This window comes from Carassius auratus, chromosome 4 (assembly GCF_003368295.1).
Source record: "Carassius auratus strain Wakin chromosome 4, ASM336829v1, whole genome shotgun sequence".
In the NCBI taxonomy this organism is placed as follows: Eukaryota; Metazoa; Chordata; class Actinopteri; order Cypriniformes; family Cyprinidae; genus Carassius; species Carassius auratus.
In genome coordinates, this window is record NC_039246.1 from 4,252,494 (window position 1) to 4,324,582 (window position 72,089).

Consider the following 72,089-nt stretch of genomic DNA (forward strand, 5'->3'; position numbering starts at 1 on the left):
TACAGATGGTTCTAAGGATCCAAAGACAGGACATGCTGGGTCAGCAGTATATAAACCAAAGAATGGGGCAATATGTCAGGAAAGAATAACAGATAATTTATCAGTATACACAACAGATCTGGTTGCAATTTTGTTGGCCTTGGAATGGGTAGAGGGAAATGAGTTAAATAACTCAGTGATTATATCTGACAGTTATTCAGCTTTAGAAAGCATAAAAACTGGGAAATCTATAAGAAATTATATAATTCATAAAATTTGAATAGTTTTTCCATAAGTTAAATGCAAAGGATTTAAAAATCAGGTTTCTCTGGGTACCTGCACATGTTGGAGTGAAAGGGAATGAGGAGGTTGATAAACTTGCAAAACAAACACTGAAACACAATAAAATATTACAAGTTCCATATAGTAAATCTGAAGCTAAAACATTCATTAAAGCATATGCAAGATCAAAATGGCAGGAGTATTGGGTGGATCAAGATAAAGGGAGGCATTTATATAATATACAACCAGAACTGGATATAGGAAGGACAGAGTGTATGAGTAGAAGAGAAGAAAGTATAATTAGACGGTTAAGAATAGGACACACTGGGCTCAATTCTTCATTGAAGATAATAGGGAAACATCCAACAGGGAACTGCCAATATTGTAGTCATTGAGAAACTGTAGAGCATATTTTATTTCAGTGCACAAAGTACAGCCAAGAAAGAAACCAGCTTTTTCAGTCTCTCAGAAGTGTCAATCAGAATAATTTCACAATGCAAGGTTTATTAGGGAAAGCATCCAGTAATATTCATCAATTTGTTATTAAGTTTCTTAGAGACACAGACAGTAGCCAGTAGGTAAAATTTTTTTTTAAGATCTAATATCTCCTGATTCACACTACAGTCCAGTCGGTGGCGGTAATGCACCGTTAAGTTGGTTTGCCAACCGCCATAAAAAACAAAGGAAGAAGAAGTTCCGATCACTTGTTGTAGGTGAGGCCTTAATTAGTGGGACACGCAAGAGACGTGACGCTTCTCCTTAAGCTTCGCGCTCAGATGCACGGTGTATGTGAATGGAGAAGCAGTGGTAGTTTTTCTCTCGTATTTAGCTTGCATTAACGGTCTCTTTGTAACGTAATCACTACGTTTATGATGTTAAAACACTGTTAAGAGTATCTGTCTTAAATTGTATCCCTGTTATAAGCATATTTTCCTTGAAAGTGGTAAGTTACTTTTAACCGTGTTTCGTTTGCACGTGTATCTTTCCATGCAGGAATGAGAGAGTAGGCCTTCTGATGTCTGCATTTACTAATATTGCCTCCAGCTACTCTGTTTAAGGTATGTTGTTTTAAACTGTGATCATTAATTTTAAATGTTTGTGTAATTTGTGAATTGATTCAGAATACATATGTATACTAGTCAATCTATACTAATTGCCTTGTGTTATATTTTCATGCAATGAAAGTTTTTCGTGCAAAAAAACCTTTGTTAACCCACTGTGTACAATAAAGTTATAATCGAATTTTAATTAAATTTATAGTGTATGTTACATATGCATTCCAATGAGTTTACAGTACATTTGCATTTAACTTTTTGTGTTTACCATTACATTTCTTTTATTTGTCCTGTTATGTGAAATAATGGAGTACTGCATTTGTTCATGTTGAATATTGTATATCACTTATAATTCTATCGCTTGTCCTTTTAAGCGGTTGCACTCAGATGCATGGTGTATGTGAATGAGAAGCAGAGGAATGAGAGAGTAAGTCTTCTAATGTCTGTACTAATATTGCCTCATGTTACTCTGTTTAAGGAATACATTCTTCATCCCAATCGTGGTGTCGATGTGTTTATGTGGTGTCCGGAGATTACCACTTGAAGTCTGCTACACTGGTGTTGATTAAGTCCCTGCCATCACTACTACTGATTAGATAGTAGGTCATATTGTAGCCCTAAATTCCCCCTTTCCATTAAACCCAAACACATTAATTTAGCCAAAAGGGAAAGCTAATAATAATCATTACAATAAACCCAATTCAGCCAGTAGATTCAGAGTTTAGCTTAGAATGACCTCGACAAGGCCTAGTTGACCCCTGATCTCTCGGACTGCAAACAACGCACAACACAGAGGTTGGACTCATTTGAAACTGCACAACACAAGCTTTCCAGTGTTATGAGACACATTCTGGTTGGATTTTGTTTTAATGAACCGTAAGTAAATCCGTACAGGCATCTGAATCAAACAGCTGCTGCTGTGCAAAGGCCCTGATACAGGCTTAACTGTAAATCTCGTCTTTCACTTTCTGAACATTTTCTTTATTTATATATATATATATATATATATATATATATATATATATATATATATATATATATATATATATATATATATATATATATATATGGAGATAAAAAATCGAACAAATTAACACCATCGTATGAAAAAAAAAATACACACACAGGCAATTCAGTTATTTGAGGAAACAAAGTCGTCGTGAGCATTTCTTAAAGTAAAATCTTTATAAATAAATTGATTAAATGTAGTACTTTATTTTGCGCATTCATGCGACATTTGTATTTAATTATAGCTTAAGATTTGGCTCATTTACTTAACATTTGTAGTTTAAAAATGTGTGTGTGTGTGTGCGCATCACAGTGTATCAGTTTGGCCTGTGTGCTGGGGTCAGAGGTCAGACCTCTTAAGGGTCTCCGTATGTATTTCTGCCCAGCATTTTCAAATATAGGCATATGGTTAATGGTACACACATTTAAAGGGGGGGTGAAATGCTCGTTTTCACTGAGTACCTATAGAGTAGTACTGCATCTTTCATAACTCCAAAAAGTATTTAGTTTTATTATATTCATAAGAGAAAGATGGTCTGTACCGATTTTTCCCGGAAAAACACGAGCAACTGGAGGCATGACGTGGGGGCGGAGCTAAAGAATCGCGAGCGCGAGTAAGCTTTTGCGTTGAGAGCGTTTGGAAGCTGTGAAAGCTGTGAAGGCTGAAACTGAACGAGAGCAGCAGCAGCAACGACTCGCTCCGAGCGGGGCTCGAACCCGGGTCTCCGATGGGAGGCGGACGCACTAACAAGGAGGCAGAGATATTTGAAGCAGTTTTACTCCCCGCCTGTGGTTCCAACACACGATCGTGACCCTTTTTCGTTGGGATTGCATCATCCTTAAGAAATAAACGATACGCAAATCCGTCGTCAAACTGGGCCTTGTTTGTAAAACTAGCATTTTAGAAATGCAGGGAACAAACACAAACACTTGCACAACTCCGTTGATGCTCTGTAAAAATAAACTCCATCCACTGGTCCCTTAATGCTGGTTTTTCTTTGGTAATCTGTGCAGGGTTGTCTTGCCCTGGCAAACAAAAACACACTCCTTTTGTGACTTTTTGCGACGCTCTGATCAGTGAATGTCTCTCCTCTGCTATACGGGAGAGCGCGCTCTTCCGGGAGAAGTGCCCTCAGGACTAGGGGTGTGACGGTTAGTATATAACCGTGAGACCGGCGGTTATAGTTGAACACCGTCATTAGAACTCTATAACCGCCAAAACCGTGTCATTAAAATATTTTTTACAAACATTTTTTAGATAGGATCATAAGATGCGCAATATATCGGGAGACATGGTTTTTACCACTTAATGAAGTTTTGTAAATCGTCAGACATATTAACCACTTCATTAAATTTTGCTTTGTAGAAAACCTTTCTTAAAAACGAATTTCGTTTTGAACAAATTTTGTCTTAATTTTAATAAATGTTTCATCAACCAATTGCGTGTATTTTAATAAATAAAAAGCAAATATAGCAGACAATGATAACCGACACGGAAGCACCAGCGCGCCGCGTTCACTTGCATTGCACTGTGAACTAGAGCGCATCTCATCGCAAATGAAACTCAGCCTAGGCCTATGCCTCATACAATAGCATTAAATATCTTTGCTGCATCCTTTCTAGAACAGACAATGGCATTTTTTTTGCGACTCGCATCAGCAAAGCATTGCATGGCCATAGACCGCAAAACAATCAGCGGATGGCGGGCAGATGCGGCTTTGAAATTTGCTCCAAAAACTTTGGCGCGGATGATGAGTTTTGTGACCGATCTCCTTAATAAATGGAGGTCTGAAATCTCTGCCCCTTTACCGATCAGAGTGCGCGCTGACACGGAGTTAACCCGCTATCTCCAAGATCAACCAATTGACTCTACGGTAGATCCACTAACCCCCACCCCCACCACCCCGACGGTTATGTTATGAACCGTCACATTTGACTCACGTCATAACCGTCATCACCAATTCTGAAACCGGCACACCCCTACTCAGGACCCATATAAGGAAATTCCGCTCCATCTAACGTCACACAGAGCCATACTCGAAAAAAAACTTTCCGAAACTTGTGACAAACCGGAAGGAGTATTTTTGGAACAGACGTACAACTTAATTTTTGAAACTTTGTCCATGTTTAGCATGGGAATCCAACTCTTTAACAGTGTAAAAAACTCAGTATGCATGAAATAGCATTTCACCCCCCCTTTAAAGTTTAGCTCTTAATAAACAATTAAATAAACAAGATTACAGTCTTACAGAAATTCATTTTTATTGCTGCAGGCATACGTCCCCCACCATACACCCCTCTCTCTCTCTCTCTCTCAAACACACGCACAGAGAGAGAGAGTCCATTGAAATGCTAATGAGATGGTCCCTGTTAAAGCTGCTGTTAGTTTAAAATTCATTAGAGTGGACAACATATATACAAAGCTTGTTGTAATAATTCACATTTCATTTATTTTTTCCATGTTTTTTTTTTTTCTTTCCCAAGCCATCCACTGTGCTTATAAGCCGGACTGTGGGTATACTTCTCATGAAAACAGTGCATCTGTATTAGACAGAGATTATCGTATGATGTGCAGTTGGACAGATTGGTGCAGCAGGACAGCGATAATGCATCGTCATCTGAGGAAATCATAAGAGGAGGTAATATTCTTCCTCCTCTTCATCCACCACCTCAACCCAATATCCCTCACCAAGAGTCAAATGATGACGCTATTGAGGTAATGTGTATATTCAGTGTAGGCAGTCAAACTCTCTAGTTGCAATTCTGGTGTTAATTATTTGATTATTATTATTTTTTTTATCTCCAGTACTTTGCAGATGACGAAGGGGAGGATGACTGATTTTTTATTTTTATTTTTATTTTTTTATATGAAAATATTTCCTACATACTCACCTTTTATATGATTTTTTACCTTATTGCGATACAAAACACCATTGAAAGGCCTGAATCTGGGCTATATGTTACCCATTTCCTCTGCCCCACAAGTCCAGGCTCAACAATTCAGGCCAACCCTTTCAGCTACTGATCAGCATCACAGTGTATCAGTTTGGCCGGCCTGTGTTCTGGGGTCAGAGGTCAGACCTCTTAAAGGTCTCCGTATGTATTTCTGTCCTGCATTTTCAAATATAGGCATATGTTTAATGGTACACACATTTAAAGTTTAGCTCTTAATAAACAATAAAAATTAAATAAACAAGCTTGCAGTCTTAAAGAAATTAATTTTTATTGCTGCAGGCATACACACTGATGTACATACCATTAAGTATGCAAAGCTCTATAATTTGTGAGCATATTTTTATTTAAAATTTATTCTATTTCAACCATATGTAAATTCTTTAAAAAAAAAAACTAAAGCGATAATAGCTTTGGAATCGTCTCCAAAATGCGGGGCGTGAACTCCAAAATTATGCAGAACCTCTAAAATGGGGCGGGCTCTCCTTTCGCAAAGACTTTCACCATTGGCTGTGGCTTCAGCCAATTGTTACTGACAGTTTAAAATAAAACTTTATAAATTAAACATTTGTTTCTAATTCATCTAAAATAAATTATGCTATATAAATATTCTCCACGAGAGCAGAGCCCAAAGCTTGTGTTTGGACCCAAGTCTGAACCTCTGCTTCATGATGTAAACGGGAATAATTCAGGAGCCGTCCCATCGGAGGGGAAAGATTTTACTCTATCGTTTTATTCCAAGCAACGGGGCCGTCTGGGGACACGAAATTCGCAGGGTAGGAGGGGGTAGTGATGCTGGGTGTAACTAAAAAGGTGCCATTGGGCGGTGAGTCTCATATCGCATAATCTTATTAACGGTTTATTTCCTGAACTGCAACTTTCTTTACCAAGCTGTTCAGCGCCAATCCCGCCATTCAGTCAATTTCACTGGTTAAGATATTTTTTTGTTGCATAGTTTAGGAAACAATTTAACTGACACAACCAATAAAAACCTCAGAATCAGCTGTGGGGCGGAGTTTGCACTGAAGTGGATTGGGGGGAAAATTGTGCATGTGTGTCATGCACCTGTCTAAAATAGGGGTGGCTTCCTCCCATTGACAGAGTTCCTGCCCCTATTTGGAGATCTCCAGGCTGCAGTTATACCTTTCTCAATCATGCTGGGAATCTCGAGTTCAGGCGTGCGGCGTTCTATGTACTATTTCTGTTGAATTAGAAATATAACACCGAGAGTAATTCGAATGCGTAATGCAAATTCGCAGGTCAAAGTTCACCAAACTTGAACTTTGGAACGCAGCGAAATGTGAAACTTTTCGCATGAGGTTGCGTTTCCGGTCTGACACATTCGCATGCATATGAATGGAAGTCAATGGAGAGAAAAGTGCAGTGTGACCACACCATTACACACGGGATTGTTTGTTTAGGGAGAAGATGGGTGCCTTTTGTTTTAATTTAATTTTTTGTTTTGAACATTAATAACTGAAAACATCTAGGAGATACAGATGATGATGATGATAACAGTAAAGATGACACATGATGGCAGGTAGCCAAAGAGAACAGGCCTGATGAGATATGACATATATAGACATGCAATATGTATTATTTGTGCTAACATCATTGTCATTTAGCTCAAAATAAGCTCTTTAATCTAATAGTTCTAGTTAGTGTGTTTGTGTGTGTGTGTGTGTATCCATCCTGTCTTCACCATTTAGTAAAGTTTCATTTCGGAGCTAATAGTTTGTAAAACATTTTTGTGGTTGTTGTTTTTTTTATGTACATTTAACCATATTTTTTTTTTATTTTTTTATTTATAATCTTTAAAAGCAGGAATTGCACCCTCTGGCCTCACTGCAGGAAGGCACCGAGCTCTTTCTGGGCATCTGAGAACGTGTGTGCATGTGTGGAAGAAGATTCAGGACCTGTTTGGAGATGGTGATCCAATTGTCAGGTGTGTCCCTCACTGCTTTGTCATTTCCTGTTGCAGTACAATACTCAAAGTTCCATCAAATGTGTTTGTATTCACGGTTTGTTTTCTTATGTTAGTGGAAATGATTAGGATGGGCTTGGTGGTGAGGAACATATCTCCACTCCTTCCTGCAGCATCTTCTGTTCCTCAGAGCTCCTCGAGATGCTGACAGCAAGCCACATTTTGAGCCAGAAACGTAGCCAGCATCTGGAAAGTGGTCTGGTGAGTCCAATTAGAGATAAAGTGTCACATCTTTCTTCACAGAAAGCATATGCAGAGATTGGACATGATTTTGAGACCAGAAAAAAAAAGACACCTTAAATGTCTCTCACACACGAACACACTCAACCAGAGAAACAAATCAGTAAATTTTAAAGAAAAAAAAAATAGGTTACAAGGGTAGGATTTGGTAGAGGTTTATTTGCATTTCATATTGCTTTATTTACTGTCATTACTAGGTTCTAAGTACATGTAACATATTACAAAAACCATGTTAAAGTGTTTCCAAAATGTATTTAGGTTTGACGGTACGTTCCTCTATTTTAACGAGTTTACACTTGTGATATGCTTTAATATTTGCACACGTATGCATTAGTTAACAACACCTTTTCTATATTTTCCAGGATGCAGAGTGGCTGAGCTGGGTGACAGGGCAGTGGTCTGCATACAAAGGGATACAACCTCGAGTATGCAGATCACTCTTAACATCATGGGTTAACAACACTATGTTAACCCACCGCCCACCTGCCCCTCCTATCCACAAGCTTAGTTGGCAGTTAGGAAAGTGGTGGAATGGCTTGAAATCTAGAAGGTTTTAGACAGGCCAGGTGCTGATTAACGTAAGATAAAGGTAACCGTTAGGCTATGTTTAGCCTAATTGAATGTATGGACATTAAAAATGACCTTGACATGACATCATAACAAGCAGTCCAGCTGGGACGAGCTCAGTTTATGTAGGCTAACATGTAAGGGTGGCCATGCTAATAACGCACCTAAAAGCTGTCACAAAGAACCGGCAAAAGTAATGATAATGAATATTTTATATTTTATGAATAGAATTATTAATAAACAAGTGTTTTCTGTATCAATGTCGTGTCGACTGCAAAGATAAAGTTGACGATGCTGTCTTGCGATCTTCGCAGTAGTGAACGCGCCAGAGAAATGCACATTTCATACGGATTAACGTTACATAAGCAGAGAGCCGTCTGTTTTCTTTCGTTTTGAAGTGTTCTTGAAGAGTTCTCTTGAGTCGGTTAACGCGTATACGTGTTATGAGTCATTTTCTCCTGATAACCCTGAAAATAACTTAAATTACGCTTTCAGTTTTGATCGTACAAATAAGAGCAAAATCGAATATGTAAAGGGTCTACTTTTATTTGTATACAGATATAATAACAACAAAACTTTGTGCACTCATAAAATAAAGATAACTAACAAAGTGTGCTGTCTGCAGCCTTTGTCTGCTGTGATATTCATTTACAAACACGTCATTAAAATGAACTGTAACTCAGTGAAAACTCAATGAAGAGACATGATAGATATATCTATAGAAATATTGACATGTCTACTTTTAAACTAAACAAGTGTAGTACTTTGTAGAAATTTCCTCAAGGTTGGCAGGTATGCATGAGGATCAAGCTGTAAGCTTTACCATTATACAAACTAGGGATGCACCGAATCCAGGATTCGGATTCGGCCGAATACTGGGCTTTTTGACGGGGTTCGGTTTCGGCCGAACCCTAGTTTTTTGTTTTTTAGGCTTGCGCTATGCTGGTCGACATCACACGCCCGTTGATTGCGTGAAGGTGTTTATATGAGGAGGACAAGGCCCGACAGTTCGCTCTAAACTAAACTGTTCCGGAATCTTGAACGTCTGGGAAGATTTATACCGTAGCAATACAGAGCCAGCCAGTCACATCGGGTGCTGACGTGGAGATAAGCGTTTTTTTCGGTGAGCCTTTGATTCCTCTTAGAGAGGATCCTCTTCAGTGGTGGAAGACAAACCAGCAATCTGGATTCAGTTCATCCCTAATACAAATTGATGATTTCATACCAACATTGATTTACATTTAATAACTCTTTGGTCTTTTTTCATAGTGCTTGGAGCTGTAATTCTCAACAATCAAACCTGAGATCATTCAGGTAGGAAAAACTGCAAGAATTGTCTCGTCGTCAAGCGTGGATGTTCAGAATGTCTCACCTGACGTGAATCGGCCTATACAGATCCATGTGCATGTGTACCACGTATTTGTTGAATAAAGAAATAAAAAAACCTTTAGGACATCGTTCTCATTTTGTATATTGACACGTGTCATAACTTTGCTCCTTGTTTGTTATATGAGATCAGTGTCAATGTTTTCTAACTGTTCAAAGACACACTAACTTTATTAAACTGAATGTATATTTAACATATTTATACTGGTATTCGTTTTTCAACCGCCTTTGTTCGCTTTGAGAAACAAGTTTAATGAATGTTTGAACTCTAAAAGAATCCTTTAAGCATGTATTTTCTATTTGTGCTTTAGTTTTGTATTTCTCCATGTTTTGTAACATAACCTTTGATTAATCTTGATCTTCAATTTCTGCAGTTATCCTCTGCTTTATCATTTCACAGATGAATTGATTTATATGTAAAAATCATTAGTACTTGGTCTATTATACAACTGTAAAGTTAAATAGATGTATTTTTAGCCTTGACCTTTAAAAAAACTTTTTCACACACACACACACACACACAGAGACAATGAAGATGCTAATTACAAACATGCTCCCACTCATTGCATGGTCTTTTGCATGGTTGTTTATACACACACAAATACTAACCTGAACACATTATAAACCTACAAAACAACTTAAAAATAAAAGCAATGTAATATATTTATACTCATTTTCTTGATTTTTCACCACAATGGTCATATCTAAAGTCTAAAATCATATTGTAATGAGAGGTGTTGTACACAGTTTATTTTAAAGTTAATTTAAAGACCTATCTGAAGACTAAGGGAAAATGTGCATTGACAAAAATTAAAAAATGGCAAAAATCAATAAAAGTGCATCAAATGAGAGACTGAGCAGGTGACAGACGTGGGCCAATGAGAGATCATAAAGTTTTATGAGCTGGTCAGGAGTAGGGTTACAGAATCATGACACATTAAACTAGGAGAAGCATTTCCAATTTGCAAGTCAGCAATTTATAAAAAATACATATTATTATGGACTTACATAAAGAGCGTAAAGAAAAGTTTGTGCGTGTGTTTAGGATTGTGGGAGTGTTTCGTTTCTCCTTTGAGGCTGCTCATGTGACTGAGGAATTTATCATTCCAGAGTGTCGTAAATAATTTAAATCCAGCCAGGCTGGCGCCAGGTATTTAGTTTAGAGAGAGTTAGGTTTATATGCCTGAATTAAAAATCTACAAGCTTTGGGTTTGCATTGTTTTAGTTTCAACGAACCGTGATTCATTAGTCAAGAACCCATGAATCGGTGAACTGCATATACGTTACACCTGCGTTGACGCAATTTCCGATTTTGGTGAAAAAGGCTAATCAGTACTCACTCCCTGCTCATCCCTATACCCTAATCCCTTCAAAGGGTTTACCCTCTGAAGTGAGAGCTTCGAAGGGATGAAGGAGACTAAACTGTTTCTTGAAAAGCCCTTCTGCATCATTATTACGTCCCCACATGGAGGCGCTGTCATCATGCAAAGAATCAGTGCTCTCCCTGCTTTCCCTGCTTGGCTAACAGTAGTCTAATGTGAGTTGGTACAGCGTGGAGGATGGAACAAAAACCTTGTCTGAGCCGTAAGGGAAGAACGGTAAAATAATATGCTGATCATGGGCTGCTTATAATTGAACATTTACTTATAAAACAAAACATCTTCTTTGGCCATATTAGCCTACTCAATAGCATTAACACAGGTTTTACTCCTTTCAAACTTGATCTGAAATGTCACTGTGTCTGTCACTTCCCAACAGAGTGAACGAGCTAACATACACAATGAAAAAAGAAAATGTAGTTAATATTTTAATCATTTATGATTTATTTTATCCATCCGTGACCCACCTGCAAACAATCGGAATGCTTTTTATTACCCGACCTGCATTTTATCTGCAGCGCTTGGGGATATAGGAAAAGCTAAATATGTTTGCTGCGTGAATCAGAAGGACTTACTGAAAATGCTAATTCATACTCTGCCAGCAGGAGATGCTTTAAAATGGGAGGAACAGATGTTTCTACAGTAACAGCTGTCCACAGTGCAGCGCTAAGCTCACAAACGTTGCTTTATGACAATGACAATTTAATGACAATTTTCTAAAGACAGTCTTCCTTCAGAAATACAGTGATATAAAAACACTCGTGCCTCGTTTTGATTTTTAAATGTGCAGTAGATGCTCATGTTTATTCAATGTAGCCTCATAGAAAATCTGTCAGTTTTGATATTGTGCCACAAATAAATAAATGTATGGGAAACACATTCTACACCACATCCACTTGAGCCCAGCTTCAGTCTACTCATCACCTTAACTTTCCCTGTGTTTGTAGACGGTGCTTATAGCCAGACTGATAAACAAACACAGACCTTAGTAGTTAACTTCGGGCCAGGCGTGTGCGTCTATATAAAGCTTGAAACATCAGAAAAAGCATTGATATCGGCCGATCACCATGACAAGAAATCTGTACTCAGTATCAGCTGCAAAATCCTGAATGGAGCATATTTACTTGATGTTGATTTGCATGTGATTGGAGCTCTCATTTTTTTAAGACCATATGAACATAACATTCAGTCACTGCATGGATTGTGAGCCACACTGCTACTCAATGAAGAGCTGTTTGGGACCTGAAAGAGCTGGCATTTTTTACAGAGCTGATCTATATATATATATATATATATATATATATATATATATATATATATATATATATATATAAAAAAAACTACTGTTCTTCCTCTTCATGGTCTATACCCGTTTTTGCTAATTACAATGTTACTCTTTAGATCACTACACCAGAATCATTTGGTCTGACCATGCCTTAATATTTGCAAAACCCTCACATTTCTCAATGAATTCTCAACATTTTTCAGCATTATGTGTGCAGTAATGTTAAACACAGAACAAATTACTGCTATTAAGTACGATTTGCTTCCATTACACTTAACACCTTGTCCTTATTTTGCCATTTAATTTGCTTTTCCGCATCTAAACTTATGACCAAAGACTAAGTCTTTCTGCTTTTGAATTTGTACTCGAGTGCTATATCATCAAAGTTTTGTTAGAAAGCGCAGCCAAGGCCCTGCTTTGATTTAAAAACAAATGTTTAATAAATTCAATAAATACTGCAACCAATTTTGCTTTCCATTTAACACAATATTTGCCCTTTAACAGAACAAAGCCACATAATGCTGTCATCAATGATGTGCAGCTTCTGCAGTTCTTCACAAGGGGACAAAAACACTTTCACATTAAATAAACAGTTCTCTTGAAACTTCTTGCCTCTTTTCTCCTAATAACCATGCGTTTTATATATACATAGTTCAACAGGACCCTTCCAGTGCTGCAGAATGTGCTTCTTCACTCTCCTTCATCAAACAGGGCTTCAACCTCTTCACCCCTTTAGATCAAACAAAGAAGCTTCTGTTCTTCTGACTGCTGTGTGTGCCACTTTTGTCAACAAACAAGACTTTTGTCACAAACTCTCTCCAAGTCTGGAATCTGGATACACATCTTGTCATGCACAAGAATGTCAGCAACCAGACTGTGAGAGTCCACCGATTCTCCATCCTTTATTGACAACAACTCCCCAATTAGCATATTGTCCAAGCTGATTTTCTGTTGTGCAGACTTTACACTGACAATGGCCCAAAACTCCACTGTTGTTTTTGATGTCTTGCTAAAGGCTTGGCATTGGTTTCACTGTGTCATCAAAGTACTTGCGTTGACCGCCTGCAGCAAGTGGTGTTAAGGGACAGAAGTGCTCCATCTTCAACTCTTCGTCAAGCATTTCTCCTAAAACAGTCTGCAGTTCAGGATCTTTGAAGCTTTTTGCTATATCACAGTCTTCTATTTGTCTCACAGTTTGTCTGCACAATGGTACTCTGTGTGGCAATGCCTTTAAATTGTCTCACAGACACATTTTCTAGTTTGTACCAGGAGCCTTGCACCAGGTCATTCGTCCCCCAATTCATCTGCATCAACGACGATGACGCTCTTCCTGCATACTCTCTGCCCCCAAACCATCGTCTCCTTTTCTTCCAAGGCCTGCACCATTTTGATGTTAACAGTGAACAAAAAAACGAATGCATAATTAGACTCCAAGCAAACACAATACGTGTTAAGCTTGCACATTCCCCTTCCATTCCTTTGTAAATATTCCTATATATTGCCCCCCGATCTTCATAAATGTGTTTGTTCACGCTTGTCATCCATTTTACAAACACAACACAGAAAAAGCTGATTTTTTACCCGTTCTTGACCTCCTTTCATTTGTATTTCTAGAGCACCTTTCTAGAGCACCTAACAAACATGCACACATTGTTTCTTGTTGAATAATATGCAGAATACAAAATCACACCCGTTCATTTTCAACTATTCGTTGTTTTCCAAAAATCCGAGATAGGTATAAACGGAGGTCGGAGCCACCTCCAAATGGGCGGGTCAGCTCCAAATGGGTTGGACTTCAGCTCCAAGTGGGCTGTACAAACCCTCAGAGGCTTTTGATTGGTTTATTGAATGTCACAGCGGTAATGCACGCTGCGAACCGCCAAAACAAAGAAGAACCAGACAGATTTTCAGCTCCATGTAGGCTACGATGAGTTGAAGGGGTAAGTTTGTTAAATAGTCTTAAGACTTGTACAACGTATTACAAGTTGCAAAAAGTACATCATCTTGGCGGTTGATGTTTTAGTTTTTACGTAGTTTGAAAGGATTGAGACAAGTGTGTTCGTATGCTGCCTTCTTGTGCTGTCGGAAATTTGATGATTTCCACGTCTGAAGTCGTGATTACGAGCTCATTGGAAGGGCGTTCATTTGCCATTTTTTTAAACTAGGAAAGTCATATTTACGATTACTCGGACAGCACGTGACTGCAACATTGGCAATACAGACAAATTACAGCATTACAGTGTCTTACAATACCCTTTTTTTTTTTTTTTTTTTTTTTGCAAAATATTTCTGCAATCCATTCCTACGCTGCAGATAATGGACACCGGAGGAGACCATAAGCAGGTAAGTTAACGTTATTGTTATAAGAAAAAAAGTACGTTATGTGTTATGACTGCACTGAGATAAATTAAAACTTTGTTAATAGATTTGGTACAGTTTTTGCAGTAAAGCAAAAACTGAGAGGTACAAATGAATGTGAGGTGGATGATTGCTCGTTGTTTTATGACATAGCAGGTAGGAGTGGGCATCAAGCATTTAGATGTTCTCACCTAAGGTCGCTTGACTATTGTTCAACACCCTCAAACACCTGTCATCTTGAGGAAGACACATTGACTGAGCTTGTAAAGCAGAGATGGTTTACAGAAAACAAGAAAGAAATGTGTCTTGCCCGACTAAAGGAGGCAGCAGACCAAAGTGCCCCCCTTGCTGTGGGTGTTGATATTGGACCACCCAAAAAGCATTATGTGTCTGTCTTGGAGAACAAATCTTCATACTAAAGTCGGTTGGGAAGGGTGATGGTTATGTATGATGCCCAGAGAAACAGCTGGCATTGTCCCTGTGTTAATGCACGGATGTCATGTCCACTTAAGTGTGTCGCGAAGTGGTTTCTCTTTCAAACGAATAGACTGCTTTTTAAATCTGTTAAATCAACTGGACCAGATGAAGACAACTTGGATGAACATCAATTAGACAGCAAGGAAAAGCCATTTGGACTTGGAAAAGAACTTTTGCAAAGAATTTTAAAGTATGTCTTGGATAAGAAGCAGTATCCATCAAACCTTCCTGAAAATCTTTGCAAACCAGTGTTTGATCCTCCCCCACCAAAACACATTATGCCATCAGAGAAGTTTTGCACTGAATGCTGTCATAATTTGCCTCTAAGTGACCCCATCCTGATCACAGCAAAAGCTAAAATTGTGACACTGACATGTGTCTATGAAGGTAAGTATTGTAAAATATATCTTTCTAACTAAATATTACAGCATGTTGATATATTCCCATCTATGTATCTAATTATTTTATTTTATTCAGGAATAAGCACATACTTCAAGAAATGTCTAAGATGTGGAATGGAGTACCGTTACCAAGACTGGGAGGATGGAATCCACAACTTTGACAATCACATTCTCATGGGTTTCCACTTATGTTTGTATTTAAGGGCATCACTCCAGGTAGGATCCTTGAACATTTTAAATGAGCCTTTATTCCACAAAATGCTGAATTAGTGACAAGCATTTCAACACAAATATTTTTGGGTCTTAAACTAATTAAATATCTCTTTAGACACAGAACTTTACAGCATATTGAATTATTATTATTATTATTACTGATATATAATTCTGCTTCATGTTGTGGACTGATACATCAGTGAAAATGAATTATTTTCATGCAAGTTAATTGTTCAGTGTTTGATGTTAATACCTGTAACAAATTATAACACTTATTTATATTTGCCAATAGACTCATAATGCAGCAGGCAGAGTTTTCAAAGCAATGGAACTTGCATCTGGTTTGAAGCTACCTCCACACAGCCGTCTGTTTCATGGCTACCTACATTTTGAAGCATTGGTGCAACATGACTACAAATATTCATGCATCAATTGTGGCTCTCATCCTCCTGTGGTTATTATGGATCTTCATAAAAAGGGAGTGTTTTGCATGCCAGGTAAGACAACATATAAAAGCTATTCTGAAAAATTGATTTTTATGGTGTCGGAAAAAAAAGGTTTGTTACCTTTTACTTTTACAGTGAGTGAGATACCAGATCCAGCTGAGTATAATGGGAAAGTTAATGTGAAAGACTTCTGGGAGTCCGTGTCCTTAAATATAATTTCCCTCGGGTTTGTAAATGGTAAGACATGGATTTCCTTTACCATTGAACTAAGAATCAGAACATTTTCCATCAATATCTAGGGTATGTTGTAGTCCAGTTAAAAATAAAAAAATGATTAAAGTGTTAGCTCACCCAAAAATTTAGTTTCTGTCATTAAGTACTCACCCTCGTGTCACTGAGGCTTTGTTGTCATTACTTTATTGTTTTCTCATGTAGTTGGAGAAGAGAATCCATTTGTTGTTAAGCCAACATTCGGTTTTTGGGCACCATGGATTGGACCAGAAACTCGAAAATCTGATTTGGTTCTAAACACAGAGTGGGAAAAGGTACATCGCCCAGCAAAACCAAAAGAGCAGGCAGATGTGGATATAACTGAAGATAGACTTCTTGAGGAAGTCATGAAAATGAAGGTTAGGATTACTTATTTAATTTTGTCTATGTGGCTTTATGTATCCTTATTTTACAGTATGGAAAATTGTTTGAATGGTATAGGTTGATGACGTCAAGAACCTGTTCAAAGCTTGTGGGGTTAATCCATGTGGTTCAAAAACAGACCTTATTCTCAGGCTTCATAATGAAATTAGGAGCAGGAGCACCTATGATAAAATTTTTCAAAAAGTCTGGGGTGCATCAGGTATGGAACCATACTCCAATTATGTCAATCAATTGAAGCTTCAAATAATTTACTGATTATTATTATTATTATTATTATTGTTGTTGTTGTTTTTAGGAGGCTGGTCTACAGTTATGTGTCCATGTGGAGTGGTATACACCCTGGAATTTAACATGAGAGCGGAAAGTCCAAGGGACTACATTGATATTTTACAGTCATGGCAACATTTACCAAATGTTACCATTTATGATTTTGCAAGAGGTCTAGCAACACATGGAAATCTGAGGGACCCATTAAAGTTGACATTTTCTCCAAACGAGGGAAGACTTCTTAGCCCTACTGTTGAAAACATTTCTTTAGCCAAAGAAGGCAAGGTCAAGGTTAATCTTCCCTGGTTAACAGAGCCACAAAATCTTCCAGATATCAATGGACATCCTATAACAGGGAGTTCAGAGCATTATGTGCTCTATGACAAACTGCACGAAACAAATGCCAAAGATCCCAAAGACTTTTTAAGAAGAACTGCTTTGGTGCCAGAACTGGCTGGAAAGGTTAATACACAAGTGGCAGAACAATTTTTTGCCCAAATGGAGAACAATTACTTTCTAAACATGATGTCTCCCAGCTCTCAGATCTTTCTTATTCGAAATATAGTTCACCATCACAACATTCTGCTTAACAAATCAAGGCTAGAGAAAATACAGAAGTCAATGGGGGCCAGACAATTCTCCATGAACAAGAACGGACAGCTTGTCATTGGTAACACACATTGGTTTAAAACCTTAAAAAATGTTTGTGCTAGAGCAAGTGTACTATTTTCTTTTTCTTTTTTCTTTCAGGTCATTCTCAAGATAGAACCTTAACATTGTCACAGTTTGAACTTGCAGATAATCTGCACAAAGATGAGGCTGTTACTAAACTACAGAATGTGAGTGCTACCTGTAGGTGCTGGCAGTATCCATTAAGAGCTGAACTACAGGAAAAGGTATTAAATCAAGTCAGCTTTATTTGTATAGTAGTATTCACAATATTGTACACAGTTTCAAATACGATTTTCAGTCAATTATTCTGTCTGTAATGTCTTAAAGTTTACTCTGAGCGTTTTTAGGGCTGAGCGATATGCTATAGACTATTAAATAATTGTGCTTAAAGGGCTCATATGATGTTGCTAAAAAGAAAATTATTTGGTTAAATGCTATTTTTATGTGGTAAAAAACTTAATTATTTTCCACAATGTACATTAAGGAAAAAAGGAAAAATTTTAATTGATCATATGACCCCTTTAATAAAATGCATGTTGTAGTCATGTTTTTCTTTTTCTTTTTTTAGGTTTCACATGTGCTGGATGCAGCCAAGGATCATAAAGAGCACATTGTACGTGTTTATGGTGAAACACTAACCCGTGAAGACTTTTTGACATTAGGACTACAGAACGACACTGAGGCCATGGTAAGACAATGGAGTAATATGCATTCTCATATCAGTTGTGTAATTTGCTTGGTCATGGATTTTATGTTTGTGTGTCCTGCAGATTCTGAATTCCTGTCTTAGGGTTATTGCACAAATTGGATCTATGAGGGTAACTGCAGTGTCAACTACCATGCCCTACATATTAACAGTATGAGGTGCAGAATTTAATTTGTTAAACAAAAACATTCTGTGTAAACTTTGTGTCACAGAACGTTCAAGTCTGGGTGGCCAGAAGTTACGTTTCAGTGACCTGGTTACCACCTCTTTCTACAAACCCAATGGATCACTTTCCTGTAAGCTTTTTCTATGCATTAAGATGTATACTTTGTTTCTGACGATTTTTACTGAAGTGTGTTGGTGGATGTGTGGAGAAATTGTTCATACTTTAAAGGTGGACATTTCCAACTTTGATGTTAACTTACTTCCATCTTGGAAAGAAGGCCATTGGATGATTGCTGTAAGTTTATTAAAGTTAAAATTTAAAGCCATGTTTTTGTCACCAGTTTTTTTTTTTCACCGTTTCAATCATATTATTTTGCTTTATTTTAAAGTTAACGCTTAAGCAATAATTTGTATGGTAAAAGTATTTTGGAACATTTTTCAGATTATGAAGCCAAAGCAAAGACAGCTGTTCTTTCTTGACTCTATCTGCGGTTCTGGTTTAAGTGATGCCAGATACATGCATTTGTACAGGTCTTTCAACAGTTAACAGGTTCAACAGCAGTGTTGCCAGTTCTGTTTAAAACCCTACTGCTGTTTTGTTGTCTTACTCCTTAAGGAGTAGACCAATGATACTATGTTACTTTACTTTTTTGAAGGTGAACATGAAACGGAATTTAAACTCAATTTACTTTTGGGATGCGAGTTAAAAACTAAAAATTATTTTTTAATGCACTGATCAATTGCTCACAACAAGAAAAGTTAAATTGGGGCAATTCGATTTCATGTTGACATCAAAATGTATGGTAGTTCTGTTCTATGCCATACATTTTTTTTTCTTTGTTCTGTTTATTCATGTTTAAACCAAAATGTTTAATTCATTAGCGTGCTTGCAAGCCAGCACTGTTGTGAAATTGCCATTAATTCATTAACACTGCCTTGCAAGCACTGCTATTATTACCTTAAAGAAAGATATTTCTTGCTCGTCTTTGTTCTGTGTTCATATACACTTTTTCCCCCTGTAATTGATAGAGCGCTTGCCCCAAAAATTGCACCAGGAATATTTTCAGAGATTGTCCTAGATGACATTACGGTGAGATTTTTCTGTAGACATCCCACATAGACCATGAGCACAGCTGCTTTTAAAATGTTAAAAGTTAATAATTGCTGTGGAAAAACACAACTAATAACTGCATGCAAATTATATGTGGTGTATTTGATGTCATCCCTAGGACAATGCAAGACAAAAGATGTCAAACAACTGTGGCATATTTGTCTTAATGGCAAGTATATTTAAATAACTAACAGGGAAGTGTGATCAATTGCAATTTAGTACCTATTTTACTTTTGTTTCTTTGAATATTTTAGTATGCACTGTATGTTGTTCTGGGAGAAAAGTTTGACTTCACTGAAGTAAGTTTTTTTTTATAGATGTTTGTAGCTGTATACATTTTCAATTAAATATTACACTAATTTATGCATTTTTATTTACACAGCTGAACATGAGGAACATAAGAAAATGGTGGTGTGCCATACTGCTTGACATTTTCTCTTTAGAGTAAGTGATTTGACAAACGCCATAAGTATGAAAGTGCAGCTTTAAAAAAAAAATCTGTAAAGTGAAGACTGTTAACTCGTCAACAGTGAATTGTTTTAGGATGTCATTGTACTGAATGTTTAGTGACTAATGACACTTCATTACAGTAAAAATTGGGTTGGGTTGAAAAGCAGCAGCAAAGTGTTCCAATGCTGATAAAAATCAGCAAGATAAAACACTTGTATTGTCAACCTCGGGTTCCTTACATATCTTTTCTACAGTACATTTTGGGCTGGTTTTGAAGTCTGATGCTCACCAAGGCTTCATTTATTTGTTCAGTATTTAATATTGTTAATTCTAAATACATTTCATTTAGTTTTCTGCTTGTGTTTTAGTGTAATTTATTTCTGTAATGGCAAAGATGAATTTTTTACTCAGTCTTCAGTGTCACATGATCCTACAGAAATCATTCTAATATTTTGATTCGATGCTCTAGAAACATTTATCAAAGCAGTGACTGCTTCATACTTACACCCCTGCCCCCAACCCATTTTTCAATTTGTCACTAATATTTATTTATTTTTACTGTATTTGGTTTTGTTGCATGACAATCAAATTCTGGAAGACATGGAAGGAAGAGAAAAAGAGCGGATGTAGCTGGTATCATATTTTTCTGGTTTGCAGATATATTTTGTCAAACCCTACAATTAAACATTGACAGATGTTTCATCTATCCTTTTCTAGAAGAAGAAAACTCTGTACTACCTGAAACTTCTGTCAAGAGGAAAGCAGAACATGGATATGAACGTATGTTGTCTACTATGAACTTTGTGTTTTGAATTTTAATTTGTAAATAATATTGTTCAGCTAATTTTCAGTGCCAAATTACTTCAATTCAGCAGCCCAATCACCAATTGTACCTTCTGTTTTTAGCACGGTAAGCATAATCCATTTTTAATACCTATGATGATTTCAAATGTGTTCCATTGGTTTGAATCCACTTTTTTTCCCATAAGTATGACCTGTTAAAAGAAGATGACCCTCCAACATGCTTCATCTTCAAGGTACTGCAGTAATGTAGTTTACACTTTTTTTTTTTTGGTCTAATGCCTGTGCTAAGTGTTGTTATCAGTTATCAGGAGCATTGTTAAGGAACATATTGCTTGAAGTTATTCTTGAAGAAGGAGATGCTGCCTACATGAAATTGGCATTGGTTTGCACCAGATTCAGAAACCTAGTTGGGGAAAAAAGCTTCAAACAGCAGGCACACTTTTTGTGGCTACAAAGTAAGTATTGACATTAAAATTTTCATTTGTTTTGTCTTGGGTTTCTCCATGAACAAGGTTTTTACCTCCCCCCAATCAGGTGTTGCTTGTTGGAAAGATAAAACTGCAGAGTACAAACAAGACTTCTGGAGAATGTTCTCCATCTCCACTTGTTTGGAGTGCTATGATGATTACAAAAGCTGCACACCTGGTACGTTTTGTGTAAATTGGTGGTAAATAAACTCTAGCTTTTGGTCTACTTGTGGAATTTAAAATATATCATTCCAATATAAAATTTAATTTACTTGGCATCATGCCATCTCTTGGGGCTTAAACTTTCTGGTCACAATTCACTTGCTTTGCATTAACCTACAGAGCTGAGAAATCGTTCTTGAATAAATATATATATATATATATATATATATATATATATATATATATATATATATATATATATATATATGTATGTATGTATGTATGTATGTATGTATATATATATATGTATGTATATGTCTGTTTGTAATATGTTTAACATGAGAAATAAAGTCATATACATCTAGGATGGCATGTGGGAAGTAAATGAAGAGACCGTTTAAATTTTTGGGGTCAGGTATTACTTTAACGGCAGAAGTAAACATATACTTAATGTGCTTGTGTATCTACCAGGTTATGCTGGGAAGGGCAGACGAGGTGAGTTACGTGGGATCTACTCAGAAGCCTTCCATCCAGGATTTTGCAGTCTCTCGTGTATGCAAGCCAAATGTGCTAATGAGTAGTTTAAATATACATAGAGAATGCATTGCACCATCCATCAGAATTGAGAAAGGAGTTGGACCATGGTACCATCAATCTTTTCCTCTTCAGTCTTGGAATTATTTTTTTGTGTTTTGTTTTAAGTTGGCTTGTATTTCCAATTTGATTTAGTTCAGATTAAATGTTTATTTGTTAAAGTTACTTCCATGTGTGGCCTCCCCTTTATAATGTTGTTTCACCTAGAGCAAGGTGGTTGTAACAATCTTAAACAAAAAATAATTAACTCTCAGATTTCAAACTTGTGTACCATGTAAGGAAGAATGTTTATTCTGCCATTCACTTTCATTAAAAGACAATTGATAGAGGAAAAAAACATACATTATGGTGTTGGTGGTGACAACATTTTTACATTAAAGCAAACATTTTATTGCTCTATGTAATTATCATTTTCTTAATACTTAATACTTATACTTATTTGATTATAAAATAAATATCCAGCAATATACTTGAGTTTTTACAGTTGTCAAAAAAATATATATTACAACCTCTTGGTAATAAATACAATTTAAACTACGATGAAAAACATTTCATGTGGTTTTCATTAGTATCGCTACTTCCTGTCATCCTCATTAGCTGCGCACCCCGGCAATGACGTGGTGTTAGATTTCCGTGTAAACCCCGCCCATTTCTGAAATCCAGCCCACTAGCGGCAAAAGTTCCTCCCACTTGGAGGTCTTCGGGCTGCAGCGATACCTACTTGAAAAATCCCCTCACCCCTCAATTTACCATCACCTACAAATACCTCCACTTTTAACCTACTAACATGCCACACATAGCCACACTCTGCCATTCCTGCACTCTTGTATTTAATGCGACAACAAACGTACATACCTCAAACTGAAATCGCGTAAGCAGTGGTTAAACTGTAGTGGGCATCGAGTCTGTGGAGGTGCCCTTGCATCCCAAAGAAGACTAGTTTAAAAATAAAATGCACATCACGTGACATGAACTCCACATACTTTCTCTATTGCCTTTAATTACTGCTTTCAGTCTGTTTGACATCAGCTTCTGCTGGATTTAACTGCTCACAACATTAGCTGTAAAATTAAAATTCTTTAAAATTAAACATAAGCATTTATTATTAAATACCAATGTAGTGGGGTCTATGTATTTTTTAAACAGTATTATTTTGATAAACATGACACAATGCAACATCGTGCCTACATCAAAAGAGCTTTAACTGTTATATCGCGTCTTTTGCGCATGCAAGTTCGTTATTTCCAATGTAGGCGTGCGGTATGAGCGCTCATAATGGAAGCGACGCGGTCACGAAGCGCACGCGTTGCGACGCGCATGTTTTTTCCAGGCGCGTCCGCACCGCATCGAGTTAAAAACATCTCAACTTTTCAGAGAGCCCCAAGCGCACCGCGGGTCATGTGATAGGAAACCAACCAATTGGCTTCCTCAACTTTTAGTTACATTAGGGGCCGTTCACATATCGCACCTATAAATGCATGGAAAACGCTAGGCGCCACACTTTCCCTTTCTTTCCAAAGCACTCGGGCAGTTGCGCCCCTGAGGCGTCTGTCTGTTGCTATGCAACCATTACCCGCTCTCTCCGCGAAGACGTGGAAATTTCAGCAAAGGAAAAATGGATTTGCAGCACTACCCAACAAACATGAGATGTCTATACGACGTGCAGATCAAGTCTAAGGGCCGTTTCATAGTCAACGCATCTGTACGCATACGCGTCCCCGAGGCTACGCATCGTTACGCTTCGGCCGCCATTATGCGTTGGTGCGTAGCCAAATGTGTCGTCTGAGTTTTTGATATGCGACGCGCCGATGCACGCAATACTATGCGTTGTTGGTGCGGGCGACAATGCAAGTATTTTACATTAATTCAAGTATATTGTGTTTACAGAAGAAGAAGGTTTGAATACAATGGCGGTCGAAGACGAAAAATTATGCGAACTTATACGTATTCATCCACATTTATACGATAGTTCATCAGCAACAGAATACACTCCTCTTCAGTTGCCATTGTAATCTGAATATCACGCGACCCAACTGTACTAATATCACCCGACTCTACTACCCCCTAGTGCGTGAGAGGTGTATTGCATACACGCATCGCCCGTGATGCTTGCGTCCACTGTTTAGACTATGAAAGGGAGCGCGTAGCTCGCGTTGCTTGCTCGCGTTGACACTGTAACGGCCCTAAATTGCGTCGGTCGGTCTGGACCATATCTGGACGTCTCCTTGACGTGCAAATCCGGTTCATATCTGGACGTCGATATGAGGTTCAAAATTTGAACGTCGGGCTAAGGATTTTCTTGGACATCTGTAGGATGTGCAGAACAGGTTTTTTTTTTTTTTTTTAAACATACGTTTTTTTTTATATAAACACAAAGCAATCCTTTGATTTCTGATTTAAATATCACATGTAGCCTATACTCTTCTGAAACATTTAGGTGTTAAATTAATGTAATATATAAATGTTTAAAAACAAAGGCCTAATTAAAGTACCATAATGTGACTATATACAATCTTACATGTATGTATGTATTTATTTATTTATTTGAGTGGTATTTTTCACTGGAGCATTGACAGAAAAGCAGTTTTCTAACTATAGTTAACTAAAGTTAAATAGATTAAAAATATTAACGTGTAATGTATTTTTATAGATAATTAGATCGTCTGGCATAATTTTCTGATCATATCTTCACCACAGAGGTAAAAATGAGCATTGTGAAGCTATATTTATATTTATGATAATCATTTATATTTAATTTGTGTTTCGGGGCAGTTGGTGAAGACAGAAAGCTGTTGTGACGACAGGACAGTTCCTCCTCAGCAGTCTCTGCTGTATATGGATGCCTGTCCACTAGCACTGGACATTTACAACATTTTGGAGCCAGGGACCCCTTGCAGATAAGATTTTTCTAGGACACCCTCAGAATTACAAGATTTGAAGGTTTAAAATTATTGTGGGTTTGAGTATAATAAACATAATATGATTGTTTTATTTATTCATTTAGTTTTTTTAAATGATCCTCAATTTTTAAATAATACATTTGTTTAATACAGCACAATATAGGGCTAAGTTGCACCAGGTCAGGAAAAAACACAAAAGTTGTTGGTGTATAAGAAAAATTTTACTATTAATTTCAGAAATAATTTAAATACTGATAAATAAACAAATGTAAAGAAACTTAAAAACTGTAAATATTTTCTTTTCCCTCACTTTCAAATCATCTATTCAAAACAGAACAAAAATAAAAATATTTAGGCCTATCTATAAAATAAACCAATTCTAGTGCCATTAGTTACAAGCAGTATATATTTTGTTAAATAAAGAAACCAAAAAAAAAAAAAACACTTGCCATCTCAGTTTCTGTGAACCTCATCTTGAAATGTAGAAAACACAGAGGTACAGACAATTTTACTGTGTGCAGACAGACTCGAGAGAGTGAGAACTATATTTATAGAAACATTTAAGTGCCCACTTTTATGTTTACATTGTGCTTCGCCTTTTTGACATTACATGCATTATATAAGTTACTTTGGAATAATTCAGCACATCTCAGAAGATTCAAAAATGTGAACCCCAGATCGAAAACCCTTGCAATGTAGTATATTGTGTTTTTATTATTATTATTAGAGGTTCAAGCACGCAGTGCTGAAACCCTATTGTATCTCTTAGGTTTTTTTTTTTTTTTTTTTTTTTTCTTCGCTAAAACTGATAGTGCAGACCAAAGCGTAAGGCCTAGAAAGCTGAAACTTGGCCAAATGGGGGCGCTACAGCGCAAAAAACAAAATTTTCAGACATTTTTGACCATAGATTGTAAACCGCTTGACGTAGACTCAAAACTATGCATCATTGTTATCCTTGGGTTAGCCCGAACAAAAGTGCACGGCGCCTTTTTGAGGTCTACGACGCACCGTTTTCTCGCAAAATCGAGCTATATCCGAAACCTACTTTTGCGAACTAGTCCTAGGATTTTCAACCAATCAGAACCAAACCACTTCAGAAATATTCCCTGGACACTCAATATCAATAATTATCAAAAAAAAGTTGAAATTTCAATTCTTACGTGAAACAGTACGCCAAAAAGCATCTATGCTAACGTTAGCTAAATGTTATTTTAACTATAACTCTTGAACAGAATGAGATATCTTAGCCAAACTTGGTACACATATGTATGAGCTCAATCTTTGGTCAAATAAAAAAATGCGCATCTTTGCCACTTGGGGGCGCTATAAGATAGAAAAAACACATAAATAGCTATAACTAGGCAACCGTTGGCTCGATCAACTTGAAAATTGGTATGCAGTGTCTTTGTCTGAAGGGGCACAAGTACCTATGAGGACATTTGCATATCTAAAAAAACATGGCCGCCATTGGCCAAACAACTTTAAGCACCTATTTGAAAGGGTTAACGGAAGTTGATCAGAACGAAACTTGCTGGGTACGTTTGACTCATGAACCTTAAGGTCTGTAAGAATTTTGAAAGAAATCGGCCACTAGTTGGCGCTAACGAGTTTTATGGCTCTGTAATCACGTGGTGTTTCACATATCAACACAATATGCATATCATTTGATAGATCTCCTCATAATGCACAACTTTGCCTCAAGAACCATTGCTGTCAGTCAAATCGTGCAATTGTTATTCACAAATATGTTAAAAAGCTACTTTTGCGAACTAGTCCTAGGTTTTTTGCCTGATCGGAACCAAACCACTGCAGTAATGTTCTGTGCGCTCTCTAGATCAATAATTATCAAAAAAAAATTTGAATTTTGTACTTTGGCTAGCTTTAAAGGGGTAATTTAGAAAAGGGGTGTGGCCAAACATACCCCAAAGCCTATAAAAACTTTATAAAACTTGGTGAAAACATGTAAAAGGTTACTCTTAACAAGCATGCAAAGTTTCATGGAGATCGGACGATAGGTGGCGCTGTAACAGTTGAAAAAGCCTCAAAAAAACACAAATTCTCAATAGAAAATTATCACAATCTGTAGAACATGTTCATACATTCACACAAACACTAGATCTTAATATCATATGATAGATCTCCTCTTTGTGAACAACTTTGCCTCAGGGAGTGAAAATGTCAATCAAATCATTCAATTGTTATTCACAAATATGTTAAAAACCTACTTTTGCGAACTTGTCCAAGGTTTTTTACCCAATCGAAAGCAAACCACTGCAGTAAGTTTCTCTGGACTCTCTAGATCAATAATTATCAAAAAAAAAATTGAATTTTGTCCTTTGGTTAGCTATAACAGGCTAATATAGAGAAGGCGTGACCAAAATACCCAAAAGCATATAAAACCTAGATGAAAACACAAAACGTTATGAAACTTTGTGAAAACATGTGACAGGTGACTCTTAACAAGCATGCAAAGTTTCATGGAGATCAGACCATAGGTGGCGCTATAACAGTAGAAAAGGTCTCAAAACACAAGATTTATATGGTAAATGGCCTCAAATTGTTTGAAAATGCTCATATATTCACACAAACACTAGATCTTCATATCATATGATAGATCTCCTCATTCTGAACAACTTTGCCTCTGGGACCAATGTTGTTAATAAAGTTGTTAATTAAATATTAACAACTTTATTAACAACATTGGTCCCAGAGGCAAAGTTGTTAATGAAATATTCAAGATAATTGTAAAACGTTACTTTTGCTAACTATTACAAGGGTTTTAGCTGAAAATCAAAACAACTGAAGTACAGTTCTCTAGACTCTGAAGGTCAATAATTATCAAAAATTTTTTGAAAAATTGCATTTGTACAACTATAAACCAGTCATTTTATTATATTTTATTTACATAGTGTACACAAAGGCCTATTGATACAAACAGAAAGCCCACAAATTATCAAAACTGTGTAAAATAATGCATAATTTCATTCTAAACAACCATGCAAAATTTAAGAGAGATTGGGCGAAAAAAAACACTAAGAGTTATAAAGGATTATTAACACATTGATGTATGAGAAATTGCCATTTATAACCACTAGATGGCAGCGGAAACCACTAATGGGCTCATTCAGCTAACTTAAACAGTACTGTTGAAAGGATTTATGAATTCATGCCTAAACAATAAAAAAACACTGTTACAACATTTTATATCTCATTGAGTTAAAGTTTTTCCATTTTGTTCTTACAGTTATATCAGTTTTTACAATTTGGCACATTATGATTACAGTTTAACCTGAAAATGACATCTAAACTCTTAAAAAGAGAAGACTTGCAATAAGTTTATTGTCACCTATCACTTATTTTAAATACCGATATCTGCAAAACAAAATGTGTGTGCATGTATATGTGTGTGTGTGTGTGTGTGTGTGTGTGTGTGCATATGCTTATAGAGTATTACTTTATTAGTAAAATCATTTAATTTCAGTGTGTGTGTCTGTCTGTTAGCTTATTCTCCATTTTGGATGTGTTTAATTGTCATCCATACATCCAGGTTGGCCGAGACCACCTCAGAGGCCTAAGAGGAGCATCCCATTCAGCTTGCTTGGCAGACCCCCCCTGACTAAGACCTTTCCTTTGATTGTGACAGGTGCTACAAACCCCAGGGAGTCATTTGGTCCATTGGCTGTAGACAGGTTTTCCCTTGTAGTAAATGACTTCTTTTCTCTAGATACACGAAACGTGAACATGTCTGACTGCAAGTTCCAGGTGAGTTCCAAACTCCGCTGTAGAGGCAAGGGGTCAACAGTTAGCTCTATATCCACCAAGTCTTTGTCCTGCCCCTCAGGGGGAAAGGCATCCATCACAGTACAACTGTTAGAGGCTATTTTGTGTAGCATGATGATTGACTCTGCTAACATCTCTTTTGTGTTTTTCAGTACCTTTTTCATCGGTGGGGAATGAGGAGAGCCCATCATCAACATAGAAATTTTTCATGACGAACTGTGTAGCTTCACTGTCCCGTTCCTGCTTTTCTCAGACCATAGATGGCTAATGCAGGGGAAGGAGAGTTGCCAAAAACGTGCACTTTCATGCGACACTCAGTGATGTGTTTGTTTGGGTTGTTGTCTTTGAACCACAAAAATCTTAGAAAATCACGATGATCTTCATTGACAATGAAGCAGTAGAACATCTGTTGGACATCTGCAGTTACCGCTACAGGCTCTCTGCGGAAACGCATGTGGACCCCCAGTAGGGTGGTGTTCATGTCAGGCCCACTGAGAAGAACGTCATTAAGGGAGGTGCCTTCGTGTTTCGCACTGGAATCAAACAACACATGTATGTGGTCTTTTTTCTGTGAGTGGTAAACACTGAATATTGGATCAGCATCAAACATTGCTTGCATGAAGTTGAAGAAGTGTTCTTTCATGCCATGTTTCTTCTCCAGCATGCGACGAAGGGAGGTGAGGTGATTGACAGCATGTTGTCTGTTGTTGGGCAGACGCAGCCTGTTTGGCTTAAATGGCAGCGGTGCTACCCAGCAGTTTGCTTTGCCTATGTAGACTTCTTTATCCTTTGGCTACCTCTGGTGATGGTATTTCGAACCTGTCGTCTAGCAGCATGTCACACTCAATCAGACTAGGCAAGGAAATGTGTATGCTACCATCTACCGATTCCAGTATGAAGTTGTTGGGGTGTCGCACTGCTGTATCCACCACTCCTGAGCATGTCTTCAGAGTGTACCTCGACCCTGTGCCTTGAATTTCCAAATGTTCAAAGAATTCTGTTCTTCCAAGGGACTTATTGCAATGCTCGTCAAGAACAATGTAGGTCTTCTTCTCTTTGGGCAGCAGGATACACTAAAGTGAGACAGATTTTGGAACAAGATTTTGATGTGTTCACACTCCCACAAATTTCTGTGCATTTGGATGTCACGGACGGAATGCCCTCTAGCGGCTGCCGCTCCCCGCTGTGATCCACGGTACTCACATGTACATCAGTTTTCCACGGGGTGGGCCCTGGGTTAGCGCTGACAGGTGTTTGTCACTGGGTTTGAGGCCTGTTACAGTCCTTATCAACATGAGTGGATGAAGCACAGCTCTTGAAACAGATGCGATTTTCTATTAGATACGCCTTCCTTTACTCAAAAGTTTTGTTTCTGAAGCCACAACATTTTCTCAATGGATGAGGCTTGTTATGTAGTGGGCATTGTTTGTAAACTGAGCAGCGTTCTTCAGAAAAATCTTTAAGGTCCTGCAGATTCTTCAGTTTTCCAGCATCTTTGCATATTTGAACCCTTTCCAGCAGTGAAAGTTTATGATTTTGAGATACACCTTATCACACTGAGGACATTTGAGGGACTCAAACACAACTATTTAAAAAGATTCAAACATTCACTGATGCTCCAGAAGGAAACAAGATGCATTAAGAGCTGGGGGGTGAAAACTTTTGGAATTTGAAAATCAATGTAAATTGTACTTAATTTGTGTACCGGGAAACATACAAGTATCTTCTGTTGCTTACGAAGGGCAGAACTAAATGTAAAAAAAATTTATTTCAACAAAATAAGACAAATTTGGCCATCTTCATCGTGTTCAAAAGTTTTCACCCCCAGCTCTTAATGCATCTTGTTTCCTTCTGGAGCATCAGTGAATGTTTGAATCTTTTTAAATAGTTGTGTTTGAGTCCCTCAAATGTCCTCAGTGTGATAAGATGCATCTCAAAATCATAAAGTCAATGCTGGAAAGGGTTCAAATATGCAAAGATGCTGGAAAACTGAAGAATCTGCAGGAGCTTAAAGATTTTTCTGAAGAACGCTGCTCAGTTTAACGGTTCAGAACAAACAAGGGACTCATGCACAACCATCACAAAACAGAAAGACAGTCTAGGATCATCAGGTGACAGAACACAGTATTAAGAACCAAGGGTTCCCAAACTTTTGAGTAGGGTTTTTTTTTTTTATAATTTCAGCATTTTTTTTGTCTTGTGGACTAAATGTTAATATCTTTTATGCACAATCTCTCACTCAGGACAGTACTAAATAAAAAATAACATGCATTTAGTATGATCTCTCTTATTTTTTGAAAATTACTCATATTTTCACAGATTCTGCAAGGGGTGCCCAAACTTTCGAGCCCCACTGTGTGTGTGTATATATATATATATATATATATATATATATATATATATATATATATATATATATATATATATATATATATATGTTATGCAGTGTATTTACAATAGAAAATATATATATTAAAAACAAAAATGTAAAATAAGACAAACATATAAAGTAATAAATCATCAATACATTATATTTCAGTTATTTTTATACGTTAGTCATAAAATGTTATGAAGTACATTCAAAAAACCAAAATTCATAAATAAACTCATTTGAAAAGTAAAACTGGAAAATATGCAGTACTTCCAAATAAGCATGTACCCATCAATTTATTCATTCGTACATTCATTTCTGCAGTTACATGTATTTCTCTACATGAAAGTAATATATTCTTTGTTAATAAATGTTTTTAAAACAAAACTGACATTTATATAAAAAAATAAAATAAAATATGAGTTATAATATTATTTTAAGTTACAACATATAAAAATGTGTGCAAAATAAGAAATTCATAAAAAAGTTTAAAGAACAAAAAAATAATTCATTAATTCATTACTTTTTCAGTGCATTTAAAATGCATTTTGAAAATAAAAAAGACATATTGGTTAAAAACTGATATATATATTAAGTGGTACATTAAAGAAACAAAAATAACAGTATATCAACAATAACAACAATATTCAAACCTTAAACATTTAAATGCTTCTTTTAATTGAAAATGTTGAAAATCTTCTGTTAGTCCTAATTTCAAAAATAAAAAAAACATGAGAATAATATTTCTTTAATATTTACGTATTTAAGACAAAAATGAAATTATGAAAACATGAAAATGTATGAAAACATTTTAATTTACAGAGTATAATAATAAATTTTAAGCACATCAAAAACTGAAAATAAGAAATATAAAAATAATTCATTCATTCATTCATTCAATCAAGTGCCACATTACTCTGTTTCACTAGTTCACGCTTACATATAATTAGCTGAGGTATGGTATGCGTATTTGGCATGCTGTCCGGGGAAGGGCTCCGAGCTCGGGAATTGCCCGAACCTAGAGTACCCCCCCTTCCCCGTATATTGTAAAGTGAACTTGAAGTGAGGAGATGGGGTGGAGGAGGGATGCTGATAACCCGTCAATGGATAGAGGTAAGTCAGCGATATTTATACTGTGGGATTGATTACTTGATTGTGGTCCACCTGTGATGATTAGGCTAAGTATCTGACGCGCTCCTCCCGAATCTTCATAGATAATTACATTTCACTAGTTCATGCTTACATATAATTAGCTAAGGTATGGTATGCGTATTTGGCGTGCTGTCCGGGGAAGGGCTCCGAGCTCGGGAATTGCCCGAACCTAGAGTACCCCCCCAAAAAGGCAAGTGTACAAGAGGACAGCCGCCAGTTTAAAGAATGCCCCCCCCAAAAAGCAGAGTACTGGCGGGGGCTGATTTGGTTTCTGAGAAGTTGACTCGTTGGCAGGCTGGAAGGGCCTACGTACTCCGGAGGGAGCGACTTGGGAGTTGGGAGAGTAGGCCCTACCGGCTGCAGCTAGTGAACTATGTGGTTGTTGGCGCCCGGTCGGTAGGGCTCGGGCCGATGCTCAACTGGAGCTTTTTGACGTTGGAACGGTGAGCCCTACCGGCCGATGAGGAGGAGCAGCGTGGTTGTGGTGCCCGACCGGGAGGACCCGAGTTGCCTCGACCGGAATAGGTCACGGTGTCGGCGTACGGGCCCTACTGGCTGATAGCCCCTGCTATTCAGTGGGTGAAGGGCCTAACGCTGACCGAGAGGGCCCATGAAGCCTCCGACAGGAGATTGAGACTCAGGATGACGGACGTCTGGGTCCTCTCGGTTTGGCAGATAAAAAGCTTTTGGGCTAGCCGACAAGGAGGACTCTGGCAACATCCGAAGGGAGATCCCGACTCACGGCATCGGATGGATGAGACTCGCTTGCGGCTGGCAAGCATAGGCCCGTCCGGGAGACTCTCGCCAGACGTCTGAAGGGAGCACACGCGACAGACGGGTAAGCCTCGGCGGACGGGGAGGGTTGGAAAGGAAAACCCGACTGGGAGGACTCTCGCAGCATCCGATGGGGCCTCTAACTCAGAACATCGAACGGGTAAGCCTCGCCAGACGGGGTTAAAAGATGTGAGAGTAGCTGAGGGTAGCTTTTTTTTTTATATATATTTTTTTTTTTTTTTTTTTTTTTTTTGCAGGATTTGGCGAGAGGACGAGACTCGTAGCGTCGGACGGTTAAGCCTCGCCTACCGTCAAATGGAAAGGTAAGTTGCGTGGCCGAGAGACTGTTACCGACGTCCGAAGGGAGCACACACATCGAACGGGTAAGCCTCGCCGACCGTAGAGTGGAAACGTAAAGCAAGTCTGTCCAGGAGGCTCTCGCCAGCGTCCGAAGGGAGCACACACATCGAACGGGTAAGCCTCGCTGACGATAGAAAAGGAAAAGGTAAGGTTGTCTAACCGGGAGGCTCTCGCCGGCGTCCGAAGGGAGCACACGCATCGAACGGGTAAGCCTCTCCGGATGGCGGACAGAAAAGGTAACGATAGGTGGCCAGGAGGCTCTTGCCAGCGTCCGGCGGGGACAAAACTGGGTGAGCCTCGCAGGCCGTAGGATGGAAAAGGTAAGTTTGTGTGGTCGTTAGGCTGTGGTCAGTGTTTTAAGGGAGTTTGCTACTCCCGGCAAGAGACGGGTTAGCCTTGGCGACCATAGGAAAGAAGGAGAGTTTATTGTGTGTTTGGTACTTGCAGCATTTGAACAGCTTGCTTGTAGGTCTGTAACCTAAACCACGCGGTAAGGTCGTGGTTGGCTGGCCAGGAGGCTGTCGCCAGCGTCCGATGGGAGCACTCGCATCGGACGGGTAAGCCTCACTGGCCGAGGGTGGAAAAGGTAAGGTTGTCTAGCCGGGAGGCTCGGACCGACGTCCGATAGGAGCTTAGCTCCAGGAATCGAACGGGTAAACCTCTCTGGCTGAAGGACGGAAAAGGTTGTCCGGCCGGGAGGCTCTTACCTTCGTCCGACAGGAGCTTAGCTCCCGGATAGAACGGTTAAGCCTCGCTGGCCAAAGGACGGAAAAGGTAAGGTTGTCTAGCCGGGAAGCTCTCACCTACATTCAATGGGAGCCCTGACTCCGTGCATTGGATGGGTAAACCTCTCCGTACGTAAGACAGAATGGCAAGGCAGGTAGCCGGGGCTTTCACCTACGTCCGAAGGGAGTGTGAGCTCCTGGCAACGAACGGGTAAGCCTTGCTGGCCGCAGAATGGAAAAGGTGAGGTTGTCTGGCCGGGAGGCTCTCGTCAGCATCCGATGGGAGCTCAAGCTCTTGGCATCGAAGAGAGAAGCCTTGCCGGCCATAGGATTGAAAAAGGTAAGGTTATCTGGTCGGGAGGCTATGGCCAGCATCCGGTGTCTTTTTATTCATTATTTATTTATTTATTTTCTATATTTATTTTTATTTATTATATTTATTAAAATTTGCGACACCAGATGGGTAGTCTCTCCAGCCATCGGAGGGAAAATTGAGATTGTTTTATCTGCGAAGAGCCCGTTAGTGTTCGGCGAAAGCGTAACTTGCGGTATTGGATGGGTACATCTTGCCATCGGAGGGAAAATTTGTTTGGGCTGCAATGTACTCATTGGTGTTCGATAGGTAAATGTTGCTTTTTTTTTTTTTTTTGGTTAATCTGCCTTTTTTAATCGGGTAAGCTTCGCTGGTGGTCGGATGGAAAGTCCAAGATTGATTAAGTGGGAAAGCATCTGGGAGGATTTTAATACTTGCGATGTCAAACGAGTAAGCTTTGCTGATAGTTGAATGGAGAAGGCAAAGGTTGGTTCAACCGGGAGCCCTCTTGCAGCGCCTGGCAGGGAGTTCGATACTAAGGATGATTTATTTGTCTACGAGGGTAGACGCTGTGAGGCTTACTTGAATAATAGTTTAGCGAATCCAATGAGCTGCTTCCGATAATGAGTCCGAAAAAATCTTGGTGCAGTCATAGTATCCAAAATTAAGCGTGCAAAAATAAATTGGATTTCCTGTGCCAGTGTACCCCAAATAGGTGCCATGTATCGGTGATGTGGTCATTGTCAGCACGTGAGATCGATGGTACATATCAACGATGTAATCGTGCATGGGTGGAGTAAGAGAAAGATTCTTTATACTGTCTGAGCTTACTATTTACCATTTTGACCATGCAGGTGCACGAAAAGAGCCTATGGAATCACCAATAATCAAAAAATATACTTTCGGACGTACTGATACACTGGTATTAAGTATAAATACTATATTTAAATACTGCTAGTTCATGTAGGTGGCACTACTGTCATCTCGCTTGTCCAGTGAAATTATTATTATTTTTTTTTTTAATCTACGGGCTCACATCATCCTTTGAGAGCAGGGGCGAGCGGGAAATGCAGTGCTGAGATGGGATAACGGAGCGGTTTGATAGCCGAATTAAGGTAGGCCGCCTAATGATTATTATAAAAAACGTTGGTTGGAGAATGGGCCTAATATCGTCTTGGCTATTGTCGATACATGATGCTATCACCGCAACCTCGGATGCATGGCATGCCTTTAGGCTGAGGTGATGTGTGGTATTTTTTATTTTTTATTTTTTTTTATTTTTTTTTTTATAATATATATTTAGGTGTAGGAAAGGCTCCTGCGGGAGCAGACACTGCTACGGCAGTGTGGAGGTACAGGAAAGGCTCCTGCGGGAGCAGACACTGCGCGGCAGTGAGGAGGTATAGGAAAAGCTCCTGCGGGAGCAGACACTGCGCGGCAGTGAGGAGGTATAGGAAAGGCTCCTGCGGGAGCAGACACTGCTGCGGCAGTGGGGAGATACGGGAAAGGCTCCTGCGGGAGCAGACACTGCTGCGGCAGCGGGGAGATACGGGAAAGGCTCCTGTGGGAGCAGACACTGCAGCGGCGGTGGGAAGGTACAGGAAAGGCTCCTGCGGGAGCAGACACTGCTGCGGCAGTGAGGAGGTACATGAAAGGCTACTTGCTTCGGCTGCTGTAGATGTTGGCTGTGGGAAGAGTAAAAAGTGTTAGTAATATTTGATGAGGCAAGCTAAAAATGGATGGGTAGCCTACTGTGTTACCAGCTTAGCAATTTGTTGCCTGATTTGACAATTCCTCGGGCCTTGTCCACCTTATTATGTTCCTGTTGGAAAAGCATCTTTCCTCTCATTTGGCCTCCGGGCTCTTTAGACGGACTCCCGAGCGGATACGTTTGGAACGCTGTTTTCACGTTGTATTATGGACTGTGGAAACAGAGGCTTTTGGAAACGATTGAGCATGTTTAGTCTTGTAAGGCGTTGTACCGAAAGACATGATTGTAGCAGTAACGTTAACCCCTTACCAGACACCCCCCATTTTTGGCATGGAGGCAGAAATTATATACCCAAAATAAAGAGGTTTCTGTTCATGATTCTTTCTGACTAGATCCGTGATCAACATTTGTCCACGAGCTAACACTTTGACGTTTACCGTTCAGGAATAGGAATAGTTTTCCTGACGTGATGGAAAATTAATCACTGGAATTATGTTTTATCGAAATATTGGTCAAATATAAAAGCCAAAGTCTTTGGACTTCGATTGATGCGCGGTTTATCCAGATCAAGTAAGAGAGTGATGTTTAACGTGCTGTGAAAATGAAACATAGAGTGGGGCCGTTGGCGATGCTTGCAGCAAATGGGTTAACAGCAGTTATGTGCTATTTACTTTCCGGTTTTTCCGTATTACGGTCCTTAAAAGGCGATGGTAATTTTACTCACACTTGCTATCCTGCATCGAAACACGAGGGCAGATGCGTTTTAGATTAATTTTGGGTGATCACGCCAGTGAATGGTAAAATAGGTCCCTAAATGATTTGGTCCTACCAGAAGACTTGCATGGAAATGAAAATTTTAAATTACGCATTTAGCGGGCGCTTTTATCCAGAGACTTAAGTTTTTTTTTTTTTTTTTTTTTTTTGAACTTATGTCTGTATCATTTCAGCGAGGTTTAAACGTGCGCGGTAAGGTGAATGTAACAATAATAATGATTATTATTATTATTATTATTTTATTTGTAGGAACAAACGCCAAAAGCAATACAAAAATTCATTAAAGACAGGTAGTCTTGAATAAATGTGACTTAATCAACTTTTTAAAATCGCCCAACATAGGTGCATATCTGACGTGCAGAAGAAGTACATTCCATAGCTTAGGGGCTTTATATGAAAAGGCTCTTTCCCCCATGGTCTTTAGCTCACATTATGGCTGGTGAAGTGAAAGAGAGTTAGAAGAACGAAGAGAGCGTGATGGAATATCAGGACTGATGAGTTCACAAAGATACTCAGGTGCAGTCCCATGAAGTGCCTAGTATGTTAAGATAAGAATTTTAAAATCAATTCTCACGTTTACGGGAAGCCCGTGTAATTGTGAAAGAACAGGTGTAATGTGTTCGCGAGGAGAAGTACAAGCGTGCGGCAGAATACTGAAGCTTGCTCAACGATTTAGCTGGAAGGCCTGAGAACGAGGCATTACAATAATCTAACCTAATGCCTTTGGCTTCGTGGTTAAAAAGTGGCATCATCATCCGACTGAACGGTGTATATGTAGTCCAAATCTATGCGGGATCCACACCCCGGATCAGCGGGTGGCGGTAATGCACCTTTACGTTGGTTTGCCAAAACCGCCATAAAACGCTACTAGAAGAAGACGGAACTACGTCAAGACGTAGTTTAACAAAACTTTAGCAGCAAAACTGCTTTTAGATGCAACACTTTGAATGCAAACTGCCGTAAAAATCCAATGAAGAAAAAAGAAGAACCTGTTTTTTATTTTAATTTTTTTTAGTGTCTTCGCCTGGAAATGTATTAGACTGCGCGCCGCTAGAGAAAGGGCCTCAAACTGCCACTCGGCCAGAACGCCTGAAACGCCTGAAAGACTGAGCCGTGGTTGGATTCTTTCTGCTGCGATCCAGCGCTCGACGAGAGCTCGGTCTCGGGCGGCACGATCGTGTATTGAGCAAGGCGAGCTCGGAGTTGCACAGTCTATTGGCCACGATGTGTGGCTTGGCGAGGATAGCAGCTGTCGCGATGACGCTTAATGCTGCTCAACGGCCGTGTTTGGCTGGGTAGAAATGATCTCGGGTCCGGCAAAAGCAGCAGGTCTTATAAATCCCCTGTGTAGCACTCATCGTTGGTACGAAAATTGGGTCTGTGATAAGGTGACTGACGAAGCGAACCAGCATGCTGATAAACCGTCAATGGATAGAGGTAAGTCAGCGATATTTATACTGTGGGATTGATTACTTGATTGTGGTCCACCTGTGATGATTAGGCTAAGTATCTGACGCGCTCCTCCCGAATCTTCATTGATAATTACATATACAGCGGTCTGTCAGTGTCTATACTTCTTTCCTGTAAACAGACATCTCTCCAACAGTAATTAGTCCAACAAGTGTTACATTGTCTGAAAATTTGATGATGGTATTACTGTTGTGTACTGTTGATGTAGTTGACAATCAGTCTTTGCTTAGCAAGTCTGGATTGCTTGTGTTAATGTCATTGTCCTGTAATGATTAAGGCAGCTTATCGCAATCTTCTTTGGAAGTGGCATCATAGTGAATGTCTTCAGGTATATTGGAATGACACACTGTGGTAGAGATCAGTTACAGACATTATATCTCAGTTAAATCCATAGCACAGGCTTTTAGATACCTTACTGGAAAACGATCAGTAGCATTTGCTTTCCATACATTGATATTTCCTTGTGTCCGTCTTTCTTGTGGCAGTTGAAGTAGTCATTGACCTGCTGTGGAAGTAAGGAATTGTTGATGTTTAAAGCTGGGTTGGTATTATTATTTTGGTTGCTGATGTTAGTTTTATCTTGACTTGCAAGGTTGGCTTTCATATATCAGGGTACTTGACCATTTTCTGCTTGTAAACTATGGTATATCTGACACCCCTTTTTCAAGTCCAACATGGTCATACTGTAGTGATCGGTCTTATTATGAGGTTTTAAGAAAAGGCATACATGTGTTGTCATGCATGGCTTGGACTTGAGAATAATACTTTTTTTTTTTGTGAATTATTAATGCAAATATTAAAATCAATATTGTCATGTTCAAATACAGTCCTGTCAGTGGTCTTAAAAAGAGTTGTACAGCTGCCCAGAAGCTGAAATATTGCAAAACTGATGCACACAGACAGTATAGTCAGTATTTCGTAAAAAAAAAGAAAAAGACCACGATTCCATGAAACCAGCTTGCCTTGAATCAAAAGTCCAGGAGGATAATGGTTGTATGATGCTGTCATCAGTGTTCTGTCCAGTCAAATCCTTGCACAGCTAGAGTTCAGTAGAATTGATTTTTGTCCTAATGATGAAGATGATGTAGTGTTCAAAGTAGCTTAAAACATTTGATGTACCTGTAGACAATGAGGTACTGATTAGAAAAGTTCAATATTTAACAATTTCTAACACTTAAAAAAATATGCTTACCTGTTCATCAGAGCTTGAAGTACTGCAATGTTCAAAATTAAGTAGACTAGAGATTAATGGGAGACCAATATTCCTGAATGTTCATCTGTGTGCCTTTGTTTTTTATCGTGTTGCTATTTTGTTGAACAGAATATTTTGCCATTTAAATCTCAATGGCATTTAAAGTAGTTCATTATATACTTCATTAGTGATAACATTGTGATCCAAATCTGTACAGAAATTTATTTCAAAATGACAACAGATAATCATTTTGAACAATAATATACATAAAATAAAGAAAGACAATGAATGAACGAAAGAACAAATGAATGAATGAATGAACGAAAGAACAAATGAATGAATGAATGAACGAAAGAATGAATGAATGAATGAATGAACGAAAGAACAAATGAATGAATGAACAAAACAACAAACAAAAAAATTAATTATTATATTGAAAACTAACAGAATGAAAAAAATATGTGAAAAAAAAGTATTGGAGACAGTACACATCCCTGCGGTACCCCAGTATCTAAAGCCAAGCAGTCCGACATTACATTATTAACACAAACTCGATGAGGGCGACCTTTTAAAAATTCCTTAAGCCATGAAATCATCCAACTACTAGCACCTAACTCATAGAGGCGCTTTAAAAGAAGATGAGGTTGGACAGTATTAAAAGCAGATGAGAAATCCATGAAGAGTATTCGAACATTGGAATTTGAGTTATCTAGATGATTTTGAACCTTATTTAAAAGAGTGAGAGAGGCATCCACAGTGCTCCTATTTGCCCGATATGCAAATTGCATGGGATCGAGGCATGAAAGACAATAAAGAAAGACAATGAATGAACGAAAGAACAAATGAATGAATTAATGAACGAAAGAACAAATGAATGAAAGAATGAATGAATGAATGAACGAAAGAACAAATGAATGAATGAATGAACAAAACAACAAACAAAAAATAAATTATTGTATTGAAAACTAACAGAATGAAAAAAATATGTGGGTGTAAAGACCAAAAATTGTCGTCTTTCTGAGCCTGATATATATATATATGTATATATATATATATATATATATATATATATATATATATATATATACAAATATTTAAGTAAAAAGTAAAAAATATTAATGTAATTCCTTATTAATAAATAAAAATATGTATATGTACATGGCTTTAACACCCACCAATGTTACGAACAAACCCTAAAGCCCAAAGTATACTTCAGTTTTTACATGTACGCGAGTGACACTGTACAGAGTGTGTGACGTGAATTTCATTAAAAACATGGAAAAACAAAGCAGACATTAGAAATAAATGAAGCTTTCAAGAAGCACAAGTGCTAAACGACTACGTGCACATACAAAAATGAAGTATACTTTGGGATTAATTCTGCCATCATGTGCTATTGGAATTTGTGTACTTCTTATGTCTGGAATCATAATTATGTCTTTGTTTTGTTTGGGTGTTATGCTGTCCAAAAAAAAAAAGGTTTGCAGATGACAAGTTTTTATTGACTTTAACTTTCACTGTTTGCCTCTGTAAAGCTGCTTTGACAAAATCTGTTTTGTTTAAAAAGCTATATAAGAAAACAAAAGTCCTCTTGATTATATATTTAAGAAATCATATTGCGTGTTACTTCAATATATTGACTTAATTTGATGTTTACGTAAAATTTAAAAGTAGAACAATTGTAGTTATGATCATTTTCATCAGTAGCATGCACAAACATTTAGAAAAGAAGGCTCAAAATTTAGGTTTTCTTGTTTAAAATCATGTTCAGATTGGAGTATTCCTCAATATTACTTAAAAAGCAGTTTTGCGTAATCATTAGGTAGAAGCAGGGGCAAAGTTCAAATCAAGCCCCCCACAAGAAATCGTGTTGAAATTGAAAGGGTAATCAACAGTATCAAAGAGGCAATTTTATCATTTTCAATTAAATATGCAGGAGCAGTACTAAAAGATGAAATCAAGTCCCACTTTGTTGAAATCACTTTCAGAGTAGAAGGAGAGGTTGATAGTACTGAAAAGGCACATTATTACATTTAATAATTTAAGAGGCAGGGGTGAGACAGAAACAGTGGTGAGGGCGAAATTAAATCCTACATGGTTAAAATAACCTTTCTCCCACAATCTTCAGTCCCACCCCTTACCCCCTGTGCATGCCACTGATTCCAATAGCACATGAAGGCAGTGTATATTCCCACAGAGGCCGTCCATATTTAAAATCCATCTTTGTACCCCCCATCCCCCCCCCCCAATAATGTTGGACGATTTCATTTTGATTACCATTTCAGCACAATGCATTCGATTGATTGATTGATTGAACTTTATTGTCCAGTCTGTTTTCACAGAGAGGAAATTTTTCTTTGACACTGTAACATACATTCACTGTTTAAAAAACACATCACACATCAATAGCACAAATACAAAAAATAGTTAAACACTGCAAGAAAGAAAAAATTTAATTTTCAATTAAAAATACTGTACGATTCAAGATAATCACTGCCAATGGAAGAAATGATCTTTTATAGACATTTTTTCCTAGCCAAGGGAATTTTTAGTCTACGTCCAGATGGGAGCAATTCAAAAGCAAAGTGAAGAGGGTGTGTGTTATCTTTAAAAATCGCAATTGCCATTTTACCCATAAAATGATCGGACAAGCTCTGAAGTGGCTGTTGTTTTTGTCCAGTAATCTTATTTGCTTGATTAATTATTTGTGAGAGTATGTTCTTTTGTTTTAATGTTAAATTGCCGTACCATGAAACAATATTATATGTGAGAATACTCTCAATCATTGATCTATATAACATAGTTAGGGTCTGCTGACTAATATTGAAGCTTCTCAGTTTCCTGAGGAGACACAGGCGTTGTCGTGCTTTTTTACGAATGTACTCCACATTACTTTCAAAATTAAGTTTCTCATCTATAATTGTACCCAAGTATTTAAAATTCGAGACCTGCTCTACAGTTTTTTCCTTTATGACAACTGGTTTATATTCAAATGCGGTATCTACTCTTCTCGACTGATTTCTCAAACATAGCTCTTTCGTCTTTTCAATATTAAGATGTAAAAAACTACTCTCAAACCAACAGATAATGCTGTCAATGTACTCAAAATATGAGGTGCAGTTCATTTCTTTCTGACATGACACCAGTGCCATATCACCGGCATATTTTATAAGGGTAAGGTTATCGTCATTGCACTTCAGTTCATTTATGTATACAGTAAAAAGTATTGGAGACAGTACACATCCCTGCGGTACCCCAGTATCTGAAACCAAGCAGTCCGACATTACATTATTAACACAAACTCGCTGAGGGTGACCTTTTAAAAAATTCCTTAAGCCATGAAATCATCCAACTACTAGCACCTAACTCATAGAGGCGCTTTAAAAGAAGATGAGGTTGGACAGTATTAAAAGCAGATGAGAAATCCATGAAGAGTATTCGAACATTGGAATTTGAGTTATCTAGATGATTTTGAACCTTATTTAAAAGAGTGAGAGGCATCCACAGTGCTCCTATTTGCCCGATATGCAAATTGCATGGGATCGAGGCATGTCTCAATTTGGGATAAAAGTTCCTTACATACTATGCGCTCCATACATTTACATAGAATAGATGTGAGTACGATTGGGCGAAAATCTTTGAGAGATTTTGCATTAGGTATTTTCGGCACCGGGATGACAGTGGAATTCTTCCAGGCTAATGGTACAAAACCATTGTCCAGGAAGATTTGAAATAACCTTGTACACACATGTCCAAGTTGTGCTGCAAATTCTTTCAGCACTTTCCCCTTCAGGCCATCTGGGCCAGATGCCTTATGCGGTTTGATTTTATGAAGCACTGTGACAACCTCCCTCTCCTGTATAATCATAGGCTGTGATTGAGTCATGGTCATCATAATTTCATTACTAACAGACGAATCATCATTAAAATCATTATCAAATCGAGAATAAAAAATATTAAGATTATTTGCAGGACAATGAGGGTCTTCATATTGTTGAACTCTTTTCTTTTGTCTACCCATCATTGTATTCAAACCCTTCCATGCGTCTCTTACATTGCCTGTTTTTAATTTCTCTTCAACATTCTCTTTATATTCATTTTGTGCATCTTTTATCTTACGTTTTACTGCTTTGTTTAACTCTTTTACTTTCTGCTGATCATTCTGCAAGAAGGCAATTTTCTTCATGTTTAGGTAATGTTTCAAATCTGTGTTAATCCATGGCTTGTTATTTGGATAGACTCTGATATTCTTTTCATGACAGCTATGTGTATCCAAGTATGTGGGCATGATGTCAATGTGTTTCATTCAAGTCAATATCTTTTACATATACATGATCAATTAATGTGCCATTTTCAGTTGTTGCTTTTTCAACAATTTGCTTGAAACCAAAATGCTGCATAACAGCATGAACACTTGATTTATTGAAAAGATTTTCATTGAAATCTCCAAGAATTATTTTCCCACCTGGTAAATAGTTCACTTCATTAATCAAGTTAATCAAGTTCTCTCTAAATAACGACATGTTATATGATGGTGGTCTGTAAACAACTGTCACAGTTGTGTCCAGATGTTCTATCCTGCACATCATACATTCAGTTTTAATGCATGGTAAATCCAATAAAGCAACTTTGACTTTTTCTTTGTGATATATACCAGCACCACCATGATTTTCCTCTTTTAGTTTAGCAAAAACATCTTGACTTGTGTCATATGCAGCACTACGTGGTTTGTCATTGAAAAAGTAACCAGCAAGGGTAACAGCATTCTCCACATAGTTTGGTTTTAGCCATGTCTCTGTTACACATATCATATCTGCTTCAAAATATCTGTTATCTTATTGAATATCTATTATGTGTGGGATTAGTCCTTCAACATTATGTAACATCATTTTGAATTTGAAAGTTTCTGTTTCACATGGAAGAATGAATGGAGGCATATTCTGTAGTGCTTGCTCAATGTTATCTTTTGCAAAAATAACGTTTTCTTTGAAATCTTCTATGATGAGCCCATCAAGAGAGGTCACTCGACTTAATGCTACGCTTGTCCTGCAGCAAATATCTTTTTCATTGAAACAACAGCTTTTCCACTGTTAGGCCTTGTACTTTATGAACTGTGCAAGCCCAAGCTAATCTGATAGGATACTGCCTTCTGACACCACCATCATTGGTTACTTTCTCTTCTTCAGGTTCAATTGGTGTTGCTTTCTCCAGTCCAGGTTTTAAACACGCATGTTTGGCTCTTGCTTCTTTACCAACTTGCTCATTGTCAAATTCAATATATATTTTTGAGGGAAATGTTTCATTATCATCGTAACAGAATTCTTTAATTGTCCCAAAAACTCCATTCACAAGACCATCTGAAACATTAATATTTTTTATAAGCATTATTCGAGCACCAACAGCTAATTCAAGGGATTTTTCTAAACAGCTGTTATGAACTCTGAAATGATGCCCATCTTTTGTTTGCATTCGGCCAGTTTTAGCATTTCCCTCAAAGTCTTGTGCTTTCACAGTAACTGTGTCTGAGCATAATTTATGCAGCATATGTATGTTGTGTACATCAACTTCACTGTTGGTTGCATAAATGTGGATATCTGTACTATCATCACCATCACCTGTTTCATATTTTTTAAGCATAGCAACATCAGTTTCACGTATTGGTTCATCCTTTTTACGTAGCCTTAAACAACTTAGTAATTCAGCAAATTTTTTGTCCTTCTGCCTCATGATCTCTGTAAGTTCAACAAAGCTAAAGTGAGTTTCCCAAAGATTCACACCGTTAATGGGTTCAGTATAAAGTGGTTTTCCTTTGACAGGAGAAAGTTGATAAAAATCTCCGCCTGCTATTACTGAGACTTTTCCAAATGCTGAATAATCTCCTGTTTGTTTGATTTGTCTCAATCTGCCATGAATATATGCCAAAAGTTTATGATCAACCATTGAAATTTCATCAATCATTAATATTTGCAGTTTTCCAATTTTTGCTCTCAAGGAATTAATTTTTTCATCTCCAACTGGCTGATATGGCAATGTAGCATTCGTTCCAATAGAGAAAGTTGAATGTATAGTTTTTGCACTAATGTTAAAGGCACTGACACTGGTCGGAGCTGTTAACAGCACATGAGTCTCATCTGGGTTTTCTGATAACTTTGATAGAATGTGTGAGGTTTCATAATACATAGCTTTAATCAAAACTGACTTTCCAACTCCTCCAGGCCCAGATATGAACACATGAAATGGATCTGGGTTTTCACCTTGTACTTTTGCTAGACACTACTGTCGCACTTTATAAAAGATTTGTGACTGTTTCTCATTCAAAGAACGCAGCAAACACATTGCATCTTTCTTTGTCATAGCACAAGCATTCTTTTCTAATGTGAACCCATGAACATTTGGTAATAGATCAGGAATGACATCATCCCCTTCCTCTGTTTCTATTGGTTGTTCTTTTCTAGTATCTAGACAGACATTCTAAACGCTCAAGTTCTGCTTCTGGACAGATTTGGGCCCAAGCGTCTTCCATCGGTCCATGTTGTTCTAAGTCATCTTGAGCTTTTTGTATACTGTCTGCTTCTTTTTCAAATTTTGACCTGTTTGTGTCCACTATGATTTTCACTGACTCAAGTTCATCATTATACAATGTTACAAATCCAGTTTCATAAAAATCCTGATATGTAGTGAAATTTGGTGGTTTCAGTTGACTTTGCAAAAAATGAGGCAAGAATAATTCCAAAATACTTTGATAACAATTTTCAGGATTTTTAGTTGGTGAAAAACGAGCATATAGTAAAACTGCAAAATCTGTACGAGTTCTTTTTCTCACAAACCCCATGTCATTTTCCAGTTTTACTCGGTTTGTGCATGATTTTTCAGATTTGGACAGAACTCTGTATTCTGATTCCTGTAAATTCTTGAGTTTTTGGACCAGCTCTGTATCTGTCTGTGATGCTTTTCATCCATATTTCATCATTGTCAATTTCTCCATTTTCAGCTTTTTAATTTATGATATTTAGAGGTAAACTCATTTTGATTGTATTACCAGTTGGAATAAAAACCACTTTCCTTGATCCTTCTTTTAATCTCATATTAGTCAAACGATAAACGCTCTCTTGGGCGGACACCTCTCTATTGTGAAGGAAAACACTTCCAAGTTTTCTTAAAGGGGGGGTGAAATGCTATTTCATGCATACTGAGTTTTTTACACTGTTAAAGAGTTGGATTCCCATGCTAAACATGGACAAAGTTTCAAAAATTAATTTGTATGTTTGAAGGAGTATTTCTGTTCCAAAAATACTCCTTCCGGTTTGTCACAAGTTTCTGAAAGTTTTTTTCGAGCATGGCTCTATGTGCCGGAAGAGCGCGAGAGAGGCTGAGCATATACTCAGAGAGGCTGAGCATATACTCATTGATCAGAGCGAGAGTGTCACGAAATGTCACAGAAGTGTGTTTTTGGTTGCCAGGGCAAGACAACCCTGCACAGATTACCAAAAGAGAAACAGCATTAAGGGACCAGTGGATGGAGTTTATGTTTACAGAGCATCAACGGAGTTGTGCAAGTGTTTGTGTTTGTTCCCCTGCATTTCGAAGATGCTTGTTTTACAAACAAGGCCCAGTTTGACCCTGGATTTGCACATTGTTTATTTCTTAAGGATAATGCAGTCCCAACGAAAAAGGGTCACGATCGTGTGTTGGAACCGCAGGTGGTGAGTAAAACTGCTTCAAATATCTCTGTGTTGTTAACTTAGCTGTCGGCGCATAAGCGCGTCAAGTAAACAACATGCGATGTTGTCATCAAACTGCACTTTCCACATGTACAGCTTAAAAAAAAAAAAAAAAAAGACGACATAAAGTGGAACTTAGTCATTTTCCAAAACCGCTAAGCAAATATATACAGTTTTAGTACATACCACATAGAGACGTCGTTTGCTGATGCTGCTCTTGTTAAATTTCAGCCTCTGGATCTGTGTCACAGCTTCCAAACGCTCTCAATGCAAAAGCCTACTGGCGCTCGTGATTCTTTAGCTCCGCCCACACGTCACGCTTTCAGCCTGTCGTGTTTTTCCGGGAAAAATTGGTACAGACTATCTTTTCTTATGAATATAATAAAACTAAAGACTTTTTGGAGTTATGAAGGATGCAGTACTACTCTATAGGTACTCAAGATTAACAGGATATTGAGTGAAAACGAGCATTTCACCCCCCCTTTAAAGCTTGTTTTGCATCTATATTGCCATCCTTCTGTGCTTCTTTCTGCGTATTTGCCAGAAGCAATCCCATTTCTCTCTCTGCTTTGGAAATGTAGGAAGTTATATACACTATGCAAGAGTAAGCATCAACAACAAACTGTATGTCCATGTTTGCATTCCAGCATCGCAAAAGATCTTCATTATACTGATTCACCCACACATCACTTGGCTTTCTTTTCAGCACAACATTTGTTTTCTTTGTCATTTTGTAATAAGCGCATTCAAATATCTCTTGATTTATACCAATAGATGCAAACATAGAGTCAACAGAGTCAAAGACAGCATCAGTGTTCAGCAAACATTCTCTTACTTTTTTCATTAGATTCAGCTAATTCTTTTGATATCTCTTTAGAATAGTTTACTCTTTTGTCTTTACTTTCACATTGTCCATCATCTGTTGTTTTTCCATTCTTATCTGTTTGTCTGATTCTTGTAATGTAAGTATTTTTGCTAGGTGGACGTGGAAAGTTAAATCTACATGTAGTGCCTTTCTTTCTACATGTTTTTGCATGTCTTTTGCTGTGCTGCTGGACAGTGCTCACAATTTCATGCATTTCTGTTTCATCTTCAGGTGGCATTTCACAAGTGACATAACGATCAACAAATGCTACAACTTCATCATCATCCTCTCTGTCCACTTGAGGTGCATTCTCAACCCAAAAGAGACAATGTGTGTGAGGTGATCCACGTTGTTGAAATTCAATCTGATAGAAATAATCTATTATTTTTCCAATGGGTTGAGCTGGTGACATAATGACATCTTTCAGAAAACAGTGGAATCGATGATCAAACATTCTGGCAGCAGTTACTGGGTTTCGTTTCAGCATCCCACATCTGTCAGACCAGTCCAGTTCATCAATAGGAGTTTGACAACCCTCTTGTTTCACAATACACTGCAATAACTCTGGCCATCGCAAATCAGCTGAGGAAAATGAGCAAAACCATGTTGGGATCCCAAGTTGCCTTACCATTGCAAACAAATCCTTCTGAACAGATTGCCAAAAAACAGGACTGCCTCTCACTGGCTTTAAAATTTATAACCCTCGTCATAATTTAAAATCCTTTGAATTGAATCTTTGTCTGTCAGCATTTCTGAAGTCATTTTTGTTTGCTTGCTTTGGTCATAGCCTTTCCTCAATGCAATAGATACATTCGAGACAACTTGATTCAGCTCAGACAAATATTGTCCATAAAAGATGTAGTCAATGTTTTTGGCAAAACGTCCATCTGCATTTAAAATTCTATTGTTTAAATACCTAGACAATGTTAATTTCTCAGGTTGTGAATCATGAAATGTACCTTTTCCTTTTGGGAACAGAACTGGAAAACATTTGGCTTCATTAGTTTCATCCATTAACATTCTCACTGGATTATTGCCTTCTGCTGGTCCAAGTGACATAATACCATCAAAGTGTTGATCTAAAACTTCTTGTGCAATATCCACTGGCTGCAAACATGAATCCATAAATAAACCATGCTGCTGTCAATCATGAAGTGTTTCATCACTCATCTCATTCTCTTCTTTTTCAATGTTGTGCTCTTCATTAATAAGCATGTCCTCACACTTGTCTAAATTAGACTCATTGCTGTCACTGTTATCAGTCATTTCCTCTTCTGTTTTACTCAGAGGATTAATCCAAGTTTCATTAAACTCTACATCTGTATACCACTTGTTATTCTCTTTTAAATATGCCAATGCTCTTTTAATGTTATTGGTACAGTATTGTTCAAAATAATAGCAGTACAATGTGACTAACCAGAATAATCAAGGTTTTTTGTATATTTTTTTATTGCTACGTGGCAAACAAGTTACCAGTAGGTTCAGTAGATTCTCAGAAAACAAATGAGACCCAGCATTCATGATATGCACGCTCTTAAGGCTGTGCAATTGGGCAATTAGTTGAATTAGTTGAAAGGGGTGTGTTCAAAAAAATAGCAGTGTGGCATTCAATCACTGAGGTCATCAATTTTGTGAAGAAACAGGTGTGAATCAGGTGGCCCCTATTTAAGGATGAAGCCAACACTTGTTGAACATGCATTTGAAAGCTGAGGAAAATGGGTCGTTCAAGACATTGTTCAGAAGAACAGCGTACTTTGATTAAAAAGTTGATTAAAGAGGGGAAAACCTATAAAGAGGTGCAAAAAATGATAGGCTGTTCAGCTAAAATGATCTCCAATGCCTTAAAATGGAGAGCAAAACCAGAGAGACGTGGAAGAAAACGGAAGACAACCATCAAAATGGATAGAAGAATAACCAGAATGGCAAAGGCTCAGCCAATGATCACCTCCAGGATGATCAAAGACAGTCTGGAGTTACCTGTAAGTACTGTGACAGTTAGAAGACGTCTGTGTGAAGCTAATCTATTTTCAAGAATCCCCCGCAAAGTCCCTCTGTTAAAAAAAAGGCATGTGCAGAAGAGGTTACAATTTGCCAAAGAACACATCAACTGGCCTAAAGAGAAATGGAGGAACATTTTGTGGACTGATGAGAGTAAAACTGTTCTTTTTGGGTCCAAGGGCCACAGGCAGTTTGTGAGACGACCCCCAAACTCTGAATTCAAGCCACAGTACACAGTGAAGACAGTGAAGCATGGAGGTGCAAGCATCATGATATGGGCATGTTTCTCCTACTATGGTGTTGGGCCTATTTATCGCATACCAGGGATCATGGATCAGTTTGCATATGTTAAAATACTTGAAGAGGTCATGTTGCCCTATGCTGAAGAGGACATGCCCTTGAAATGGTTGTTTCAACAAGACAATGACCCAAAACACACTAGTAAACGGGCAAAGTCTTGGTTCCAAACCAACAAAATTAATGTTATGGAGTGGCCAGCCCAATCTCCAGACGATATCAAACTCCAGGTGATATCAAAAATGCTGTTTCTGAAGCAAAACCAAGAAATGTGAATGAATTGTGGAATGTTGTTAAAGAATCATGGAGTGGAATAACAGCTGAGAGGTGCCACAAGTTGGTTGACTCCATGCCACACAGATGTCAAGCAGTTTTAAAAAACTGTGGTCATACAACTAAATATTAGTTTAGTGATTCACAGGATTGCTAAATCCCAGAAAAAAAAAATGTTTGTACAAAATAGTTTTGAGTTTGTACAGTCAAAGGTAGACACTGCTATTTTTTTTAGCACACCCCTTTCAACTAATTGCCCAATTGCACAGCCTTAAGAGCGTGCATAGCATGAATGCTGGGTCTTGTTTGTTTTCTGACAATCTACTGAACCTACTGGTAACTTGTTTGCCACGTAGCAATAAAAAATATACTAAAAACCTTGATTATTCTGGTTAGTCACATTGTACTGCTATTATTTTGAACAATACTGTATGTATATATTTATACTCATAATGCCCTTTATATATCAGTTTTCTCTTAAGCTTCCCTCGTATCATGAAATCATGATTTTCTGACCTTGGTAGAACATTCACCACTTTTGTAACATTAGATGGGACAGACATTATTGGACCATGTACTCCGTTTTGTCCACCTCGTGGTTAAGCCAGCATTTTCATAAATGGAATATTCTTTGCTATTAGATGCTCCTCAAGTGAGTTTAAACATCTCAGTTCAGCAGGAATCGGATTCAAAGCTAGATTATTACTAGCTACACTTTCAGCAGGTATTTTACCTTCACAAATTTTTCTATCACAAGTGTGACAAATCCATAGAGATTCGGCAGGGCTATTTTTATACACACAATCTTCACTGCACTCTTTATTACACTGATGGAGATAATCCAGTGTTATACATTTCTCTGCAATATAACCACAATGGGCTGATTTCTGAAAATAGTTTTTTTTTTTTACAATGTTTCACCTGCATTTTAAAGCAGCAACGATGACAAACTGAACAAATATATTCAGGACCTGTAGATGTTTTTTCTTTAAACTGTTCAATGACATAGTTCATCTCCCTCCTTTTAAAATCTACCTCACATTGTGTTGCAACATTTCTCATTTTAATATTATTGGCAAAAGTAATATCATTTTTGTATTTCTGTTTATTATAGTTTAACATAATTTCCCTGTATGTTTTATTTTCCTTATATTTTTGAACATTGTACTTCTTCACCAGCTCTCTGTGTGATACATTTCCAAGGTATTTCTGAGCACTACAATTCTTAACAGACTCTCTGTGTGATTCAATTTGTTTGTATTTTTGCACACTGTAATTCTTAACAGACTCTCTATGTGCTATATCTGTACTGTATTTCTGAACACTATATGTCTTCACAGCCTCACAATGAAAATCATCTGATTTGTATTTATCCACACTATATGCCTTTACTTTTTCTTTATGCTGTTCATTTTTCTTGTGTTTTTCAGTGCTGGATTTCATTATTGATTTTTTGTAAGTTTCATCCTCGTGGTATCTTTTCTTTGCTTTATATTTTTTCTTTTCTTTGAACTCAATATTATTGTTGTATTGAAATTTCTTCCTATAAAAAGTTAATGTTTCATTAAACGATTCTTGAAATGATGATTTACAAAAGCAAGCACAACTACCGTCTTTGGTTTTTACACATACAACAACTTCATAATGACAGCTATTTACATGTTTCAAATAAATCCCATGGTGTTGACAGCTGTGTCTATTAAAGGACACATTTGAAGATGAAAATTTAAGCCATTTCTCTTGACTGTATGTAAATATGTCTACACCAATTAAATCACTGGCTGCTTGTATTTCCATCTCTGTTGCCCAAGTTCCAACGAATTTCATTCTTGATGTGGCAATGTAGTCTGGTACAGAGCTGTATCCTTGTTTGAGATACTGTACGTACTTATCTTCATTCTGCAGTATGTGTGTAACTACAGCTCGTCTCACTTTTCTGTGTTCTTCTTCACTTCCACTTACAGCAAAAGCTACTGCTTTAAAAAAGCAATTACCATCAGCCAAAATACTTTTTGTTTCACAAGGTTCAGCCATGTCAACAATCTCATTTGGATTATTGTCTTCTTTTATGATGTTTACGATGTTCAGCTTTAAGCAAACACTCTTTTGTTGCTGTGCTATTAATGGACTAAACTTTAGAGAAACATTTACAGTTTCTGAAACAAATTCAATATCAACTGAATTTTCTTCTGTTGGATATAAAGAGGTGTTTTCTGTTTTCTGGTCTGCACACGTTTCATTCACAGATATTTTATCTGTGTTTGTTACATCAGTCAAAGATTGACTGCAGCCAACATCAGCTTCCATTGTTCATCGGAAATGAACAATCAGCGAGTGCAAGTTACGATGGTAAACCACTACACTCTTACCGTCAGCTACACATCTGCCATCCCCTCGTCTTGAATGTGGATCAATCACTGCATACCAGGAACCTTCTCTGACAGCTGCACATATGGCTAGCTTAATATTCACTAAAACAGCATCAAACCTCTGGAATGCTCGATTTACTGCTTCATCAAAAGACATAGCATACCCTTGTAGTTCCCCGTCATATTTATTGACACCAAACAAGCCAGTCAATGTTTCACCATAGTTTATTGAAAACCGACAATCTTTAAGCGTGTGTGTGTCTGGTAGCTCATGAACAGCTATGAAGCCGGATTCAGGATCGTTGATTTTCCCTGCGTCTCTCATGGCACTGTACAGGTCATCTCCATGGATCAGAACTGCATTCAGGTCACTTCTCGTCCACTGCAACACACTTTTCATCTTACACATCATAATTGCAGTTAAACAGTTTGCACCACAGTGTTTACATGCAGCCAAAAACCCGTTCAAAACTGGGATATTAGCAACAACCTGGTCGCACACGGCCATGTAAACACAGGCAAAAACCCGGATATGCTCATATCCCGGTTTTTAAAAACCGGGATATTATACCTGGGGTACCCCTTTTCTAACCCGAATATTTGGTCTTGTAAACGCGTTTCGGCATATCCCCATCAAAATGTGTTCTGCGCATGTTCTAGTCGCAAGGAATCTTGGTCTTTTGAGTCTTTGGATACAGGAAGAAGAATCGAAAATGACGCATATTGAGTCTTACGTCCAGACGCTAACCGTGCGTAGCTGTTTACATTGGGATACTGGCGACTGATTACACATTCCATGTATACAGGAGTAACTCTCTCTGCTCACGCATGTAAACGGGTTATCCCGAATGTTTCAGAAACCCAAATAGTGACCTTAACCCGACCATAACCCGAATTTTAACAGCATGTAAACGTAGTCATTGACTTCCCCTATTCCGGCCAAAACGGTAATCTCCTTGATGGAAAGAGCCACTGATGTAAGAAGTCTGTGGAGATAGAGCAGAAACATCATTCACAGTTATCTTAGTACTTTGTTCAGGCTTTTGTTCAGACTTTTGTTCAGACTTTGTTTGCACGTTATGATAGACACAACGTTCAGTTAATCCTGGCAATTTTTTAAGAGGTGCCAGGGCCTCTGATGAAACAACATCCGTCCGGTCCACCATTCTCTTCTTAGCCGCCTGGGAACGCTGAGACTGCTTTGTCCGAGGCATCTATACATACACAAAATATAAAAAGAAATTAAATGAAACATCACTGCATCATAATTCACAAACACAATACAGTGAAGAATTTAAGAACATAGTGTTAATTCATCATAAAAATAACATCTTTTAATGATAACATTACATGCCACTGCTTATTTTTGACCTTTGTACTTAGAATGTCTATGTATGCAAACATATAATAAATACAAGCATTAAATTTACATAATTGTAAAACTTAAGTAATAAAACTTAATGTTAACTAAATAAAAACTGGCAACTATTAACAGAAAACATTAGCTAATCATGATATCTAAACAAAACATAATTATTCTCTCACACACACACACACACACACACACACACATATATATATATATATATATATATATATATATATATATATATATATATATATATAAAATGTACCTTAATGCAAACTAAGCTTTTCAATAATGAGATTGCACTAAAAGTCACAGATGATGAACAATAAACATCATTCTTTAAATCCCTACGAACTATACATCTAAAAACACTTCCAAGCAATTATATTGCACAACCCTGTTTTAATTTGTTATATTGACATCTAATGATGAAATACTTCAGTTACATTTCAATAATTTTTGCTGAAAAGTCATTTACCTCACCTTCTTTGCATTTGAGATATCTTTACCACATTTTTAACTATTTCATATTATTTGATACAATTTGTTTTTATTTTCTATATAAAGAAATAATTTAGCTTTTTTTTTCTAAATGGTTTCAAAATTCTGTATAAATAAGTAAATTTTCCAATAATATCATGAGTACACATACAAGTCTATGTGTGAGTGTGTACACAGCCATTCAAAAGCGTTTTAAAGAAATAAAATGTCAATTAGTGCTAGTTCATATTACAACAAGGTTTAATAATGATGACATGCTTATTATTATTTATGTTTAAAATGTCTCATAATGCAAGAAAACCTTGTGCTTTGTTCATCTGAAAAACTTATTTAGACTATTTAATGCGATTAGGCACACACTTGAATAAACCCAAATCAGTTCTCGTTCCAAGTAAATATGTTCATTGACTTAAAACAAGACACTTTTTCGCCACCTGTTGGCGTATTTGTGTAATATGAAAAAATGGTCACTGAACAAATCTGTGAACAAATCTGAATGAATCATTTTGAAAATAAACAACTCTCCTGAAAGAATCTAAATTTCCACCACAAAATTCCACACAACATAAATGGATTTTTAAAAATGTAGTTTTTGGTGACCTACTCCAACCCACCCCGCAGATTATGAGATGACCCGCGCATCACTATTGGCCAAATCGGATGAGGACAGACAACTGACAGCCAACCTGAAATCTAAAATCATATCTATTTTAAGGGGGTCACACAGGGGATGAGAAACGCAACGCCACTTCTTTTTTTCTTTTTGTTTTCTATGAGTGTATGCACACCAGCGGCAAAATTTGGCGCCTGATCCTGGCGCCCAGCTACAACTCAGGACATTATGTGCATTTACATGGACACTTTTTGCTTCCATCAGAATTAATTCTGAATGATGAATCCAAACTTAGTGTTTCCATGAATGCTAAATAAAGTAATAGGGTTGATATGTGTGTTTACATGTCACAAGCTTCTGATCAGATTTACTCTTTTGACATGTCCACACTGCATCAGTATGCAGAGTTTCCCACTATTGTTATAAAAAGCACAATTGATATTTGTCTACTTAAAGTACGAATTAACCGACGACCATCACATGAACTGTTGTGCTGCTTAAAATTACTTTAGGAAAAAAAAGGGTGTAAAAGTGCCCCTTCCTGCACCCAAAACTAGTCGTCTGTTTGTGCAACTTGTGCACAAGACAACATTACTGGACCTGCTCTACCAAGATGACCATGACTTGAATGTTGAAGAGACCAAGAAACGGTCATTTTCAGTAGAAAAGCGCAGTCAACACAAACTGTGAGAGAAGAGGGAGAACAAAATGAGGATGAAGCCAACTTTGGGCCGCAGCTCAAAGGAAAAAAAAACTCTGGATGCACTGTTAATAAATGCCCATTTATAGTCTTTTTATTTAGTAAGTTTGTTTTTATTTTATATTTTTTTCTTATTCGTATGATTTTATCTTATTTAAACTGTGTAATTTAGGCCTATTTTAAATTCCTAATCGTTTTAAAAACGTTCTAAGCAGTAAACGTTTTATGGTTCTTAATTTGTTTAGGTCCACAGTTTGCAGATTTTCAGTTTTTCAGCCTTTACATGGTGGTATTTTTATCCGTTATGTTAATAAAAGGTCTGTATTTAATATCAGTGACCTTTTTTTCCCGTCATGCAAACAATTTACGGTAGATTGCCAAAAATTTGAAAGTAAATGTATAAAAGCATGCATTTATAAGCTATTTAAAAGTGAAGAAAAGTGGACCCCCCCACGGTAATACCGGTATTACCACTGTTGTCACATGATGCTCACTATCAGCAGTTATTTTATCTATGTTCATAACATTTCTTATAAATTATTGCTCAGTGTAAGAGATAAATCAAGATCAGATAAACATAAATTAGCACAGTACCAGTACAAGTGATTGTGTGTGTGAATTAGTCGTAATTCAGCTGTGGGTTGAAAATAGCCTAGTTCCTTCAAAAGTAAAAAAATAACCTATAATAAGTTGAGATTCTAAGCTACTTTAGTAAATCACAGGACAGTGCTGACAAGTAGTTTCTGTGTTCCTCTGTGCACGCGATCTTCACAGCCGTTTATATGAGTTTTGTGCCACAAAGCAGCTGCGTGAACTAGGGCTGGCAAAATGGCTGAAAAAACTAAATTCGAATTTGCAATTAAATATTATTCAAATTCGAATTATATTCGAATTTAAAATGCATTATTTTAGTTAGGATGAAGAAAAGCTTTTGGCTTCTCTTCTGTGGCCACAAGAGGGCACATTGGGCAAAAAATTACTAATGCACGTTTATTCAAAGCATAAGAAAATATAACCGTGAAAAAAAGTGTATAATATTTAAAATAATGTTTATAAACCAATTATAATTAAGTAGCTTAAAGAACTATAAACAAAACAGCACCACGTCTGCATGCATAGTTTAATTCAAAAGGTTGAAAGCCAATAACACAGAGTACATTTTTCTTTTAAACATGAGATGCATTAGGATGGCAAAAACCCACCATAAAGTCTCAAGAAATGTTTTTGAAAAAAACTAAACCCACCTTAATTTTACATGGCTTTCTAAACAAGCGGCTCTGTTGTGTGAGAGGAGAGTGAAAGGGTATTAGAAAACGTCCCTCTCTAGAAAATGCGTGAAATACGCGTTCTGTGTAAATTGCTTGGTTTCAGTTGTGACGTAAACAAGATTTTCTACACATTCTCTTTTTCCACGATATTTGATTGAACATCGTAGCAGTGCTGCATCTAGTTGCTTAAAGGGGGGGCGAAATGCTCGTTTTCACTCAATATCCTGTTAATCTTGAGTACCTATAGAGTAGTACTGCATCCTTCATAACTCCAAAAAGTCTTTATTTTTATTATATTTATAAGAGAAAGATAGTCTGTAACGATTTTTCCCGGAAAAACACGAGCGCCTAGAGGCGTGACGTGTGGGCGGAGCTAAAGAATCACGAGCGCCAGTAGGCTTTTGAGTTGAGAGCGTTTGAAAGCTGTGACACTGTGAGGACAAAACCAACCAAAACAAACAACGGCTAACAGTCAGATTCATCGTATATTTATGATCCAGAATCAGATCCAGAGGCTGAAATTTAACAAGAGCAGCATCAGCAAAGGCGGTATGCTATGTGGTATGTACTGAAACTGTATTTGCTTAGCGGTTTTGGAAAATGACTAAGTTCCACTTTATGTCGTCTTTTTTTTTTTTTTTTTTTTAAGCTGTACATGTGGAAAGTGCAGTTTGATGACAACATCGCATGTTGTTTACTTGATGTGCTTACACGCCGATAGCTAAGTTAACAACACAGAGATATTTGAAGCAGTTTTACTCACCGCCTGCGGTTCCAACACACGATCGTGACCCTTTTTCGTTGCGACTGCATTATCCTTAAGAAATAAACGATGTGCAAATCCGTCGTCAACCTGGGCCTTGTTTGTAAAACAAGCATCTTCGAAATGCAGGGAAAAAACACAAACACTTGCACAACTCTGTTGATGCTCTGTAAAAATAAACTCCATCCACTGGTCCCTTAATGCTGTTTCTCTTTTGGTAATCTGTGCAGGGTTGTCTTGCCCTGGCAACCAAAAACAAAAACAAAAACTTCTTTTCTGACATTTCGCGACGCTCTCGCTCTGATCAGTGAAGTCTGTTGTGCTCTCATTGCTGTGCTATATGGGAGTGCACGCTCTTCCGGCAGACGTGCCCGTACGACCCATATAAGGAAATTCCGCTCCATCTAACGTCACACAGAGCCATACTCGAAAAAAACTTTCCGAAACTTGTGACAAACCGGAAGAGGTTTTTTTGGAACAAAAATACTCCTTCAAACGTACAACTTAATTTTTGAAACTTTGTCCATGTTTAGCATGGGAATCCAACTCTTTAACAGTGTAAAAAACTCAGTATGCATGAAATAGCATTTCACCCCCCCTTTAAACTGTATAGGTTAACAAAAACATTCTAATGCAATGACACTTTTATATTATTATATTAATATTATATTCATATTAAGTATAATTTGACCATCCACGCACTGTCCACATTATGTAATTTTCGTCATTAAGAGGCCTGGCGGACAGCCGTGCATCCGTCCACGAGGTCTCATAAAGTGCCTGCACACAGACGGGGTGCGCGGCTGTCAACAGCGCATGCACGAGGTGAACGTTGACAGAAGTGGTACTGATCATCTAAACGCTTGAATGTCCAAACCTTAAAACAAATACAGCTGACAAAGTTGTAAGTGGAGACACAAGGCCATCACTATGTGTTGAACCGGCGTTCACCTCTGTGTTTTTCTTTTATGCCACTGACTGGAGAGCAGAGTCATGTGGCTCCACACGCGCTAGTATGCTTTTAAGGCGGAAGTATTAACAGGATTAAAAAAACGAACATAAGAAAATTACGTCGGTTAGAGGTTCTGAATTTCGGTTTCATTACTTTTCAATTAGCCCTACACAGAATATTACACAAATCTTATCACCTGCTATCTATTAACTAAATTGACTATCCAACATAGTTCACTGTTGAATAATATTGCAATATAAAAAAAAGTAACATCTTACCTCAAATCCTGTTTCTGCAAATCTTCTGCAACACAAAACTGTGAAAACAACAACAAACAATTAAATTTAATGAAAACACTAAAAACTTTACACTACAGTTCAAGGTTTTGCCAGCATTGGCAACAATGAAATGGTCAACTCCAGCTGGCATGTGGACAAAACTCATACATACAATCACGTTTTAGTCAAAATGCATATTAAGAGAGATGCTGATATCATTAAATGTTTTACTTTGTTTCTTTACACGAAACCTAAATTATTTTTTATCCACTGAATTATGTTATCAGATGAGCATCACTGGTTTACAACTCAATATCAAGTATGTTTTCAAGATCGCTCATGTGACACCTGACAATCATGTAACTCATTACTTACCCACCCAGTCTCTTCCGATCATGAACGTTTTTATTAGCTTGTTTTTGTGTTTGTTGTGTACATAACTGAATGATTATGAAACTATGAAACTCTCGCGAAGACAACCAGGAAGAGACTTAAACTGTAATTCATCGACTGACAGCTTGAGGCTGGCTGAAAAACAGAGTCACTCTCATAGACTCCCCATGTTAAAATGCCCAACTTTACAGCAGAAAAAAAAAGTTTACTGCCTGGTTTAAAAAAATAATTTTGGTCTAAAAAGATTATTTTGGCCTTCATGACAACTGGGGGGGGGGGGGGGGGGGGGGCTTAATAACTCACCCGTTTGAATTATATTAAGCCTTAAACTTTTAACTACTGACGGCACCGCTTTACTGACAAGATAAGCATGGTAATCGCATGCGATCAATTGCACAGACCTAACGAACTACTAACTACTAAACTACTAATAAAAATCACAACACCTCAAACCACGGATGAGTAATATTAATACTCAGATGATTTAGATTACACAGAGAGCAACATCACCGCATGTCTTACCTTCTTCTTCTTCTTCTTTAGGGTTTATCGGCAGCTTGCATCCATTATTGTTGCACTACCGCCATCTTCCGGATTTATTTTCCTTTAATATCCATTTACATCATATTCTTCTCATCAGACCTGTTCTTGCTAAAAAAAACTAAAATATTTCCTCTGCTTTGTTCATTCTCCTCACTTTGCAGTATTTCCCTCATTCCTGTCCCTATTATTCCAACTTTTCCTAACTCTTCCATCATATTTTTCCTCTGTTCTTCATATCGTTTGCAACTCAACAACACGTGCTCTATAGTTTCTGAAACCTGACAACAACCACAAAAACCAGTTGGGTGCTTTCTTATAATGTGTAATGTGCTATTCAGATTACTATGACCTATCCTTAATCTTGTCATAACTATTTCTTCTTTTCTATTCCCTCCCCTATTCTTCACAACCTACTTTATTTTGAATAGCATACAAATGTTTCCCTTTAGTTTCCCTGTCCCACTGATTTTGCCATTCTCTAATGGCTTCTTTCCATACTACACTCTTTCCTTCAGACTTTCACAACTTAATATCTACTTCAATATTCGATTGTTTAGCTAACTTGTCCACTCTCTCATTACCCACAATGCCAATATGAGCAGGAATCCACGTCAGTTGAATCTCATAGCATTTTTCCTTCATTCTTGTATACATTATCAATATTGAATACAGTAAATCCTGATGGCTATTAGATATACCAGTCATGAGACTGTATAAAGCTGACACGGAATCACTTCCAATCAAAGCTTTTTTAATTTTGTTTTCCTCGATCCATTCTAATGCTATCATAATAGCGTATAATTCAACTGCATACACACTCAGATCATTTGTTGCTCGTCTGCTTATCTCACCTCTTTGATGAAAAATGTAAACTGCAGATCCAGTCTTTCCTGTTTCTGGATCCTTTGATCCATCTGTATAAATCTGAACATACTCTTTATATTTAAAATCTAGATCTCTATAAAATTCCGCCGCCAGGTCTGTACTATTACTTACTGCTTTGACTCGAAGTAACTTAAGATCAGCTTCCATACCGGTGTATCAGGCCATGTTACTGTTGGGCAGAATTCCTTTCCATACACCCCCAATTCTCTTGCTGCCTCATCTCCCATCCACCCAAAATGAAACTTTTGTGCTCTCTCCATTTCCCAATAATCTTGTAGTATTCTTTTAGTTGGATGACTATCTCCGTGTCCTTTTAAATTTACCCAATCATTTACTAACAATTGTTTACGTCGAATGTTCAATGGCATTTCTCCCGCTTCCACCTGTAGAGCACACACTGGTGATGTTTTAACTGCTCCTAAACATAATCTCAGTGCTTTAGCCTGTATTACATCAAGCCTCCGAAGTACAGATTTGGTTGCTGATCCATATGCCACACTTCCATAATCCATCCTTGATCTTATTAAACTTACATATATATATATATATATATATATATATATATATATATATATATATATATATTTCAGTGACTCATAGTCTGTTCCCCATTCTAGTCCTGTTAAACATTTCATTTTATGTATTACTTTTTTACATTTATCTTCTACATTCCTAATATGTTCTACCCATGTTAACCTTGTGTCAAATTGTGCTCCTAAAAACCGGAATGTTTTAACTCTCTCTAAATTACTTCCATATAGTTTTATATGAATATTTTCCTTAATCTTCTTCCTTGTAAAAAACATCACTTTAGCATGTCTTACCTTGTTTTGCAAGCTGAGAAAAATGGCTTCCTTTCCGGGAAACAGGAAGTCGTTCTGTCTGACAATTACGCTCCCTCTAGTGAATGGAATAATAAAAACGCATTATGATTACTGATACATCTGAAAAATATTTAACAAGGAAAAGACTTGCAGTAAGTATTTTATTGCATATCATTTAATTAAAACTAAGGATAATAAAATTTCAGATGATAATACATTTTTTTTAACATGATTTGATAATAATAATCATATCAATCCTTTGGTAAGGATTCATATTAACTACCATACATAGCATAATATCTATCATTTCTTAAAAGTATCTGTATGTTAATGTGTATGATTCTCTCAAAACAATTCTCTTTAGGTCAATAATTTTTTTTTATATATAAATATATTATTAGCCATTTTAAGATATTTTCTTTACATAGTGTACTCAAAGGCCTATCAATACTAAAAGAAATAAATTCTCATAAACTGTATAACTGTATAAAATAATTTCATTTTAAACAAGCATGCAAAATGTAAGCGAAATTGGGCAAAAAAAATATCAGTAATAGTTATAAAGGTTAAAAACAGCGTTGTATGAGAAATTGCATTCATAACCACTAGATGGCAGTGAAAGACCACTAATGGGGATCATTAAATGAACAAAAATAGTACTGGTCATTTGTTTGCTTGTACAGATTATAAAATCACTGCAATAACATTTAAAAAAAACATTTAAAAGTGTGTGTATGTGTGTATATATGTGGCCACATTTCAATTTTATGTAATTTTTATAAACATGTCTAACAAAAAAAGTCTCTAGGAGAATAAATATCAATATTATGTTTAACATTTGAATTTGGACAGTTGTAACAGGTCTATTTTTTATTTTATTGATGTAGACTACTAAAATCTATAATTATTCAAATGAAAATCCCAAACATCACAAATATATGTAAACTCATGTATTATATGATTGTAAACCATCGTACAAAATTTGATGGAGATTGGAGAGAAACTGACACTTTACTAGCTATGAAAGATAAAAACAATATATGTTTATGGTCAGACTAACTGAATTTGCTAATTTGACCACTTAGTTATTATTATTTTTATATTTTTCAGGTTTAATGACAGTGACATTAATACATTTAAAATCACATTTACTCAAAGTTCACAACTTACCACTTTATAAATACAAACATATCAGTTTTGATAACTATGCCAAATTATAATTAAATTTAAAACTGAAAAGAATGTTATAAAAAGGACAATTCCAGTAAGCATTATATTTCATCTAAGTAATTTCAAATATCTATCATGTACAGAAAAGCATAACGTCTAGTTGATAACTAAAACATTTACTAAATTGCATCTATTCATGTATTATTTTAATGATTCTAAATAAAAATGGAGAATCTTATGGGGATTGGGAAAAAAATAACACTGTGATGTTATAAAAGTTTAAAACAAGTAGGAGTGATTTCATGAAAAGATTAAGCCTACTTCCTAGACTAAAATGGTAGTTTTAACCAGATGAATAGAAATCTGCTTTATGTCATGGTTTTAAATAGTCTCAGACTTAATTGGCACAGTACATAGCAAAGTTTTTCTTTCATTAATTAAATAATTTAAAAACTATTAACAGGTAACTGTCAAATGTAGGTTTTTATAATATGTTTACTAATATATTTAAACTTCTGTAAAGAAGTACATTTAAAACAAGTCTTATTATACAATATCACAAAATGTATTTATAATTCATAGCGATTCTTTTAGAAAAACAAATTATATGAAAGAAACAAACCTTTTTTAATATTATATTTGCAATAAATATTTTTTTATATTAATTAATAAACTTATGTTATCGGTCTTAAAGAGGTCTATACAGCAATACATACAAATATACACAATTTCATTTAAATCGTTTTTTAAATAATTGAAAAGTTTAGTTACATTTCAGTTCTTTCCATATATTACACTCATAAATGCTGAAAAAAACCTGAACTCATACAAAGTATTATAAAATAAAGATTTGTATTGATAAAATAAAAGATTAATTTAACACACAAATTATGTAAGATATTAAAGTAAAATATATCCAGTATTCATTATTTGTTCATTCATTTATTAAATCGACTGCTTAATTCAGTTCATTTAAATTCCATTCAAAGACTTTTATTAATGGATTTGCTAGAAAACTATGACCCATTAACACACTGCATAAAAAAGGAGGCATAACACATTATATAATATGAGCAAATACAAAATAATGGTTGTAAGGTATGAGAGAAAAACATTTGAAATTAAAGAATTTTGAAGTAAAATTAAAATAAAACAAATAAATAGTTAATAATAATGAGTAAATAAAATTATTTATTAATAGAGTCATTGAATTTCAGTTGTTTGTATATTTAGATTCTGAAATACTGTGAATATAATACAAAGACCCTGAAGTCATACAAATCAATACAGAAAGTACAATAGAAGGTACAATAATATATATATTTTTTTTACAGGCAGGCGTTTTGTCAAAAAAAAAAAAAAACTTGTATACATCAAAAAATGTAAAGTAGTATTTGAAAGGAATTATATAAATAGATTACTTACTTTTGAAAAGAAAATCACGACTTTGTCATGTTTATGTATTTTGATAGGCAAAACAACATACATTTTCTTGATGGACAAGTCATTTTTTGCTTATTTTCATTATAGACTGATACTTTGCTGATGAAGACATTTACAAATTTTGAAGAAATTCATATTTATCATAATTCTCATTAGTGGCATGCACAGGCCCCCGTAGGGACCAGAACAAAATTCAGTATCTCACAATTAAAAAGATATTTACGTTAGAGGGGCGCCTAGATACTACCAAAACAGTAATTCATCCAAAGAACTTAAAGAGGACAAAAATAGACGTATGAAATACCATTCATTTGGCAACACATATGAATAAAAAAAGGCATGTTACGATTGCATTTGATGCCAATCCATTAAAGCAGCAGTTCATAATCTTGTTCATCATAACTCCTTGCTCTGTACAATAAAATTCACGCTTTTGTAGTAAAAAAAAAAATGTTTGTCAGAAGATGCATGTATTATAAACTATCACCCAAATTATACAATTATTGCTTATCAAAATATTACAAATATTTCTACTATACTTATTTTATAGAAGTTTTCACATTTAATATAGAAAGCATTCATATATATATATATATATATATATATATATACATATATGTTTTACTAAACATAAACATGTAAATAGTTTTGAAATTACAAAACTTTATTTTGTTAAAACTAACACCACTGCCCCAGCTCTACTAACTGTAAACAAAATTCTACATTCTTAGTTTTCCAATTTAATACCAAATATTTTTTTTTTTTTTTTTAAACATTATTATTATACTTCTTATTTTGTGAAAAACATTTACAAAAAGGCAAGGAAAAACAACCCCCAACATTTATGAACAATTATTTTATTTTTACTTAAAGTTACTTAACTACAAATAGAAACTTACATTGTTTTTATTCCAATTATACTAAAAACATCTCTTAGAACTCAACTTAAACATAAACGCTTTTAAAAGTATTGCCAATAAAATCAGCATGTCATAAAATCAGCATGTGTCACTTAAAGTTAAATCAAGCAATACTTTGTTTTACTTGTATAAGCATTAACTAAAAAGAAACAGCAAGCATCGTTAAACATTCAATAAACAAAGAACTGAAAATGGCCAAAACCACTTTCACAACTGCACTAGGGCTACAGTATTTTCACATTAACCTCAACTGGCATAATTATCAAACATAACTACAAACCAGCATACGAAAACAACAAAGCCCAATCATAAAAATTCAAATGATTATAAGTCAACAACTATACTAGAGATCCATGTGTTTCCACATCCTCGACATCAACATCCTCTGGTTTATGTTCTGCATTCACGCCATCCACTGATAACCGGAAAGAAACAAAGACACACACACAAAAACAAAACAAAAGTCTGTTAACACTAAAACAAATATTAAGATCATGACAAAGACATTTCATAGAAAACAAATCAATGACTCCGCCTCCCCACCAAACTGTGTTTAACTTTAAATTATGTTCAGTCAAAAACATGCATATCTAACATAGCAATGTCATTTACATTACTTAAAGCGTTTGCTAAATGCATAAATGTAAATGTGAATATAAAACACCAGCGTCATGTTTTGATTTTAAACGTGCAGTGCGCTCATGTTTATTCAACTTATTCAAAGTCAAACACTACTAATAAATCAATGTATGTGACATCCTGAAAGCCATGTTGGTCATAAGTGCTCTTTTAAATCCTGTGCTTCGTTTAACAAAGCAGACAGGCTCTCCTTCTGCACATATCTGTATAAAAGTACAAACATGTTAAATTTTGCACAAAATCCAAAACATTATCCATAGCACAATTAACAAAAACATGCAAAAACTTTTTTACAATATTGTATACCATAAACTAAAGCTACATAATTAATCATTATCAAAACCAAAATTACTTAAAACTTATCTTACAACCGTAATGATATCAAAAACATGTAATTACTGTATCATCATTATTAATTTTATTTTTGCTTTACCTATTACATTTTTAAAAATAAATAAGTAAAAATTCATCAAATTTTTTTCTTTAAATTAATAATCCATCCCACCTAACATTAACATTTTTAAATGTACATGTATTTTGCAATAATTTCACATTCAATCTATAAATAAATGTGTCAAAAGACAGCTTATTTTTAATTTTTATTTCATTTTTACGAATGAAAGCCAGTATCACTAATAACGATTAATATTATTTTCCATATAAAAAAATATATTTAACCATTTATTATAGCCATTCAACATTACATTATAATAATAGCTATCAATCAATTTATTAAGCTTAAAAAAAAAACACTTTAAAATTTCTACGAATACATTTTGCGTTTATAAACTTATTGCATATTAACAACTCGTAGAATAATACATTTTATACAAGATCTATAAAACTATTATTACATCACAATTAAATGCTTTGGAACCACGCTGTCTAAATAATTCTAATGGGCTGCCAGTAAATCCATTAAATGCACAGGTATTTCCAAACCACTTAATCACCATTTTAAATTAATACACGGCTTTAATTGATACATACAAACCCACAAACACCATTCACACAAAAACAGACAGAGATACAGCGAGACATACAAATAAAATGAAAAACAGAAACACACCGACAGAAACATTCAATCCAATCTAATTATATTAATCTTATACCAGTAATAAGTCATATATACCTAAGACGCCTACAAGGTGAATAAATTATTAGCTAATTTTCATTTTTGATAACTAATCCTTCAAAGTAATTTAATGCACAGTTATCAATGCATAATCTTTACTTATTTTATAACAAAATATAACTGCAATATTAATGTTTTATTACAATTCTTCAGCAACAATTGTAATAATAATTATTTGAAAAACAAATTACAACTAGTTAATACTTTTGTTTATTTCCATTATTATAAACTAAAAAAATTAATAATAATTTTTATTTCTCCAAATTATGCAGTCATACAACACATTATACTTAATTTCAATTACAATAACTTACATATAAATGTTAAACATACCTTTTAATAACGGAGTTCGGCAAAGTCAACTCCTCTCCAAACTCTCCAACAAACGTCACTGAAGCGTTGACTGTTGCCTGGAACGCTTCAACAAGTTGAAGTCTCTTACAGCGAAAAAAGTGATGGAATTTACTTCTCTTCTCAAAATCTTGCTGCCAAGCGTTACACCGAGATCACCGACGTGAAAGCACAACCTCTACTGACATCATTAGACCATGGAGAGGGGCCACTTGTTGAATTTCAGTTCTTCGGCTGGTCGTCAGGTACATACTCCCAGCGAAGGCTCTAGTACTAACATGAGTTAGCTTGTAGGTGCAACCAAAGTCCAGTTTGCCTATCAAACTTTCCCACAACTGAATTTTGATAGTGCCTGAAGTGTCCTCAAGATAGCATGACTGTGCCTCAATCGATGCTCCCTGAAACTCTACAGTTTCAGTACATTGGCTGACATGTACTACACGGCCAACAACAGCGCTTACCTATTTAAAAGAAAAAAACAAACAAAATTACAACAGCCTTAGCCTGTTAGTCAACACCAGGCATACTGAACGCCCCTAAACTCGCACATGTCAGTGTTTATCAATAGATTAAATGAAACAGGACTAATTTTATCTTGACAATATGTATCATTATAAAGATCTAAGCCTCAAGCATCGGTGACAGATCGCTGTTTTCCAATGGAAAGCTTATAAAGACTGTATTTGCTACATTTGTGCAGGCAGTACACATAAAAAGCATGAACATTAGAAACGCTGTACATACCAGATCCGTCGTAATAACGAGTCATAAACACATCCACAGCTGTAAATCCCGGTTTAGTTAGAAAGGTAAGGGTCCACTGAACAACATCTCATGAAGCACGTTTATTCCAACGAAAGCAATAACGTTGTAATATGGATCATAATTCCTTTGTTTACGTTTCAGTTCTTCAGCGACAGAATTGTTTGCATCCATTATGGAATAACTCACGGTCGGAAACTGTGTCTTGGTAGTAAAAACACGGCACGGTTTTGCAGCGTACAGTGTCACAAACAGGATGAGACAACCCACCGGAAAAAACAATCCTAAAACTATCCTAAATCTGTGATACATTAAGAGTAGAGAACAGGACTCCTAAGTCACTAAAACCAAGTCACAACTATCTTAAAATGCTTAAAATGCTTACAATTTTGTCAGCAATCTGCCTTGCAATATAAACATTTTACAAACATTTCACAATAATAAACCTTTACCTTTTAGTATTTCAGAACTATCCAAACTCCACATTTTCCTTAGTATCTTTTTCATTAACCATTTGAGCAAAAAGAAACAGATGTTCTTGTGTCCACTTTGGTTATCTTTTATATTTACATATCTTACTATCCGCTATGATTAATCTACTCTGTTAATTGAAAGTACATTTATGCATATCCACTACAAAAAGCATACATATTAGCTGAACATATAATCCTTTAATTAGTGACACTTAATGTGCATAAAATATTTATTTAAATGTGCAATTAACATAATTTTTTAACCTTTATTTGTATATAGCAACATAATATCATGCTCTACCTTATTTCTATCAGTAAATCTCTGATAGTCACCCCACCCTGGCATCTAACACAGCACTGCAGTCAACCCCACCCTTACTCTTAGTTTACACTTCTCTCTCTTTCCATTACTAAAGGTTTATCCCAGCAATTTTGGTAAAAGGTTTTAAATAGCATATTCCAGGTTACAAAAAAAAAAAAATTCTGAGAGAATATAACTTCTGCATCTGAAAACATCAAAAACTGTAAGTGACATAACAATAGGAAATGCGGTCTATAACAAAACAATGGATAGTAATGACAGCTCAGACGCTGAGGAAATTGTTAGTGTTTATTTACACTTACGATGGACCACAGATACAATTCTGAACCTGCTTTGCAGCCAAAAGAACAGGGACAGGCCAAGATTAGACAGAACAACAATCAAGGGAAAAAAACTGAGTCGTGTGGGTAGAACAACGCAGGTGTCTTGGTGAGAGACTGTTGTTACCTTACAAATATACACACCTCAGCTAACGATATAATCAGGCAATAGCAAAGTTAGTATTGGTCGTCGCTGATAATTGCTACTTACCAATAAGACAAACTAATAACTGTTTATTAGGCATCTCACTCGTATTAATATCCAACTCTAACATCATGTGATATAACAGTTTCTCATCATGCAAAAGAGAAATAAACATTGTTTTGTTTCATTGTGGAAAATTTGAGGCCATTATCACAGTTTAGGAAAGTCAGTGCTGCAAAAGTTAGAAACATACAGTGTCTTAGTGGACAATGTGGCCCTCACACTTGTTGTGCAACAGCGGCATGTGTTGTGTCAGCCGTTATTAATCAGTTTTCAAATAAAGAAGGACTTTATAAAGGTTTTCTATGGCCCCGTTTTGGTGACAATCAATAAAAAAATATATATCAGAAATATACTTACAGCATAAAAACCCATTTCTGAAATTTAAATCAGATAAATATCAAGCAGATTTACATTAATGGTTAATTCAATGGAATTTCATTTATACACAACTTAATCAACAAACATATTATTTCCTAGCACTGGTACCTAACTCAAAACACAACATTGCAACTGTTAAAAATAATATAAACACACACACACACACGTACTGTAGATGCACTAAACATATACTACCAAAAGAAAATACACCTTCCCCAAAATGAACAATCTTGCAATCTGGTATCACACTAGATACACAACAACAGGCTCATCTTGTTAATCCTCTGGAGGAGTCTCAAAAAAGGAGTAGGTGTAGTGGAAGACAAGACAGTGCTTGTGATATATATATATATATATATATATATATATATATATATATATATATATATATATATATATATATATATATATATATATATATTATACCTATAAATAAAACCACATTTATATTAAAAACCCACTTTTGCAAACAATACCTACTTTTTCACTCAACCACAATAAACCCACTACAGCACAATTATCTAAACCCTGTGTGTTGAACTTTCACCTTTGAGTACCTATAACAATCATTTTGAGAAGCAAATAAATAAAAACAAATGATCAAACTCATGCAGTCATGTATAACTCCAAAGTAAATAATCATAACTTCACAAACATAAATGAAACTATAAAAAAATATATATAGAAAAATTATATAAACTACCATGAAGAGATCTATCATATGATATAAAGATCTAGTGTTTGTGTGAATATATGAGCATTTTCAATGAATTTGAGAACATTTACCATACAAATTGTGTATTTTTGAGACCTTTTCTACTGTTATAGCGATCAGAACCAAACCACTGCAGTAATATTCTCTGGACTCTCATTATAATATCAAAAAAAAAGAAAAAAAAAAAATTGTCCTTCAGTTAGCTTTGACAGAATAATTTAGAAAAGGAGTGTGGTCAAAATTACCCTAAAGTTGATAAAACATAAACGAAAACTCAAAACTTTACAAAACTTGGTGAAAACATATCTCAGGTGACTCTTAAGCAGCATGTAAAGTTTCATGAAGATCAAACCACAGGTAACAATTAAAAAAGGCTTCAGAAGCCCAATCTTTCTATGGTAAAGAGCCTCAAATTGCTAAAATAAAAAGCTCATATATTCACTCAAAAACACTAGATCTTCATATCATATGATAGATCTCCTCATTCTGGACAACTTTGCCTCTGGGACCAATGTTGTCAATAAAGCTGTTAATTAAATATTCAAGATTATTTTAAAAAGTTACTAGTCCAATTCTTTAAGCTGAAAATCCAACCACTGAAACCAAACCACTGAAGTACAATTCTCTAGACTCTGAAGGTTAATAATTATCAAAAACATGTTGAACAATTGGATTTGGACAACTATAAACCAGTAATTTTGTAATATGTTCTTTTCATAGTGTACACAAAGGCCTATTAATACAAACAGAAAGCCCACAAATTATCAAAACTGTGTAAAATAATGCATAATTTCATTCTAAACAAGCATGCAAAATTTAAGAGACATTGGGCAAAAAAAAAACCCCACAATAACAGTTTAAAAACACAGTGTTGCTTGAGTAAATGCCATTTATAACCACTAGACGGCAGTGGAAGACCACTAATGGGCTCATTCAGCTAACTTAAACAGTACTGTTTTCATGAATTCATGCCATAACATTAAAAAATTAACTGCTATAACATTTTAACTCTCATTGAGTCAATGTTTTCCATTTTGTTTACACAGATATATCAG

General features: G+C 36.4%; 1 long non-coding RNA gene across 4 annotated transcripts; it reads left to right on the top strand.

Annotated features, from left to right (window-relative positions):
• The first annotated feature begins 957 nt into the window (after positions 1 to 957).
• Positions 958 to 9,674, top strand: LOC113067490 (uncharacterized). 4 transcript variants are annotated; one of them, XR_003279382.1, is made up of 7 exons: positions 974 to 1,068; positions 1,255 to 1,319; positions 1,795 to 1,915; positions 4,809 to 4,963; positions 7,098 to 7,221; positions 7,317 to 7,461; positions 7,863 to 9,674. It is a non-coding gene; the product is annotated as an uncharacterized LOC113067490 (long non-coding RNA). The 4 variants fall into 4 exon arrangements; XR_003279388.1 differs by lacking the exon at positions 1,795 to 1,915 and adding an exon at positions 1,691 to 1,743 and having other exon boundaries at positions 958 to 1,046; positions 7,317 to 9,674; XR_003279370.1 differs by having other exon boundaries at positions 7,317 to 9,674.
• Positions 9,675 to 72,089: the final 62,415 nt, after the last annotated feature.